Below are 72,089 nucleotides of genomic sequence, written 5' to 3' on the forward strand. Positions count from 1 at the left end.
TCTAAAGTCCTTAATTTTTGCTGTTTGACACGAAACACGTTATTATGTTTGAGATTATTTCTAGGTGTGCCATCATATTGACATGGACTTCAGCTTTCTTGTTTTTTGTCATTTATCGAATGTGACAATTCGGTGTTTAATTATGTATGTATAAACTTATTTATAAATTTATAAAATACATCATTCTAAGTACTTTCATATTATACTCGTGCATTTATGTAAAAATATAAAAGTTATCTATATGATATTGTAGATTTTTTCATTGTACATATTATTATTCGAGTTTTTTTAACAACATTTTTTGCACCTAGATACCACGTAACCTTGCGTTTGTATGTTATTCGAGTGTTTTTTAACAATATGTTTTACACCTAGATGCCACGTAACCTTGTGTCTCTAACGATTTGAACCCATATAAGTTAAATGAGAGAGAAACAATCTATTTCCAGTTTTTGTTTTCCTTAAGAATGGTTGTTATGGGGGCGTCACCCATTAACCCCCGCCTCCACATCAATTATAGGGCCTGCCAATCCACTAACATCATCGCCACCGAAGGGCGTTAGCTCCAAAATCGTTATCCCCTTAACGAGCAGCGCATGAAAGGGTGGGTGGGGTTTACTTCTCTCGTTATCCCCTTAACGAGCAGCGAATGAAAGGGTGGGTGGGGTTCGCTTCTCACCACCGATCATATTCAAACATATATTTGTATTTTTTCGTTTGTTTAAATATTAGTTAAATCATAACGTGATAGTTAAATAATTGGTTAGTTAAAGCTTAATGGCATTTTAACGCCCCCTTCCATATTAAACCACAACGCATCTAATCTATCTTATAATTTGATAGGTATGGAGCAATGGAAAATTGAAGAAAGTGAGGGGAAAACCGACTTTAAGCATGGAAGAAGGGAGCGACGCCTTGTCCTTATCGATGTCGCTCTTGGTAACATTGCCGCTAGAGTGCACCGTCTCTCCCCTCATTCCGAGGGCATTGATTAGCAACAACGATGGCACTGATTACCACGAAGACGAAAACAAGGATATTCATGAAGAATGTAGTGAAGAGAGATTGTTTAGTTCATTTTCTTTTGAAGATTATGCTTGGAGAGTTTACCATGAAAGAGTCCCTCTTAAAGACCCATTGGATAGATATCGGAACAAATTGTGAGGAGCTCATATGTATTGTGAATTATTTTTTTCTTTTGATTATTTTAGAATTTTATTTGATGTCTTGTGTGTTCTTCTTGTGAAACATTATATATTTTGAGGTGATGGTATTTGTTTATTATTATTATTATTATTATTATTATTATTATTATTATTATTATTATTATTATTATTATTATATTAATAATATACTTTATATAGAAAACATCAAGGAAAGCTGGCGTTTTGTTTTAAAAAAATGGATTAATATAATATTTAATTTTTCATCCTGTTATTTGACATTTTTAAACTTTGAAAAGAGTGGTGCAAAACCAGCTACTTTTTCATATAAAATAAAGATAAAGTAAATATTCTTGTCTATGTTGTCATAAGTTACTCAATTGATAATCTATATTTATACTCATAGATTACTTTTAAATAATTGTTTCCATCTATTTTGGCTTATGTATCCATTTGATTCTCACAAAAATACATCTTATGTCTTACTATAACTATATGAGAGAAAATCATACATGACAATATATCTAAGTGCTATTCAACTGAAAGCTCGAAGTTCGCTTGAAAAGATACTTGAAAAAAGCTCGTCCGAAAACGGCCTGGTTAGCTCGAGCACGCTCAAAATCTGCTCGGTTTGTCTAGTTTGATTCATTCGTTTAGGCTGGTTTAAGTTGAACCTCAAGTTTTAGTACTAAATAATTAACCTATAAATGGTCCACTATCTAAGCCCATAATATGACAGCCTAATACTTTAGTCCAAATTCTTTAATAATCCTTGTTTCATTTTAATTTTAACCAGTCCAATTGTTGAAAGACTTAAAGCATGTAACGATATGAAGAAACAGTGATCTAATTAGGGAGTTAATTAGATTGGTTTATGTTCCTTTCATGAGGGTTAATCTTCTTAAGGATATTTGAGCTCCGACTTGGTGATTTATCCTGCAAAACAGAACACCGTTACTCGTTAAGAGGGGAATGTGGGGGTTTCCCTCTTAACCAGGCTCCGGCGTGAGAATAAGCGACTGCTTTGAGAGTAATTAAGTGTAAAGAGTGAGAGACGAGGGAATAGAATGTTTAACCTGTGGAATGAGGTCTCTATTTATAGCCGGAGAGGTGTAACGGGTTATGGGCTGATGGGCCTTGGGCCAGAAGCGGACAACAAAACGGATATGCTCTTTTGTCTCACTGGCGTCGACCGCTTAGTGGCTTCTAGACGTTCGTCGGTGCTGGCGCACCTTGATTGGAGCCACGTGTCATTGTTGTCGGCCTTGTTGTCCTTCTGTCATCAGCAGACAAGTGGAGATCGTGGGACAGTTGTCTCCGTCCTCTGATTGGTGCCACGTAGGCGTCCTTGTGTACTTCTCGTCAGGCGATCGTGGCGCACGATTGACCAGAGCCTGCTAGACGCTCATTGGCTCCTTTTACTGCCACTTGTACCTTATGTACCACTGTAGGTAGCCGTGCGCTTCCCTACTGAGTGGCTCTTGTTGGACAACAAACTAACCCGCGCGGGGTTAGCATACTCATTTGTTCCATTGTTTTATGCTAAGTGCTGGTATCTGGCCTCTTGTGAGCCTTGCCTCGCGCGGGACGAACTACAACGCGTGTAAGTCGCGCGTGGATACTGTTAATAAGTTTTCTGAAATAAGGAGTATGGTTTCGCGCGCAACCTGGTCGGAGGTTTGCGCGACTTTTTGGGACCATACCCCTTCAAGTCCCCCCAGTCCAGTGCTGCACCATGCGCAACGCAAGTGGTTGGAGCTCTGGACTTAATAAAATTAAAAGAAATAAGTGTAATAGGGGAAATGTTCTTTTGATCTTGATTGGTGTGGCGCATGTGGAAAATGTTGTTTACAATTGCGCAAGTACCAATGCAGGCTTTTAGGGATTGCCGTTTGTCTGATCAGGCGCGCGGGTTTATTGGAGGTGATATGTAGCTGGCGCGGTTCATGTAACTTCTGCATGAAGTTACTTACAACTTTTATGGCGGGAAACTTCGAAATTTGAACTTCTGACGGGTTGGTGAGATAAGTCGCTGAGAGCGACGTTTGAGTTGACCCCTGGCACGGGTGTCATCATGCCGCCTGCGGCGGTTGCACTTCATGTCAGGAGAGTGAGGCCCACGCGCGCGTGGTAACCGTCACCCCTGGTTTTCCGCTTGACGTGGCAACCTCCTGTTGGTTAGCCTAGCGGCGAACGCGGCACGGTTACCCATCGCATTAAATGCGATGGGTATATATATCCGAAGAGAAGGTGAGAGATTCTCACTTCTCTTCGTTTCTTCTCTACTTTCCTCTCAGAACTCTTTGAATCTTCAAAGTGTTCTTCATATCTTCAAATCTTCAAACTTTTCTTCGAGTTTTTTCCAGATCTTTCTGAAAAGATGAGTGAAGAACATCAGGAGGTTGCTGTTACTGAGGAAGGACCAGTTCTTGTCCTCAGATGGGATTTAGGGCTTTTTGAACAAATCGTTCGTAGTTTCCGATTCCCACCGGAGTGGGATGCTCGGTAACCGGCTCAGGGCCAGACCGCGGCTGATGCACCACCCGGTTACATCACTTTATATGAAGACTTCTTCCTTCAGGGCAATTTCCGACTGCCGGCGACCAACTTTATGGGCAGTATCCTTCATCACTACAACTTTCATATATCGCAGATGAGCCCACCCGGGATGGTGAGGGTAAGGCACTTCGAGTTCTTGTGCCATTCTCATGGCATTGAGCCATCTGTAGATAAGTTTCGTGCTTTCTACCAGTTGCAGAGGACAATGGGGTTCTTTTCTTTTGCGAGCCGTGGTGCGGCGAAGAAGATTTTACTGAACCCACCGAAGAGTTTCCATGACTGGAAACCTAAGTTCTTCTTTATCAGGGAAGAGGTTTTGCCGGTTGCCATGCCTTTTAGGGACTGGACCGAGGCCATACCGAAGGAAGATTGACCAGTGGTCACCTAGCAGTAGGGAGGTTCCGGTTTTGAAGATCGGCGATCAAGGTTAGTTTCCTCTTTGTTGTTTATTCAGTTGATCTGTTTTAATTGCTACTAACTTACTTAAGTGCATGTTTAGAAGCGCGACTCTATCAAGCTGCCTTCTCGACATTTGGTGGCTCCATGGGCGTTCGCCCATTGCGCGATGACGAGGAAAGTTGGTATGACCAGATTAAAGGCAATTTCATGTTTCCAGCTGCTGATGCTTTCGCTTCGCCGCCCACCGCTACTGAAGGTGCGCAATACCCTAAACCTCGTCCTTTGCGCTCTGTGACTCTTGCTGGGAAAGAGACTCTCTATCTTTCCAGCGAGGAGTCAGTAGGTTCTTCCAGCGGAGAGCTAAGTTCCTGGTCTAAAATCTTTGCAGGTGTGTTGCGCGACCTGGGGATTGACCCTGAGGAGAAGAAAAAGAAACCTGTGAAGAAGAAGAAGAAGAAGAAGGTGGAGCCTGAAGTGACCAGCAAGGGCACTGGCCCTAGTCGCGCGACAACTGCTGCTGTCAAAGGTACTCTTCGCCTTCGTCAACGTGACTTAGATGATTATGTGCTCATCAGTGACTCATTTGAAGGCTTGTCACGTGTAGCTAAGGGAAAGACTGGTGCTGGTGGGTCGAAAAGCTCTGGGAGCGCGGGTTCTCGTAACCCTGAAGCTGGCGCGACTCCATCTTTTCCTGAAGATGACGAAGCTGAAGAAGAAGATGCTGGTGCCCGGCTTATTGGGCGGAAGAGGGGTAGGAGCGAAGCCACGACTGGTGTGGCTTCCGCCCCTACATCTGTTGTGATTCCCGTGGTTGGGAAAACGAGCAAGCTGCGCTCGTTATACAAATTTTCTCCTGGTATGTTCTTCGCTTCTCTTCTTAATACTTTTCTCTTTGCTTAAATGCACTTGCTTTATTTTTCCAGAAATCAAGAAGAAGACCCCTGAGAAGGGTGTCACGTTCAGTGAGGCTGCGGCGAAGAGGCCCAAGGTTACCATCAAGTCCACTGACACTGCTGCTCAGGATGCCGCGAAGGCTGCTGAGGCGCAGCGAAAGGTGGAGGAGGATCGGAAGAGAGAGGAAGAGAAGAAGAGGGTTGCCGAGAAGAAGAGGAAGGATGAAGAAGAGAGGAAGAGGAAGGAGGAGGAGAAAAAGAAAGAGGAGGAGAGGAAAAGGAAGGCGGAGGAGGAGAGGGTGGCCGAAGCGGCGAAGAAGAGGGCCCTGGAGGAGTTGGAAAAAAAGAAGGCCATGGAGCAGCCTGTTAATGTTCAAGGCCCTGAGGTTACAAACCCTACCCACTCCGCTCCTGTCATTACTTCTAAGGGTGCGGGTCGACATGCTTCAAGCAGCGCGAGCTCTGGTGGTGCAGGGGGTTTTAACCCAAACGTGGTCGGGGCGAAGGATACCGTCGGCGATATCTACTATAAAACTTACAATGAAGAAGAACGCGGCGATGCTCCTCACCAAGCCCCTTGGAGCTTAAAGCAAAAAGATACATTTCATGAATTTGCCCCTTGCCGCGAGTGGTTTTTGAATTCGTTTACCCCTGCAGAAGTTAACCGGCTAAGGGCGAAACCCCACAAAATGTTATACCGCACCTTTATACTTGGAGAGGCCAACGCTCGTGCTGCCAATCACCAGATAGTCCGTGAATGGCGAACTATGGTTAGAGAGCGCGCCGACTCGGAGGCTTATCGCGAGCGCTCGTTAAAACGAATAGCTGAGTTTGAAAAGTATAAGGCTGCTCTTGGTGAGGAGAGAGCTAAATTTGAAGCTGATAAGAGGGCCGAAGCATGGGGCCGCGAGGGCCTGCAAAAGAAACTTCATAATGTTGAAGAGCAACTGGCCAAAGAGAAGGCCGATTTTAAACGTATTTGTGCCCAAGACAACGAGCGCGCCTATGCGGCTCGACAGAAGATAGTTGATCTTGAGGCGAAAGTTGCTGACTTGACCTCGAAGGTAGAGGAGGCGCAGGGAGAGAAGGCTGCCAAACAGCAGGTGGAGGTTAGTCTATTTGTTTTCCTTTATTCTTGCTGTGTTGTTAATAAATCGGCCTAAGTTGTTTTGTCGGCCTTCAGGTTGAATTGTCTGAAGTCAAACTACAGCTGTCCAGCAAGGACAGAGATCTCCACGCCAAGGACGCTGAGATTGCGGAGCTCAAACGTCGCTTAAACGAGCAAATTGACAGATGCGAGTCGTTGGAGATCGACCTGGAAGCTGAGAGGGTTAAGGCTGCTACAGCTGATGAGGCGCGTGCTGTTAGCACTGCTGCGCTGAATGTGGCCCAAACCAACTACTCCGAGGCTCAAGGCATCGTCGATACGCTTGTCTCAGAAGCTGAATGGATGCGCACTCGTGGAGTAGTGCTGGTGAGTACTTTTTATGCTTCTATCTTGTTAAGGGTTATCTTTAACGCTTTTCGTTTGTTGAAGGTTGCCAACTCCATCTTGAATGCTGGTGAGCTAGATCGCGCCGTTGCTGGTCTCACGGATGCGGCGCGTGCGGTGGGTCACCGAGGTGGTTACTTAGAATGTGCCAGTCACGTTGAGCAGATACTAGGGCAAGAATTTGATGTAAGCCATTGCTCGGTGACTGATCGTGCTGATGCTGCGCTTGCACAGGCTGAAAACTCGTATGACAACCTTTCCTTGCCTATCATGGATCTGGTTGTGGAATCCTTGAAGAAAGACAACTGGTGCCAGCGCCTTAAAGCGGTCCTCGATCCACCAGTTACTGTCGAGTTATCCGATGAAGAGCCAGTTGGTGATGATGGTGGCGATGGCGATGATGGTGGCAATGATGGTGATGGCAATGATGATGATGGCGATGATGATGATGGCGATGATGACGGCGATGATGATGGTGACCGTCATGTTGAATAGGGTAGGCTGTTGATAGGCTTTTATGCCCTTTGTAATTTTCTTTTGGTAGTTGAATGTACAATGCTGCGCTGTTGCGCAAGTTTTAAATGATATGAAAGATTTTCGTTTTTTCCGTTGCAATTATTGCATTGCTATAAAACTTAGGTTAAATTAGCTCGAATAAAAGGAAGTGTCCTGTATATAAAAGGTTATCGCCCGGTCTCGCGCTTTGTTTGCGGAGGACCTTGGAGGCGATTTGAACAAACCCTGAGATGCTGGAGTGTTTTCGCGCTAATCAGAAGTTTAGCATGCATTTGTAACGAAAAAATGTAATAGAAAGACATGTCGTATGCGTTCATTAAGTCAAAAGTGGGCGCGTAGGCCTTCGTACATAATTGCTAGTGGCTTATAGCCGACGTAGGGAACTAAAATGGGGCGCAAGGCCGGAATAGATTACATATAACATTTGCGCAGTTGCTGCGCATTCCATGTCCTTGGTAAGATGTGGCCATCTAGGGTGCGTAACTTGTAGGCCCCTTTGCCCAAGCCCTCATGTATCAGATATGGGCCTTCCCATTTGGGTGCCAACTTCCCTGGTCGTTCCGCATTCGACGCTTCATTGTCGCGAAAGACGTATTCCCCTGGAGTGAAGGTACAAATGCGGACCTTTGTGTTGTAGTACCTTTCCAGCTGGGTTTTGTACTTGGCCTCTTTGATTCGCGCGAGTTCGCGCCTTTCTTCTAACAGGTCCAAGTCCAAGCGTCTTTCTGCTTCATTGTCAACTGTGTTGACCGCTGCCATGCGTGGTGAGGGTAGGCCAATCTCCGCCGGGATAACCGCCTCTGAACCATATACCAAGCTAAAGGGGGTTTCGCCGGTGCTCGTCTTTGGCATGGTTCGATGAGCCCATAAAATGCTTGGGAGCTCATCAACCCATCCTCGTCGCCTTGTTCCCAATCTGGCTTTTATTCCCTCGACGATGCATTTGTTCACGCTTTCCACTTGTCCGTTGCCTTGGGGGTGCGCAACGGATGTGAAAGTGTGTTCAATGTTCATTTCCTTCATCCACTTCTTGAGATCATCTGATGCGAAGTTGGTGCCATTGTCAGTTACGATCTTGAGCGGAAGGCCAAATCTGCATATGATGTGCTCCCAGATGAACTTGCGCACAATCATAGCTGTGGTGGATGCAAGGGCTTTGGCCTCTACCCACTTGGTGAAGTAGTCGACAGCCACTATGATAAACTTTACGGCGCCGGGAGCATCCGGGAAGGGTCCCACCATGTCAATTCCCCATTGCTGAAAGGGCCATGCGGTGGATACAGGGATAAGATCATTTTTAGGGCGCAGTGTTTTTGGAGAATGCCTCTGGCAAGAGTCACATTTGCGGATCTCCTTCATTGCGTCGACATGCATACCGGGCCAGTAGTAACCGGCGCTCATGATCTTCGCGACAACCATCCGTGGTCCGGAGTGAATGCCGCAGATCCCCTCGTGGATCTCCCTTATCAGGTAATTCGCATCCTGAGGGTCCACACAGCGTAGCAGTGGCCCTAGGAAGGATTTTCGGTACAAAATACCGCCGTTCATTTCGTATTGTAGGGCTTTGTTTTGGATCTTCCTTGCTTCCGCTTTGTTTTCAGGGAGCACCCCCTCTTGCAAGTATTGGATGATTGGGGTCATCCACGATGGTTGCCCTGCTTCGATCACGTTCACTTGTCGCAGTAATACCGATGGATTCTTGAGTACCTCTATCCTTACATCCTTGGCGAGATGTTGAAAGGAAGTCGAGGCAAGCTTGCTCAAGGCATCGGCAGGCTTGTTTTCTGAGCGATTGATATGTATAACCTTGTGATTTTCGAATTGTTGGAGCAATTCTTTCGCTTGTTCCAGATATAGAGCCATGACTTCTCCCTTCGCGTCGTATATACCATTTACTTGACTGGCTATCAGGAGTGAGTCAACATGTGCGCGCAAGTTTTTTGCTCCCATCTTGATGGCGAGGCGTAAGCCTGCCAGAAATGCTTCGTACTCAGCCTCGTTGTTGGTGTTTTTGAAGTCCAACTTAATGGCGTAAGTAAACTCGTGATTCTCTGGGCTCACCAGGCGCAATCCTGCTCCCGCGCCATCTTCATTTGATGCCCCGTCGGTGTAAAGCATCCAAGTTTCATCTGTTGTATCTTTCTCGGGAGTCTCTATCAGCTCGCACTACTTGATTTTATCGGCCGACACTTCTGTGATGAAGTCGGCGAGGACCTGTCCCTTAATGGCCGGGCGCGGCCTGTATAAGATGTTATGGCCGCCCAGTTCAATGGCCCATTTTGCCAACCTGCCTGATGTCTCAGGCTTCTGTAGTATGGTGCCAATGTGGAAATTTGTAAGCACAGTTATCACATGGCCTGTGAAGTATCGGCGCAGCCTTCGGGAGGCGTGTAGCAGCGCAAGAACCAGCTTTTCCATTGTGGAATATCTTGTTTCTGGGTCAGTGAGTACCCTGCTGACATAGTAGATCGGGGTTTGTACCCCGTTTCTGTCGACCAATAATACTGACCCTACTGCCTTATCCGAGGAGGACAAGTACAGTACGAGGGGCTCCTTCTCAAATGGTGCAGTCAGGGTAGGGAGTTCGATCAGACACGCTTTCATTTGTTGAAAAGCTGTTTCGGCTTCCGGGGTCCATTTGAACTCTTGCTTCTTCACACAATTGCGCAACGTGCTAATGAAGGGATACGACTTTGCGGCGTGATTGGAGAGAAAACGATTAAGCGCGGCCAGCCGGCCGGCTAGTCGTTGCATTTCCTTGATGTTTCTCGGTGAGGGCATTCGTTCTATAGCTTGTACTTTCTCTGGATTCACCTTGAAACCGCCGTTTGTGACAATTGTCACACCCCAACCGATGGCGGAAACATCGGGATGAGACGAACAAATTGCTCAAAACAACATAACACTAAATGTGACAATAATTTATTTAATTCATTTCATAAACTCTAAAGTGAAATACATAGTTCCAAACAATACAACATATTGTTCAACAATAATTCAAATGTTATGTGGGTTTCTAGAGTTCATCCTAGCTTGATTCTTGAATCTTGTACTTTCAACCTGCAATATGTATTAAAATAATGTCAACAAAAATATGTTGGCGAGTATACAAGTTTTCATACATAGCATAGTACGTGTTTAAAATGTTGCTCATATCCATATGTGAGATACAATATCATATTGACAGTATATACTCGAAACGATGTTACTCTATGTGTCCAAACCAAAGTTTAACGCAATTAAAGTGTACCCAAACGAGTTTGAGTAGGTTGACATAGTTTAACCTAACAATACCTGCTCATAGAACAGGAGGGGCGTTTCTCAACCTATAGCGCTACCATTGTTAGGGGAGGCTTGTACGAAGTTAATGAACACATAGTCATTAGGTGTTTACAGTAGCATAACATGTCTAACATGATTAAAATGTATCACATAGAGTAAGGATAGAGTGTGCATAAAATGTTTGATGTGATTGTGATGTTTGATATGTAATACATATTGCACCCAAAAGTGTAAAACGAAAATGGGTCATGTATACTCACAGTGATTGCGTTGCGATTCTTGTAATGAGAATATGAGGATTGTTCCAAGTGTTGTTGCACAAGAGATTTACCCTATTAATTTTGAGTGTTTGTTAAATATTGGGCATTTAGGGTTTATTTAAATAACAAGGCAAAATAATATTTCTAAGATATCTAATAACAATATGCCTTATTCTATATATTTTGTATTTATGACAATTTATTTATAAATAAATAGTTCACAATTAATACTGATTATAATAAGATTACTGATTTTATCAAAATGATATAAATGTTATTACTAAATTGTTGGATAGTAATTATGATATGTGAATATATATATATATATATATATATATATATATATATATATATATATATATATATTTATATGTATATATAACATGATAATTCTAATTATTATAAAATAATAATTCTAATTTAATGAAAATAAAGATATAAATTCTGAATAACATTTCAAATTGTAAATTTTAAATACGAATTCTGATTTAATTAGAAATTAAATAATAATTCAGATTTAAATAAAAATTCTGATTTAAATAAATAATAACAATTTCTGATTAAAAATATAGAATATAAATTCTGAATATATACTCTGAAATTTATAAATAAACCTGATTTAATAAATAATATTTCAGATTTAAAATATAAAAAAAATAACTCTGATTTAATTAAATACTGAAAATTCTGATTTAAATATTGATATTAATTTCTGATTATTATAATAATAAATAATATATGTATAAAATGCAGAATTTATAAAAATATTGAAAACACTGAATTTATAACAATATTTCTGGAAATCTATATAATAATTATAATAACAAATATGTTAAATAAATCTGATTTAGATAATAATAATATTATTTATAATAATAATGATAATATAATAATATTAATAATAATAATAATAACATCAATACACATTACAGAATCGCCAAAAAAACGAAATCGGAAACGGAAATAAACGGTTACCGGACGAAGTTCCGACGAAATTCCGACGTAGCAAGTTTCGAAGTTCCCGGCGACGCTTCGTCTTCCGACGCGAGGACTTGCAGGTTTCCGGTGAGAACTCCGGGATGGGTGAGAGGAGAGAAAGGTGGTGGTGGTTTTCGGAAGTGAGGAATGATGTCGGGTTTTATAGGGTGGTCGGGTGGTCGGAAAAATGGAAAGAATCGATTAAGGGTAACCGAACATGGAATGGCAATCAATCAACGTGTAATTTTGGAAAGTCGGAATTTAACAACTGGCCGGAAAATGTGAAAATGGAAAGAGGGAAGGTTTGACCGGAACGCGTTTTTGGGCGGTTGATTTAAATTTGGTTCGAACGGAATTAGCGGTTAAAATTAATTTGTTTCCTAACTCAGTCGGATGTGGTATTCCCGACCGAGTGGTTAGTGTGTTGCTTTGTGAACTTGAGGTCAGCGGTTCGATTCTCGTCCCATGCGCATAAAACCCATTTTTTTTAATTAATTAACCTACTACTGAACTAACTGGGGTTTCTAACCCAGTTAGTGATCCCTTAATAAAACTAACCTAGTTAGCCATAACTAGGTTATCTACAATGTTTCAAAGGATGTGTTAACCTAGTTAGTTAATATTAACTAAAATTCAATAAAAGTCATCATTTTTTTTTATTTATGATACTAATTTATTTACTTAATTAGTTTATTTAATTATTTAAAATATTAATAAAATAATATAAAAATCATTTTAACCCCAATTTTGATATTTCAACCGAATTAACGTACGAATTCCCGATTTTTGTTCGGTTTAGGGTAATCTCTTGGCAACGATGAATTTAAGAGCTGAGATTTAGATGGAATTTCACTGTTTTTACGTGCTTAACATAGTTTTAACGTGTTTCAACGTGTAATAGCATAACATAGCATATAAACACAAATATGAACCAAATCATGCATTTTTCATTAGGATTCAAGTCTCGGAATGAAATTTGGGAATAAACGAGAGTACAATTGTCTAAAATAGGAAAGTATAAGTCAACAAGCTATAAATAGAAAGTTCAAAAACGCGAGGCGTTACAGTCTCCCCTACTTTAGGAGATTTCGTCCTCGAAATCAAGATGAAACTTTTGAAAAGATTATATCTAAAGGTTTATAAGATGAGACTTTGATCATAGGATTTTTATTTAGGAAAATTGGTTTCATCACATAGCACATTGTCTTTCACATTATTGTTCACATAGAATAAAATGAATGAAATGTCATAGATTTTCACATAGTATAACATGTATAATGAAAGCATAATAAATTTAATTTGTTCACGAGGGAGTATCATTAATTGTTTTAGGTTACGACAATAGTGCGACATGTGTCTCCTAGCTAGAAATGAATGTAACGCTCAAACGTAAAACACATAATAATTGAGATAACATAAAAAGAGATTTAACGTAAAATATGGATTGTCATGGAACGTAACATACGACACTTCCAAAGTGAATCGAGGACCTTTTCGAATTAAGGAAACGTGCTTAATGGATTTATACGAATGCCAAACCTAGACAGGCAACGGGTCCTTAATGGATTTATACGAATGCCAAACCTAGACAGGACGTCCCGACTACCGGTACCTAACCCTTCCAGTTACTACACGTCCTTAATCGATTGGGAAATCGAAACTTTGGCGAGAGCGAAAATCGAGGAGTGGGACTAGTTAAACAAGATGCGAGTTTCACCTCTAACTTGATAACATCGTACCCTAATGTGGTTGGTACTTATCAAAAGATAAGGGTCCACTAGAATATGAAAGGGAAAGCTCCCATCAAGGTTTGGATATCACTCCTAACTTGAGGGTAGATTTCGTGCAAAATCAAAGTATAGCTGAGTGAAAATCATCACCAAGTGTGGGAATCACCCCTGTCTTGATGAATCATTTCGATTGTGTTGTAAGAGTGTCTTCAAAGCCTCCAAGTGTGTATTGTGTTAGCCTTAGGAAAGGCATGTATATTAAAAGACCAAAAGAAAGTAGAGGGAAGCAAAGAAGATAGAAGGGAAGTTGTTTTAAGCAACACATAGTGGAAAAAAAAAACTCCTAAACTATAGACTAGGCAAGGCATTCCTAATTCCCTATAGTTATGGCTCTGATACCAATCTGGTATCAGAGTACTCCTACTATAGACTAGGGACAAGTAAGGCAATCCTACCTAATTCCCTATAGTTATGGCTCTGATACCAATCTGTCACACCCCAACCGATGGCGGAAACATCGGGATGAGACGAACAAATTGCTCAAAACAACATAACACTAAATGTGACAATAATTTATTTAATTCATTTCATAAACTCTAAAGTGAAATACATAGTTCCAAACAATACAACATATTGTTCAACAATAATTCAAATGTTATGTGGGTTTCTAGAGTTCATCCTAGCTTGATTCTTGAATCTTGTACTTTCAACCTGCAATATGTATTAAAATAATGTCAACAAAAATATGTTGGCGAGTATACAAGTTTTCATACATAGCATAGTACGTGTTTAAAATGTTGCTCATATCCATATGTGAGATACAATATCATATTGACAGTATATACTCGAAACGATGTTACTCTATGTGTCCAAACCAAAGTTTAACGCAATTAAAGTGTACCCAAACGAGTTTGAGTAGGTTGACATAGTCTAACCTAACAATACCTGCTCATAGAACAGGAGGGGCGTTTCTCAACCTATAGCGCTACCATTGTTAGGGGAGGCTTGTACGAAGTTAATGAACACATAGTCATTAGGTGTTTACAGTAGCATAACATGTCTAACATGATTAAAATGTATCACATAGAGTAAGGATAGAGTGTGCATAAAATGTTTGATGTGATTGTGATGTTTGATATGTAATACATATTGCACCCAAAAGTGTAAAACGAAAATGGGTCATGTATACTCACAGTGATTGCGTTGCGATTCTTGTAATGAGAATATGAGGATTGTTCCAAGTGTTGTTGCACAAGAGATTTACCCTATTAATTTTGAGTGTTTGTTAAATATTGGGCATTTAGGGTTTATTTAAATAACAAGGCAAAATAATATTTCTAAGATATCTAATAACAATATGCCTTATTCTATATATTTTGTATTTATGACAATTTATTTATAAATAAATAGTTCACAATTAATACTGATTATAATAAGATTACTGATTTTATCAAAATGATATAAATGTTATTACTAAATTGTTGGATAGTAATTATGATATGTGAATATATATATATATATATATATATATATATATATATATATATATATATTTATATGTATATATAACATGATAATTCTAATTATTATAAAATAATAATTCTAATTTAATGAAAATAAAGATATAAATTCTGAATAACATTTCAAATTGTAAATTTTAAATACGAATTCTGATTTAATTAGAAATTAAATAATAATTCAGATTTAAATAAAAATTCTGATTTAAATAAATAATAACAATTTCTGATTAAAAATATAGAATATAAATTCTGAATATATACTCTGAAATTTATAAATAAACCTGATTTAATAAATAATATTTCAGATTTAAAATATAAAAAAAATAACTCTGATTTAATTAAATACTGAAAATTCTGATTTAAATATTGATATTAATTTCTGATTATTATAATAATAAATAATATATGTATAAAATGCAGAATTTATAAAAATATTGAAAACACTGAATTTATAACAATATTTCTGGAAATCTATATAATAATTATAATAACAAATATGTTAAATAAATCTGATTTAGATAATAATAATATTATTTATAATAATAATGATAATATAATAATATTAATAATAATAATAATAACATCAATACACATTACAGAATCGCCAAAAAAACGAAATCGGAAACGGAAATAAACGGTTACCGGACGAAGTTCCGACGAAATTCCGACGTAGCAAGTTTCGAAGTTCCCGGCGACGCTTCGTCTTCCGACGCGAGGACTTGCAGGTTTCCGGTGAGAACTCCGGGATGGGTGAGAGGAGAGAAAGGTGGTGGTGGTTTTCGGAAGTGAGGAATGATGTCGGGTTTTATAGGGTGGTCGGGTGGTCGGAAAAATGGAAAGAATCGATTAAGGGTAACCGAACATGGAATGGCAATCAATCAACGTGTAATTTTGGAAAGTCGGAATTTAACAACTGGCCGGAAAATGTGAAAATGGAAAGAGGGAAGGTTTGACCGGAACGCGTTTTTGGGCGGTTGATTTAAATTTGGTTCGAACGGAATTAGCGGTTAAAATTAATTTGTTTCCTAACTCAGTCGGATGTGGTATTCCCGACCGAGTGGTTAGTGTGTTGCTTTGTGAACTTGAGGTCAGCGGTTCGATTCTCGTCCCATGCGCATAAAACCCATTTTTTTTTAATTAATTAACCTACTACTGAACTAACTGGGGTTTCTAACCCAGTTAGTGATCCCTTAATAAAACTAACCTAGTTAGCCATAACTAGGTTATCTACAATGTTTCAAAGGATGTGTTAACCTAGTTAGTTAATATTAACTAAAATTCAATAAAAGTCATCATTTTTTTTTATTTATGATACTAATTTATTTACTTAATTAGTTTATTTAATTATTTAAAATATTAATAAAATAATATAAAAATCATTTTAACCCCAATTTTGATATTTCAACCGAATTAACGTACGAATTCCCGATTTTTGTTCGGTTTAGGGTAATCTCTTGGCAACGATGAATTTAAGAGCTGAGATTTAGATGGAATTTCACTGTTTTTACGTGCTTAACATAGTTTTAACGTGTTTCAACGTGTAATAGCATAACATAGCATATAAACACAAATATGAACCAAATCATGCATTTTTCATTAGGATTCAAGTCTCGGAATGAAATTTGGGAATAAACGAGAGTACAATTGTCTAAAATAGGAAAGTATAAGTCAACAAGCTATAAATAGAAAGTTCAAAAACGCGAGGCGTTACAGTCTCCCCTACTTTAGGAGATTTCGTCCTCGAAATCAAGATGAAACTTTTGAAAAGATTATATCTAAAGGTTTATAAGATGAGACTTTGATCATAGGATTTTTATTTAGGAAAATTGGTTTCATCACATAGCACATTGTCTTTCACATTATTGTTCACATAGAATAAAATGAATGAAATGTCATAGATTTTCACATAGTATAACATGTATAATGAAAGCATAATAAATTTAATTTGTTCACGAGGGAGTATCATTAATTGTTTTAGGTTACGACAATAGTGCGACATGTGTCTCCTAGCTAGAAATGAATGTAACGCTCAAACGTAAAACACATAATAATTGAGATAACATAAAAAGAGATTTAACGTAAAATATGGATTGTCACGGAACGTAACATACGACACTTCCAAAGTGAATCGAGGACCTTTTCGAATTAAGGAAACGTGCTTAATGGATTTATACGAATGCCAAACCTAGACAGGCAACGGGTCCTTAATGGATTTATACGAATGCCAAACCTAGACAGGACGTCCCGACTACCGGTACCTAACCCTTCCAGTTACTACACGTCCTTAATCGATTGGGAAATCGAAACTTTGGCGAGAGCGAAAATCGAGGAGTGGGACTAGTTAAACAAGATGCGAGTTTCACCTCTAACTTGATAACATCGTACCCTAATGTGGTTGGTACTTATCAAAAGATAAGGGTCCACTAGAATATGAAAGGGAAAGCTCCCATCAAGGTTTGGATATCACTCCTAACTTGAGGGTAGATTTCGTGCAAAATCAAAGTATAGCTGAGTGAAAATCATCACCAAGTGTGGGAATCACCCCTGTCTTGATGAATCATTTCGATTGTGTTGTAAGAGTGTCTTCAAAGCCTCCAAGTGTGTATTGTGTTAGCCTTAGGAAAGGCATGTATATTAAAAGACCAAAAGAAAGTAGAGGGAAGCAAAGAAGATAGAAGGGAAGTTGTTTTAAGCAACACATAGTGGAAAAAAAAAACTCCTAAACTATAGACTAGGCAAGGCATTCCTAATTCCCTATAGTTATGGCTCTGATACCAATCTGGTATCAGAGTACTCCTACTATAGACTAGGGACAAGTAAGGCAATCCTACCTAATTCCCTATAGTTATGGCTCTGATACCAATCTGTCACACCCCAACCGATGGCGGAAACATCGGGATGAGACGAACAAATTGCTCAAAACAACATAACACTAAATGTGACAATAATTTATTTAATTCATTTCATAAACTCTAAAGTGAAATACATAGTTCCAAACAATACAACATATTGTTCAACAATAATTCAAATGTTATGTGGGTTTCTAGAGTTCATCCTAGCTTGATTCTTGAATCTTGTACTTTCAACCTGCAATATGTATTAAAATAATGTCAACAAAAATATGTTGGCGAGTATACAAGTTTTCATACATAGCATAGTACGTGTTTAAAATGTTGCTCATATCCATATGTGAGATACAATATCATATTGACAGTATATACTCGAAACGATGTTACTCTATGTGTCCAAACCAAAGTTTAACGCAATTAAAGTGTACCCAAACGAGTTTGAGTAGGTTGACATAGTTTAACCTAACAATACCTGCTCATAGAACAGGAGGGGCGTTTCTCAACCTATAGCGCTACCATTGTTAGGGGAGGCTTGTACGAAGTTAATGAACACATAGTCATTAGGTGTTTACAGTAGCATAACATGTCTAACATGATTAAAATGTATCACATAGAGTAAGGATAGAGTGTGCATAAAATGTTTGATGTGATTGTGATGTTTGATATGTAATACATATTGCACCCAAAAGTGTAAAACGAAAATGGGTCATGTATACTCACAGTGATTGCGTTGCGATTCTTGTAATGAGAATATGAGGATTGTTCCAAGTGTTGTTGCACAAGAGATTTACCCTATTAATTTTGAGTGTTTGTTAAATATTGGGCATTTAGGGTTTATTTAAATAACAAGGCAAAATAATATTTCTAAGATATCTAATAACAATATGCCTTATTCTATATATTTTGTATTTATGACAATTTATTTATAAATAAATAGTTCACAATTAATACTGATTATAATAAGATTACTGATTTTATCAAAATGATATAAATGTTATTACTAAATTGTTGGATAGTAATTATGATATGTGAATATATATATATATATATATATATATATATATATATTTATATGTATATATAACATGATAATTCTAATTATTATAAAATAATAATTCTAATTTAATGAAAATAAAGATATAAATTCTGAATAACATTTCAAATTGTAAATTTTAAATACGAATTCTGATTTAATTAGAAATTAAATAATAATTCAGATTTAAATAAAAATTCTGATTTAAATAAATAATAACAATTTCTGATTAAAAATATAGAATATAAATTCTGAATATATACTCTGAAATTTATAAATAAACCTGATTTAATAAATAATATTTCAGATTTAAAATATAAAAAAAATAACTCTGATTTAATTAAATACTGAAAATTCTGATTTAAATATTGATATTAATTTCTGATTATTATAATAATAAATAATATATGTATAAAATGCAGAATTTATAAAAATATTGAAAACACTGAATTTATAACAATATTTCTGGAAATCTATATAATAATTATAATAACAAATATGTTAAATAAATCTGATTTAGATAATAATAATATTATTTATAATAATAATGATAATATAATAATATTAATAATAATAATAATAACATCAATACACATTACAGAATCGCCAAAAAAACGAAATCGGAAACGGAAATAAACGGTTACCGGACGAAGTTCCGACGAAATTCCGACGTAGCAAGTTTCGAAGTTCCCGGCGACGCTTCGTCTTCCGACGCGAGGACTTGCAGGTTTCCGGTGAGAACTCCGGGATGGGTGAGAGGAGAGAAAGGTGGTGGTGGTTTTCGGAAGTGAGGAATGATGTCGGGTTTTATAGGGTGGTCGGGTGGTCGGAAAAATGGAAAGAATCGATTAAGGGTAACCGAACATGGAATGGCAATCAATCAACGTGTAATTTTGGAAAGTCGGAATTTAACAACTGGCCGGAAAATGTGAAAATGGAAAGAGGGAAGGTTTGACCGGAACGCGTTTTTGGGCGGTTGATTTAAATTTGGTTCGAACGGAATTAGCGGTTAAAATTAATTTGTTTCCTAACTCAGTCGGATGTGGTATTCCCGACCGAGTGGTTAGTGTGTTGCTTTGTGAACTTGAGGTCAGCGGTTCGATTCTCGTCCCATGCGCATAAAACCCATTTTTTTTTAATTAATTAACCTACTACTGAACTAACTGGGGTTTCTAACCCAGTTAGTGATCCCTTAATAAAACTAACCTAGTTAGCCATAACTAGGTTATCTACAATGTTTCAAAGGATGTGTTAACCTAGTTAGTTAATATTAACTAAAATTCAATAAAAGTCATCATTTTTTTTTATTTATGATACTAATTTATTTACTTAATTAGTTTATTTAATTATTTAAAATATTAATAAAATAATATAAAAATCATTTTAACCCCAATTTTGATATTTCAACCGAATTAACGTACGAATTCCCGATTTTTGTTCGGTTTAGGGTAATCTCTTGGCAACGATGAATTTAAGAGCTGAGATTTAGATGGAATTTCACTGTTTTTACGTGCTTAACATAGTTTTAACGTGTTTCAACGTGTAATAGCATAACATAGCATATAAACACAAATATGAACCAAATCATGCATTTTTCATTAGGATTCAAGTCTCGGAATGAAATTTGGGAATAAACGAGAGTACAATTGTCTAAAATAGGAAAGTATAAGTCAACAAGCTATAAATAGAAAGTTCAAAAACGCGAGGCGTTACAGTCTCCCCTACTTTAGGAGATTTCGTCCTCGAAATCAAGATGAAACTTTTGAAAAGATTATATCTAAAGGTTTATAAGATGAGACTTTGATCATAGGATTTTTATTTAGGAAAATTGGTTTCATCACATAGCACATTGTCTTTCACATTATTGTTCACATAGAATAAAATGAATGAAATGTCATAGATTTTCACATAGTATAACATGTATAATGAAAGCATAATAAATTTAATTTGTTCACGAGGGAGTATCATTAATTGTTTTAGGTTACGACAATAGTGCGACATGTGTCTCCTAGCTAGAAATGAATGTAACGCTCAAACGTAAAACACATAATAATTGAGATAACATAAAAAGAGATTTAACGTAAAATATGGATTGTCACGGAACGTAACATACGACACTTCCAAAGTGAATCGAGGACCTTTTCGAATTAAGGAAACGTGCTTAATGGATTTATACGAATGCCAAACCTAGACAGGCAACGGGTCCTTAATGGATTTATACGAATGCCAAACCTAGACAGGACGTCCCGACTACCGGTACCTAACCCTTCCAGTTACTACACGTCCTTAATCGATTGGGAAATCGAAACTTTGGCGAGAGCGAAAATCGAGGAGTGGGACTAGTTAAACAAGATGCGAGTTTCACCTCTAACTTGATAACATCGTACCCTAATGTGGTTGGTACTTATCAAAAGATAAGGGTCCACTAGAATATGAAAGGGAAAGCTCCCATCAAGGTTTGGATATCACTCCTAACTTGAGGGTAGATTTCGTGCAAAATCAAAGTATAGCTGAGTGAAAATCATCACCAAGTGTGGGAATCACCCCTGTCTTGATGAATCATTTCGATTGTGTTGTAAGAGTGTCTTCAAAGCCTCCAAGTGTGTATTGTGTTAGCCTTAGGAAAGGCATGTATATTAAAAGACCAAAAGAAAGTAGAGGGAAGCAAAGAAGATAGAAGGGAAGTTGTTTTAAGCAACACATAGTGGAAAAAAAAAACTCCTAAACTATAGACTAGGCAAGGCATTCCTAATTCCCTATAGTTATGGCTCTGATACCAATCTGGTATCAGAGTACTCCTACTATAGACTAGGGACAAGTAAGGCAATCCTACCTAATTCCCTATAGTTATGGCTCTGATACCAATCTGTCACACCCCAACCGATGGCGGAAACATCGGGATGAGACGAACAAATTGCTCAAAACAACATAACACTAAATGTGACAATAATTTATTTAATTCATTTCATAAACTCTAAAGTGAAATACATAGTTCCAAACAATACAACATATTGTTCAACAATAATTCAAATGTTATGTGGGTTTCTAGAGTTCATCCTAGCTTGATTCTTGAATCTTGTACTTTCAACCTGCAATATGTATTAAAATAATGTCAACAAAAATATGTTGGCGAGTATACAAGTTTTCATACATAGCATAGTACGTGTTTAAAATGTTGCTCATATCCATATGTGAGATACAATATCATATTGACAGTATATACTCGAAACGATGTTACTCTATGTGTCCAAACCAAAGTTTAACGCAATTAAAGTGTACCCAAACGAGTTTGAGTAGGTTGACATAGTTTAACCTAACAATACCTGCTCATAGAACAGGAGGGGCGTTTCTCAACCTATAGCGCTACCATTGTTAGGGGAGGCTTGTACGAAGTTAATGAACACATAGTCATTAGGTGTTTACAGTAGCATAACATGTCTAACATGATTAAAATGTATCACATAGAGTAAGGATAGAGTGTGCATAAAATGTTTGATGTGATTGTGATGTTTGATATGTAATACATATTGCACCCAAAAGTGTAAAACGAAAATGGGTCATGTATACTCACAGTGATTGCGTTGCGATTCTTGTAATGAGAATATGAGGATTGTTCCAAGTGTTGTTGCACAAGAGATTTACCCTATTAATTTTGAGTGTTTGTTAAATATTGGGCATTTAGGGTTTATTTAAATAACAAGGCAAAATAATATTTCTAAGATATCTAATAACAATATGCCTTATTCTATATATTTTGTATTTATGACAATTTATTTATAAATAAATAGTTCACAATTAATACTGATTATAATAAGATTACTGATTTTATCAAAATGATATAAATGTTATTACTAAATTGTTGGATAGTAATTATGATATGTGAATATATATATATATATATATATATATTTATATGTATATATAACATGATAATTCTAATTATTATAAAATAATAATTCTAATTTAATGAAAATAAAGATATAAATTCTGAATAACATTTCAAATTGTAAATTTTAAATACGAATTCTGATTTAATTAGAAATTAAATAATAATTCAGATTTAAATAAAAATTCTGATTTAAATAAATAATAACAATTTCTGATTAAAAATATAGAATATAAATTCTGAATATATACTCTGAAATTTATAAATAAACCTGATTTAATAAATAATATTTCAGATTTAAAATATAAAAAAAATAACTCTGATTTAATTAAATACTGAAAATTCTGATTTAAATATTGATATTAATTTCTGATTATTATAATAATAAATAATATATGTATAAAATGCAGAATTTATAAAAATATTGAAAACACTGAATTTATAACAATATTTCTGGAAATCTATATAATAATTATAATAACAAATATGTTAAATAAATCTGATTTAGATAATAATAATATTATTTATAATAATAATGATAATATAATAATATTAATAATAATAATAATAACATCAATACACATTACAGAATCGCCAAAAAAACGAAATCGGAAACGGAAATAAACGGTTACCGGACGAAGTTCCGACGAAATTCCGACGTAGCAAGTTTCGAAGTTCCCGGCGACGCTTCGTCTTCCGACGCGAGGACTTGCAGGTTTCCGGTGAGAACTCCGGGATGGGTGAGAGGAGAGAAAGGTGGTGGTGGTTTTCGGAAGTGAGGAATGATGTCGGGTTTTATAGGGTGGTCGGGTGGTCGGAAAAATGGAAAGAATCGATTAAGGGTAACCGAACATGGAATGGCAATAAATCAACGTGTAATTTTGGAAAGTCGGAATTTAACAACTGGCCGGAAAATGTGAAAATGGAAAGAGGGAAGGTTTGACCGGAACGCGTTTTTGGGCGGTTGATTTAAATTTGGTTCGAACGGAATTAGCGGTTAAAATTAATTTGTTTCCTAACTCAGTCGGATGTGGTATTCCCGACCGAGTGGTTAGTGTGTTGCTTTGTGAACTTGAGGTCAGCGGTTCGATTCTCGTCCCATGCGCTTAAAACCCATTTTTTTTAATTAATTAACCTACTACTGAACTAACTGGGGTTTCTAACCCAGTTAGTGATCCCTTAATAAAACTAACCTAGTTAGCCATAACTAGGTTATCTACAATGTTTCAAAGGATGTGTTAACCTAGTTAGTTAATATTAACTAAAATTCAATAAAAGTCATCATTTTTTTTTATTTATGATACTAATTTATTTACTTAATTAGTTTATTTAATTATTTAAAATATTAATAAAATAATATAAAAATCATTTTAACCCCAATTTTGATATTTCAACCGAATTAACGTACGAATTCCCGATTTTTGTTCGGTTTAGGGTAATCTCTTGGCAACGATGAATTTAAGAGCTGAGATTTAGATGGAATTTCACTGTTTTTACGTGCTTAACATAGTTTTAACGTGTTTCAACGTGTAATAGCATAACATAGCATATAAACACAAATATGAACCAAATCATGCATTTTTCATTAGGATTCAAGTCTCGGAATGAAATTTGGGAATAAACGAGAGTACAATTGTCTAAAATAGGAAAGTATAAGTCAACAAGCTATAAATAGAAAGTTCAAAAACGCGAGGCGTTACAACAATGAAGCCTAGAAACTTCCCTTCTTCCATGCCAAAGGAACACTTGGCTGTATTTAGCTTCATATTTACGCTGCGCAATGAGTTGAACGTTTTCTCGATGTCTTTCAACATTTGGTCCTCCTCAGGACTTTTAACCACTAGATCATCGATATAAACCTCAATATGCTTTCCGATGTCACCTGCGAAGGTCTTGTCCATCAAGCGTTGATATGTCGCGCCTGCATTCTTCAGGCCAAAAGGCATCTTTGTGTAGCAGAAGATTCCAAGATCCGTTCTGAACGCTGTCTTGTCTTCATCTTCTAGCTTCATCTGCACTTGATGGTATCCTTTGTAGCAATCCAAAAAGCACTTCCATCGGTATGGCGCGAGAGAATCTATTTTTTTATCGATCTCAGGCAAGGAATAGCAATCCTTTGGGCACGCCTTGTTGAGATCAGTGTAGTCTACGCACATGCGCCATCCGCCATTTGATTTTTCGACCATCACGGGGTTCGCCACCCAACTCTGATATCTTACCTCTCGCAGGATCCCGGCTTTGAGCAGCTCACATACCTGCTCGTTCATTGCTTTTGTCTTGTCTGCCCCTAGGCTGCGCCTTCTTTGGACCTTTGGCTCGACAGATGGGTACGTGTTTAAGCAATGCTCGGTGATGTTGCGCGGGACACCGGTCATGTCTGCCGGTGTCCAGGCAAATATATCCATGTTTCGAAACAGCAGTTGCTTTAGACGTGTTCTGATGTCTGACGAAATGGCGTGGCCAATTGTCACAGTCTGCTCGGGGTATTTTCGGTTTAAAACCCATTTCTCTGGCTCGGTCGTGGAGACCTTTGCCGCCTTTGTTGGGCGCAGCTCTTCAGTTGACATTACTTCTTTCTTGGCATATATGATTGCTACTCCTGTCTTGGTTGGGAAACCTATCGCAGAATGAGGCGTTGAAGTCACCATGTTTAGCTCGCCTTGTGTTTCCCTCCCAATAAGCACATCATGCCTCGATTTCACTGGCATTACCATGAAGTTCACATTTGTTGTTCTTGAGTGTTTCCCGTCAGAGAGCGTGACGGGGAAACTGATCTGTCCGAGAGGAAAAACCATCTCGTTGCAAAATCCAGACAAAGGATAATCGACAGGTTCGAGTCGCGCTTTATCCTCTTTATCCAACTGATTGAAACACTGTTCGTAAATGATGTCGGCAGTACTTCCCGGGTCTATGAATATGTAGTCAGTTTCATAATGCCCGATTATGCCGGTGATGACCACAGGACGTGTGGCGCGAGGTCCGCCGCGCACTACCGGAAATATAACTTGCTGCTCTTGCCAAGAAGGTTCATAAGGGCGTTTGCCTTTCTCTTTCGCGCTATACCTGGGTCCGTTGACCATGTGAGTCTCTAGTCGTCGGACCTTTTTGTGGTTCCCTTCATCGTGGCGCTGGAGTTGACGGGTTTCCTTGCGTACATTCTTCACTAAATGGCTTAGCTTACCGCTTTTGAGCGCTCTCTCGATTTCTTGGCGCAAGCTATAACAGTCGTCGGTTAGGTGCCCTGAATCTTTGTGAAAATCGCAGTACAAGTTGGGGTCTTGCCCTTTCTTGTTTGTCATTGGTCTGGGCGCCTTGAAATCGACATTCTCCGTCATCAATACCTCCTTTGGAGTTTTTGTGAGCGGAGTCCAGTGTTTGTCACGATTGTCGTCTCTGACCGCCTTCTTGTAACCGATTCGGTCAATCGTTTCTCGCGCATCTTCTCTGTAGCGCGGCCTGTCGTCACGGCCTCTTGGTCTCTCAGACTTCCAGTCATGACTCTTATATTTGTTACGCTTGTTGTTGTTATCGCGCGTACTTCCTCTTGAAAATCGATCTTCTGGGTAGTTGCCCTTTCCACCAGCAAGGGACTCCTCAGTTTGCGCGACGATTTTTGCGGCTTCCATTAGTTTATCCCACTCCTTTGGCATTCCATCTTTGCCTGTGATGGTTCTAATGAGACTATCGCAGCGTATAGCCTTTTTGAAGTGACAGCGCATGAGTTGCTCACTGACGCCGCCTATTTCCAGACACTCTTTGTTAAAACGCGTGATGAAGTCCTCCAGACCTTCACCATCTCTTCGCCAAATATCTTCTACTTCGGCTGTGTCACGTTGGTAGCGACGTTGTTGGCTAAAGTAGCTTAAGAATTGCGTCTTGAAATCTGTCCATGATTTAATCTTCCCAGGCGGAAGGCTGTCAAACCAGGCGCGAGCCGCTCCGGTAAGAGTTTGAATGAACAGGTGGCACCACATGGGCATGTTCCAACCTCCCATGCAGCCCACACTCGTGAATGTTCTGACGTGATCGTCTGGGTCAGTCAACCCATTGAATTTCCCAACAGTTGGGGGTAGCTTCTCTCGTGAAAGCGGCGCGAGTGCAATTTTCGGGATAAACTTGGAGTGTTCCGCAGCTTCCGCTGGTCTGTATGCCAGCGGAAATCTCTTTCAGCTTCTTCTGTGTAGCCAATGTGTTGTCTTGGCTTGTAGTACTCATGGTTTTTTGGTAAACGATTAAAGACTGACGATTCTTCGTCACCTTCCCATGTGGGATCATATGGGTCCGTTTCTTCCCATTCATTGTTCATGTTGCGCGGCGTGAGCCGGCTGTGAACAGGGCCTCGTTGAAGGTTCGACGGATAGTCATAGTAACTATCCGTTTCCCCTCTTGTATCGCGCGTGTCTTGTACGCTTAAACGTCTTGTAGGGGGAGGCCTGTTGGTTCTGCCTTGTATATTGGCTGGTGGGGGCATTTGGCGCACCCCCTGACTCTGAGGGGTGACCAAGGACGGTTCTGCCGTCAAAACTGCTTGCTGCGCGATGAGCGATTGGTATGCTGCATTGATAGTGGCGATGTTCTTGGCATACCACGAGGCTGGGGTTTCGCCTTCTGGTAAGCCAAGTAATGCAGATACATTTTGAGGTGGCGCTGTGTTCGAAGGTCCTTCTCCGTTTCCTGGGGTGACCACTTGGGTGATGCGGGTGAAGCTCCCGCGCGGACCCCCAGTATTGTTGATTTCAACTTCGCCGATTTCTTCGATTTGTTGGGCTTGGAAGTTTTGGATTCCTTCGCCCAACGCCGTGTTGGAGTTGGTTCCGAAACCGAACTCTGGGATGATTCCTTGACCAGTCATAGTCGAAGGAAGAAAGAGGTGTCAAAGGCTCAAATAAAAGAAGATGAGGGTGGTTATAGAAAAAATCGGTGGGCGCCAATGAAGAAACAGTGATCTAATTAGGGAGTTAATTAGATTGGTTTATGTTCCTTTCATGAGGGTTAATCTTCTTAAGGATATTTGAGCTCCGACTTGGTGATTTATCCTGCAAAACAGAACACCGTTACTCGTTAAGAGGGGAATGTGGGGGTTTCCCTCTTAACCAGGCTCCGGCGTGAGAATAAGCGACTGCTTTGAGAGTAATTAAGTGTAAAGAGTGAGAGACGAGGGAATAGAATGTTTAACCTGTGGAATGAGGTCTCTATTTATAGCCGGAGAGGTGTAACGGGTTATGGGCTGATGGGCCTTGGGCCAGAAGCGGACAACAAAACGGATATGCTCTTTTGTCTCACTGGCGTCGACCGCTTAGTGGCTTCTAGACGTTCGTCGGTGCTGGCGCACCTTGATTGGAGCCACGTGTCATTGTTGTCGGCCTTGTTGTCCTTCTGTCATCAGCAGACAAGTGGAGATCGTGGGACAGTTGTCTCCGTCCTCTGATTGGTGCCACGTAGGCGTCCTTGTGTACTTCTCGTCAGGCGATCGTGGCGCACGATTGACCAGAGCCTGCTAGACGCTCATTGGCTCCTTTTACTGCCACTTGTACCTTATGTACCACTGTAGGTAGCCGTGCACTTCCCTACTGAGTGGCTCTTGTTGGACAACAAACTAACCCGCGCGGGGTTAGCATACTCATTTGTTCCATTGTTTTATGCTAAGTGCTGGTATCTGGGCCTCTTGTGAGCCTTGCCTCGCGCGGGACGAACTACAACGCGTGTAAGTCGCGCGTGGATACTGTTAATAAGTTTTCTGAAATAAGGAGTATGGTTTCGCGCGCAACCTGGTCGGAGGTTTGCGCGACTTTTTGGGACCATACCCCTTCACGATATGAACATCCCTAGTTCATGTTCAAAACCAATCCGAGTTCGGTTCAGCCCGCTGGTAAGCAACCTAAATCTAACTTATGATTGAAAATTTAAATCACAAGACAGTTATATTCTTATTCGATACAATCAAACAAATTGAAGTTAAATGGGAAAAATACGTTGTTTCAAGTATGTGAACGATGTATATTAGTGTTGATTCTATGTCTCAGCTATTTTTAGTTATATAAATATACGTGTGAGATCCAATATGAATAAGGGTAACATGTGAGCTCTGAAGCGTACACATAACTAGACTAATTATGTCATTTTAGTCCCTGTCGTTTGGGCCATTTTGCCAGTTTAGTCCAAAGATTTTATTTTTTGCCTGTGGGTCCACAAAGGTTTCAATATTGTCATTTTAGTCCACTGGGTTAACTTCATCTATTTTTTCTGTTAACGAGAAGGGCAATTCGGTCATTTTATATAGCCGAATTGCCATTCCAGTTAACAGAATTACATATAAAATGACTGAATTGCCCTTCTCGTTAACAGAAAAAATAGATGAAGTTGACCCAGTGGATTAAAATGGCAACGGTGAAACATTTTTGGACCCACAGACAAAAAATGAAACCTTTGCACTAAACTGACAAAATGACCTAAATCACGAGGACTAAAATGGCATTTAACTCAAATATATATTATTATGATACAATTTTGAAGTACCGCAATTACTCCAACACAAATATAACTACTCCGCTTATTTGTACGTTTTGCATGTTAAAAGTTGATAGTATCTGACCCTAATAGTATATACATATATGTATGTAGTGGAGGGTTCAAATGAGAAGAAATTTTTAGTAAGAAGAAAAAAGAAGAAATTTCAACCAATAAGAATGTTTTATTTAACTTCATTTAATATAAGTATTTAATGTTACTATAAGGGTACATTGGTAAATCTACATAGGTCATTAATTTGTAGTCTTCCTCTTTAATAGCAAACTACATTAAATTTTTTGTAACTTATCTTCAAAATATATATTTTTTCAAAAAAATAAAATAAAATAATTTAAAGTGTAGGATAGATTATGAGCCGTGTAGAATAAATTACGAGTTGTGTAGGATAAATTTCAATGTGTAGGATGAATTTCGAAATATGTAGGATAACTTTTGATGTGTGTAGGCAAAAAAAGTTAGTGTGGAGGATAATAATCTTTATGACTAATTAATTAGTCAAAAATGATAATAAATGAGATAAGTGAAAAAACTATTTAATGTTTTACAAAATTACCCTTTGTTCTTTTTCTTCTCAATTAAATTTTTTTCTCAAATGAACATTCTCCTATGTATGTATGTATTTGTTGATACTAATACAACACAATGTTTGAAATATGACAACTAGTTAACTACACAGGGCCGTACCTAGAGGCTTTCAAATTTAGGCAACGACTTAGGGCCTCCATAAAAGCAGAGGTCACCAAATTTTTAAAAATCTTTATATATCATATGTGTATTACTCTATTAGGCCCAAATAAATAAAACAAAAATTATATTTATTGCAAGACCTAACAGAAGAACCAATTTCAAAATTAAAGAGGCCCAATTCCAACTCTAAGCAATATGTAATCGGTATTTAATTTAGGTTGTCATCGTCATACTCACTAACTGTAACGTCGCACATGCCCGTTCCGCTCAATGTTGTCGCCCATTGGGAAAAATTAGAGGCGAATTAGGGAAATTAGTGGTGTCGTAAGGATAATCCAAGTTGGTTAACAACTATTTTTATAGTGATCTCCATATATACTACGATTTACTTAATCAATCTTTCTCCCAAATCCCTAATTGATACTTTGAATATTTGAATTTGGATATTGTGCTTGCGATTGAGACTTAGAAGGAAGAAAGCAAAACCGATGTGTGCTTTATACCAATTCAAAGGCCCCCGTCTTTATAGTTTGCTTAGGGCCTCAAAAAACGTAGGAACAACTCTGCAACTACAATTCACAAAGGTGACTCGCGTTTGGGGATATGGGAACTAACGACATTACATATCACATTCTTTTGGTCATAACTCATAGGCTACTTTTGTTGTAATGACGTCTCCATGTTTAACTACCTTCTAAGTAGACACTGACAATGTGACAACCCGAACTTTCAAGGTTAGTAACGTTTAAATCTGGTGATCTCGACACTTCGTTATTCCTTTTCTTAATGTTAACTGTGCATAATAATTAGATTTAAATTAGCCACTAGATAACAACTTTAATATTTAGTATATGATTTGATAGCTCACTTGCATGGGCTTGAGCCCAAGTCGGCCGATCAACAGGAACCGCCCCCCCCCCCATATGTCGTTATTTTAGCAAACTTGTGTAGTTGTTTATCTTAAAACTCAAAACCAAAAACAAACTTTGCAACTTATCGGCCCAACCTGAAACAACTCCACCTTCCTCTTCCTTCTCATATACGGAAACAAGTGTTGTGATTAAATGCAACCTTAAATAACCCTCACCATTATTATTACGAACATACGGTATAAGGGTCTCAACCTCTGGCGAACCATAGCACCTTCACTTGTTCCTGTGAAACTGACGGCAGCCCCTCTTCATCTCGAAGACTTCCGCAACTTCATCTCGATCTTTTCGGTTAGTGTAATCTCATTATGTTTCGAATCAAACTCCTCTGTCATGCATAGTCGTGTCGATACAGAATCGTTGTTATTGCTTGTGCTCGTATACGATGGAATATGTGCTAGTTATTGCATGAGAATAGGATTCTTAGTAGTTAATTATGTGATGTTATGAATCGTTATAAAAACCGTGGTGTGCTAACGCGAAACGACTTCGGACATGGATTAGTGGGATCTGAGTCCAAGTTGCTTGATGGAACAATGATTTGATAAATGGAATAATGAACAGTTGATTGGTAATCGATGGTAGAATCTTGATGATATATAAAACAACTGTTAAGTCTAAGAATATGATTACTGTTAGTGATTAATGATATAGGATTTTATGTGACACAATTTCATAACATGCTAAGTCGTCAAACCGGTTGGTTGTTTTATGCGTAAGGTTCGGGCAGATTCGTGATTATATGTGGGTATCGCATATGTTCCGAGTCTAACTGAGCTGAATGATCTGAGCGTAGATGTATTCTGAATGAAGGGAGCCCGAGTTATGTGTATAAATGTTTACTGTTAACTGTTCCGAGTGTGTTAACAGTTAAGAAGTTAGTGGCCCGATTTCATTAAAATGCACTTCATGTTCCGAACTTCGTACTGTTCGGACTATACGTTCCATGCACTTTCAATTTAATATATGTGTACTGCATGATAATTTAAATGGAACTCATGAATCCATGTCTACTAAAGCCTGGTTAAATTAGTGGGCCGGTTGGTAGGTTTGGTTAAACAGAATAAGTGGGATTACAAGTGATCAGGTTGCATGTTAATGGATATTATTGGGCTGAATTCATTCTGAGCAATAGTGAACTACTTTGTTTAAAATATATGTCGGTTTGGGCTGTGGATTCATATGTGGTTTGTTTAGGATAAATTGGTACCAAGTGAACTACTAGAGTTAAGTGGGCTGGTACTTAAATAGGGCCACACATGCACAAACTTAGAATATAGGGCCAAGAGGCTGTTGGGTTGTACACCCTCGTTGGGCCTAAGTCCACTAGATCACGTACTTGTAAACAGGCCGCACATTTGTTAGGCTTTGTGTTTAATGGACCGCACACACTTTGGGTGGATTGTACGGTTAACGGATTGGAAAGTAAAGTAAGCGGATGGCATGACGTTAGTATATTAAACATGAAACATGATTGGTCGATGTTGTAAGGGAATATTGCTTGTGTGTACATAAATGGAACGTGTTAATTTAATCGGTGAAATGGCACGTGCATTGTTAGTTGATTTACATATATGATGATTAGGGATCATCAACGTGATAGGTGTAAACATGATTTTATTTGTGGATATATGTGCAAAAATGTGTGAATAAGTGTTCAAGTCAAACTAATCGTTCTATGATAATCACATTAGGGTCTGTGAATTGAATTGGATCATATAACTAGTCTTACCGAGCAAATCAAAGGTGAGTTCATCTTTCTTGAGCATGCGTCCCGGTGGTTGGGACAGTCAGTGGGTATTCCTGGGAGGGACAAGTCTTTTGGGTTAAAACAGGAATGTTGGATAATATACTCTTCCTATCACCTTTAAAGTCCCTCCGTGTTGTTTGGTTACCGAGGAGGTAACATGGTATTAGTTAGTAGCGCTACTTAGGTTTGGCAACCTCACCCCGTATCTGGGAGAACGGGTGTTGAACTAATGACCTAGTCATGACCAATGCTTTGATAGGAGCATTGGAGAAAGGGCAAAATAAACAGAAGCCGTCTTGTATTGGGGTATTATCAACATTGTTTTCAACATCACTTTTGGAATTAACTTCAATGGATTAACTAAACACTTGGTAACCAACGTTTTTGTAAAACTATGGACTCACCAGCGTTGTCTGATACACTTGTTGCATGCTCGCAGGTCGCTAGGTATTTTGGATTTGGGAACTTGCTGTCTGAAGTAGCTGGAGTGGTCATGGGTCGACTGGGAGGATTTATGCGATTGATTTCATGAAACTATACTTTGGTTTTGAAACAGTTTAACTTGGTTTACTATTTGCTTCCGCTGAACTTATTGATTTTCGTTTAAAACTTGTTGAAGATGTTTTTATTAATAATGGGGATTTTATTTATAACTTGTATGGGTTCAATGTAATTGGTGGCTCGTTATTGGTATGTCACACGCCTAACAGGGACACTCCCTATGTGGTAATTTGGGGGTGTGACAGTTTGGTATCAGAGCCACTGGTTATAGTGAACTTGGTTTTAAAACGTTTTCATAAAACCAGACTATAACCGAACAGGACCGAAATCGACCATGACACTCAGCTCCAGACTGCAAGGTTCGTTTCTCATTTACGATTGCATAGTATATCTAGTGTACACTTATGTATGACATTGCACGTGAATGCACACTTGGCACAACAGCATGAGCCCTTATATTACCAACCCCTGTTATTTGAACTGTTAGTGTGACCCTACCCTTCGACTATTGTGATTCTTGATCATATAAAACTTTACGCATGCTATTTGAATGTGGGGAACCTTTTAGCGCAAGTTAAGAGGCACTGAGATAAGCATGCAAATCGCCTTATTAATATGGGTGCACACATAATAATAACGCGAGGTGCATGCAAGTCACAGTGAGGCTTAACGAGCGTGGGAGGGGTTCTGCCCTATTGTGTGTAAACTTGATAGTTAGTATATTTCAACGTGATGTTTGACTTTTACCTCGTTTCGACCCTTAAGATAGTTCCCATCTCTTATTAGAACCATGAGTGGACGTGGAGGAGGCCGAGGTGGTGGACGTGGTCACATTGCTATGACCCAGGCCGAATTAACCGACTTGATCAACACTCGTGTAGCTGAAGCCCTAGCGGCTTACCAGGCTGGTACGATACGTGCCAATTATTTTCTATCCTTGTGTCATATACTCGAATCTTACCTGTGCGTCTTACTTCCTTCGTTCTAGGTCAACCTGCTTTATTTGACTCTTGTTTCGATTGGAGTTATGTGCCTTAGGGTTCAGTCGTCAGTTAGGACTGACTCCCACCTTTCTCGTAAATAAGCATGTAGTAGAATTAGCTGATAGTAAATCGATTGGAGCTTCTCATGTTCTTCTTGGTTGTAAACTTGATCTCATGGGTCAAGTGTTCGACATTGACCTACTCCTCGATATTCTTGTAAGTTTTGACGTGGTCATTGGCATGGATTTAGTTATCTATGCATCAAGCAGAAATTCTCAGGAAAGAGAAAATCGCGCGTGTCCCTCTCCCCAGTGGGGAAATCCTTATCAGTTTAAGATCATCGTAGTGGTGCCATTGTTGGTATTGTCTCAGTCGTGAAAGCCCAGAAGTGTCTACGGAAGGGCTACTCTGCTATACTAGCTCTTGTCACCGATTCGCCACTTTAAGAAAGGAAGATCGAGTGTCTTCCACTTATCCATGAATTTTCTGACATGCCTTCTGAAGAGTGAGCTGGTTTACTTCCACATCGTTAGGTGGAATTTCAGATTGACTTTATGCAATTTCAGATTCCTTATGGGAAACAGAAATCCCTTAGGTTCGCTGGATACTATCACAGCTTCATCATAGGATTTTGAAAGGTTTCGCAACTTCAACCTCCTTAGCATAGCGGGGAGCTGTGAATTCCTGAGAAATAAAATCGGGGAACATCTTTTCAGCTTTTGAAACCCAACCCTACAACACGCGAAGCATTGCTTCTATCCGAAGGTGCCAATGATCCAGTGATATACCATGATGGTGTTACGGGGAGGAACTGCATGACCTACAACCTCCGGTGGAAACCGTGGTCATTGGATTTAAGTGGGAGGCATTGCTTGGGTGGTACCGAAGGCACCAATTAGACCGATCACAAGGGTTTTCAGTGCGCCCTTGTTTCAATAGAGCTAATCATGTGAAGGCATCGCTAGAATGGAACTTCCGAACGAACACGGGATTAGGAGAACTATACCCACACATCCCTGTAGACGAACCTTATCACTTTCACTTGTCACCGCCGCTAGAAGTGAAGCAGTCACAGTTACACGCGTATGTCGTTTTGCAACACTAACCTTTACACACCAAACTCTGTTTTGGACAAATGATACACTCGCACGACCGCAATATAACGAACCTCCCTGTTGTGCCATGCCGCCATGCTCCACTACTGGAAATTACTTCTAGACCACAAATTTGCTGGCCAAATCCTTCGGATGTTTAATGGACCCCTGTTCCGCTCAAATCTTTGTACGAACCTCATTAATTCCCTGGCAACTGACATAACAAAACGCTAACCATCATACCATGATTTCCACTGATCACAAGATTAGCCCCCAGGCGTTGTAAAGTATCTATAGATCAAGTTCGTCGGAACTTACTTCAAACCATTGTTTTAGATCAATTTTCGGGACGAAAATTCTTTCAAGTTGGGGATGGTGTGACACCCCGCGAAAACGCTTAACAAAACTAGCCTCCTCAGTGACTGTTTGCTAAATTTCGGGACGAAATTTCTTTCAAGTTGGGGATGATGTGACAACCCGAACTTTCAAGGTTAGTAACGTTTAAATCTGGTGATCTCGACACTTCGTTATTCCTTTTCTTAATGTTAACTGTGCATAATAATTAGATTTAAATTAGCCACTAGATAACAACTTTAATATTTAGTATATGATTTGATAGCTCACTTGCATGGGCTTGAGCCCAAGTCGGCCGATCAACAGGAACCGCCCCCCCCCATATGTCGTTATTTTAGCAAACTTGTGTAGTTGTTTATCTTAAAACTCAAAACCAAAAACAAACTTTGCAACTTATCGGCCCAACCTGAAACAACTCCACCTTCCTCTTCCTTCTCATATACGGAAACAAGTGTTGTGATTAAATGCAACCTTAAATAACCCTCACCATTATTATTACGAACATACGGTATAAGGGTCTCAACCTCTGGCGAACCATAGCACCTTCACTTGTTCCTGTGAAACTGACGGCAGCCCCTCTTCATCTCGAAGACTTCCGCAACTTCATCTCGATCTTTTCGGTTAGTGTAATCTCATTATGTTTCGAATCAAACTCCTCTGTCATGCATAGTCGTGTCGATACAGAATCGTTGTTATTGCTTGTGCTCGTATACGATGGAATATGTGCTAGTTATTGCATGAGAATAGGATTCTTAGTAGTTAATTATGTGATGTTATGAATCGTTATAAAAACCGTGGTGTGCTAACGCGAAACGACTTCGGACATGGATTAGTGGGATCTGAGTCCAAGTTGCTTGATGGAACAATGATTTGATAAATGGAATAATGAACAGTTGATTGGTAATCGATGGTAGAATCTTGATGATATATAAAACAACTGTTAAGTCTAAGAATATGATTACTGTTAGTGATTAATGATATAGGATTTTATGTGACACAATTTCATAACATGCTAAGTCGTCAAACCGGTTGGTTGTTTTATGCGTAAGGTTCGGGCAGATTCGTGATTATATGTGGGTATCGCATATGTTCCGAGTCTAACTGAGCTGAATGATCTGAGCGTAGATGTATTCTGAATGAAGGGAGCCCGAGTTATGTGTATAAATGTTTACTGTTAACTGTTCCGAGTGTGTTAACAGTTAAGAAGTTAGTGGCCCGATTTCATTAAAATGCACTTCATGTTCCGAACTTCGTACTGTTCGGACTATACGTTCCATGCACTTTCAATTTAATATATGTGTACTGCATGATAATTTAAATGGAACTCATGAATCCATGTCTACTAAAGCCTGGTTAAATTAGTGGGCCGGTTGGTAGGTTTGGTTAAACAGAATAAGTGGGATTACAAGTGATCAGGTTGCATGTTAATGGATATTATTGGGCTGAATTCATTCTGAGCAATAGTGAACTACTTTGTTTAAAATATATGTCGGTTTGGGCTGTGGATTCATATGTGGTTTGTTTAGGATAAATTGGTACCAAGTGAACTACTAGAGTTAAGTGGGCTGGTACTTAAATAGGGCCACACATGCACAAACTTAGAATATAGGGCCAAGAGGCTGTTGGGTTGTACACCCTCGTTGGGCCTAAGTCCACTAGATCACGTACTTGTAAACAGGCCGCACATTTGTTAGGCTTTGTGTTTAATGGACCGCACACACTTTGGGTGGATTGTACGGTTAACGGATTGGAAAGTAAAGTAAGCGGATGGCATGACGTTAGTATATTAAACATGAAACATGATTGGTCGATGTTGTAAGGGAATATTGCTTGTGTGTACATAAATGGAACGTGTTAATTTAATCGGTGAAATGGCACGTGCATTGTTAGTTGATTTACATATATGATGATTAGGGATCATCAACGTGATAGGTGTAAACATGATTTTATTTGTGGATATATGTGCAAAAATGTGTGAATAAGTGTTCAAGTCAAACTAATCGTTCTATGATAATCACATTAGGGTCTGTGAATTGAATTGGATCATATAACTAGTCTTACCGAGCAAATCAAAGGTGAGTTCATCTTTCTTGAGCATGCGTCCCGGTGGTTGGGACAGTCAGTGGGTATTCCTGGGAGGGACAAGTCTTTTGGGTTAAAACAGGAATGTTGGATAATATACTCTTCCTATCACCTTTAAAGTCCCTCCGTGTTGTTTGGTTACCGAGGAGGTAACATGGTATTAGTTAGTAGCGCTACTTAGGTTTGGCAACCTCACCCCGTATCTGGGAGAACGGGTGTTGAACTAATGACCTAGTCATGACCAATGCTTTGATAGGAGCATTGGAGAAAGGGCAAAATAAACAGAAGCCGTCTTGTATTGGGGTATTATCAACATTGTTTTCAACATCACTTTTGGAATTAACTTCAATGGATTAACTAAACACTTGGTAACCAACGTTTTTGTAAAACTATGGACTCACCAGCGTTGTCTGATACACTTGTTGCATGCTCGCAGGTCGCTAGGTATTTTGGATTTGGGAACTTGCTGTCTGAAGTAGCTGGAGTGGTCATGGGTCGACTGGGAGGATTTATGCGATTGATTTCATGAAACTATACTTTGGTTTTGAAACAGTTTAACTTGGTTTACTATTTGCTTCCGCTGAACTTATTGATTTTCGTTTAAAACTTGTTGAAGATGTTTTTATTAATAATGGGGATTTTATTTATAACTTGTATGGGTTCAATGTAATTGGTGGCTCGTTATTGGTATGTCACACGCCTAACAGGGACACTCCCTATGTGGTAATTTGGGGGTGTGACAGACAACATTTTACATTGAATAAATGCTAAACATGCTCATTTCATGTTAATGGCTATGAAGTGGCACCAGTTGTGCTCTGTCCACTTTTTGTGTTTGTCTTCTGCTTTATAAACACAAGACTCTATTCCATTCTATTAAAACAAAATACCTTTTGAAAGCCATGAACTAGAATACATATATGTTAAGTGATGATTCAAAATCCAAATACTACTAAGAGAAGAAGAAATCAAGATTAAGAGGATGAACAAAAAAAGTTTGTGTGATTCTTAGTATAAACTCTTATCAACTACGTTATATGTGTAACTTGTGAAGTATTGATTACCATCCTACTATTAACAAAACATAGAAGTGGTTATTACCTACACCGGTGAGAAACTTATTGGTGATCAATTCTAATTTGTAGAGAGAATATTTGATTATCTATATAAGGGAGAAACATATGTGGTCTATACCTCTAGAGAGAACATTTGATGATCTCTATCACCTTAAAAGGATGATTTATGTATGCTGATTTTTACTGGATTGGAGAGACGATAATGAAAAAAACAAACCATTGGTGGAAGGCCAAAGAGTGAATGTACAACAGATTTGTTAACAAGTACTTAAAACCCACTATACATCAAATATTCTCTTTAAATATTTGCTTGATCTCATGTCCAAGAGCAAAATGAAAGTTGTGTTAAACCTAAATAAATCCCTATAAGTTCTTACAATACAACATCCAGTTTTTTTTTTTTTTTTTTTTTTTTTTTTTTTTTTTTTTTTTTTTTTTTTTTTTTACCATAGTCATGCTATTACATAATAATGTTACGTCTACTTGTCTATAGCGCCGTTCAATACAAAACAAAAAAACTTTATAAACACTTATACAGTTATATAACCACTTACCACATTTTATTTTTAGTTCTAACTAAGTCTACAAAACAACACTACATACAAGTGTATTATACGATCCAACAAATACTCACACTTAATCACTATTAAAAGTAGTTTAACACATGAAACAACATTCCAAAAATATTTTGTTTTCCTAACGCCGTCGTCGTCGTCATCATCATCATTATACTCAATAAATCCCACCAATAGCAAAGCTAAGGTAGGGTCTGAGAGGGTAAAATGTAGACAGCCTTACCTCTACCCCATTGGAACAGAGAGGCTGCTGCGCTCAATGGTAGTTTTGCATGAAACCTTGGACATAAGGCACATAACACGCAACAATTAAGATAAAGACCAATTAGTGCATGTACTGTTATTAACGTCACTAATTAAACATGCTAATGTAAAAAACCAAAAGGAAACAAAGTCGAATGTGCATATGATAATAGTTGGGCCCAATGTCGAAATACAAGGATTGAAAACTCTCACAAAGATTTTCCCAAATACGAAATCCATCCTTCCTACATCTGGGGTTGCAATCTGTCTCTTCCTTTTCATCCAACCCATCATCTTCACTCTTCATCGTACACAAAACCCCCAAAAAACATCTTCACTTATTACTTCATAACCTTAATCGATCGGTTTTTCCCCCCAGATGAGGAAAAGGGCTCGTGTTGCACGACATAAGGTCTTTTCTTGATCATTATTATTATCATTAACCAATTGATTGTGTTTTTAATTCAATTTTGTTGGTTAATTCTTGTGATTTGACCCTAATTATTTGTCATGTGATTGTTACTTGTTAATGGTGTGTAATTATTATTATTATTATTCAAGTGATTTGAACTTTTGAATATTTTTAAACATTTAATTTTTTATGTGAATTGAATATGTTCATTGATAGTGTTGGAAACTTGAAATGAAGCTAATGTTTTTATAATTATTATTATTATTGTGTGTGTTAAGGGGGGGCATCATGGATTAAATCCGAATGATTTCATCAGCCGAATGCCGGATGATATACTTATATCTATACTATCGCGACTGCCGCTTAAAGAAGCGGTGACCACTAGTAACCTGTCATCAAGATGGAGATACTTATGGTGTCAAACATATTGTTTGGATTTCGATGCCAATGAGAAGTTGGATAAAATAGCGGTTGATTCCAAGTTGCGTGTTGTAGAGAGACCAAAGTATATCAATTGGGTCAACCGTGTGACCCGCCAACATAAGGGCCCAACGATTGATGATTTAAGGATTTGTTTTGATCTTGATAAGACTTCGAAAGGGGCCATTGATAAATGGGTCGAGTTTGCAGTGTCCAAAAGAGTTCAGAAGTTAGAACTGGATTTTTTAGAAAACGGTGAAATGCTTCGTCAGACTCCGCGAAACTACGTTTTCCCGATCAAGGTTTTCGATAGAAGTTTAGGGTTGACCGTTAAACGACACGCTTTGACTTTGCCCAAAATGGTTTGTAAAGAGACCGAAATAAAGTCTCTTAAATCCTTATTTTTGAAATGTGTTAATGTGAGTGAAGATACGATTGCGAAACTCTTAACCAATTGTCCGGCTCTACAACAGCTATCGATTCACGGGTCAGGGGATTTGGTAAATGTGAAAATTAGTGGAAAATCTCTTGTGTTGAAATACTTCGAGATAGTTTTTTGTTTTGGAGTTAAGTCCATCGAGATAGCGGATTCGAATCTTGAGTCGTTTAGCTATCTAGGTCCCGGGATTACTATAAAACTCAATAATCTTCCAAGGCTTGAAGAAATTTCGATCGGTGAAGGGTATTCAGGGTTTGAAAATAACGTGTTTGGGCAGATATCGTGTTGTATATCTCACCTTCAGATTCTTACACTCGACATTTACCGTCCAGAGGTTAGTTAAGTTGTTTCTATCGTGCATCTGGATGATGAGTATCTTTTAAGTTTGCATATAAATATTTTTGTGTTTTGCAGGAAAATATCAAGTTTCTTTCTTTCCCTGAACTGCCAAAACTCAAGCAATTAATATTGAAAGTCGGCGCATGGGATGATGATAGTCTCCTTGCGTTCACTTCGTTGGCAAAGGCGTGCCCAAAGTTGCAGAGATTTGTGATACAGGTTCTTGCTTTACTTCCTGTTAATGGAGATAATCCAACCAAAAAATACTTTTTATATGTGTGTGTATATATATATATATATAGGGTGGGGTTTTAGAGTGAACAATAGTGTATTTGTGAACTGAGTGAACAAATCCTAGCCATTGATTTACATCATCAAATCGTAATATACACTAGTGTATTTTCATCATCAAATCCTGGCCACTGATTTACACTTGTGTATTGATAATCAAGGGCTAGGATTAGTTCACACAGTTCACTATCAAGGGGGTTGTTCACAAATGAACCTAACCCTATATATATGTATATATATATATATGCTTATATCATACCGCAATGATGATTCTTGAAATAACCTTAGATTGTTCGGGAAGAAATTGTTTACTCTTACCATTTAATGAAACTTGCAGGGTTTTAAGATGAAATTATTTATTTACTCGTAATCTTTGTTACAAAAAAAATGATGATAGTGAATTGGGTACTCAAGATTATGCTAAATAATCGTTCTTAAGATTTTGTTTGACATTTAACTTTTAGTGAAAACACTCGCCTCAAGCTATGTGTCTATTTAAAGTTGTTTTTACATGGGACACGGTTATTATTTGTTACCGCATATCAAAACCCTGGTCTATCACAGTAATATCTTCCATATTTTGTCATGTTGGTTACTATGGTTGGTTTGCAACTTAATAGTTATAATATAAGGTTTTACTTGTAAATGCGATGATCATGCATAATGGGTTCCACATAGGGGTGTGAATTTCTGACCTGACGCGAACCTAAAACAAGTTCGCGGGGTTTGGTTTAGTCTAAACTGGTTCGGGCCTAACAAGCAAACACATTTAGCTAAATATGTGGATTTCGTGGCGGGTTTGTCGGGTGACCTGTATATATTTTTAACTCTTAAAAAAAGTAAAAAAAAAAAAAAAAATTCGGGTTAAGCAGGCCGTGCTTGTTAACTCTGAAAACTTACGTAACGATCTTTTGTTAGTGTTTCAAATATTCGCTTTCATGTCGGGTTCAACCCGTCAACTCTTCAACACGACCCATTTAAAACCTATAGTCCCACATAAAGGAGGAGACCGAAGAAAAATATTACGCATCTTTGTATTGTATTTTGCAGCTAATCTGGATGTCACCAGCCAAGAGAAGAAGAAAGATAAGGCAGGTGGCTAAGCATCCCCATAAACACCTTCAATTGGTCGAAATAGTGGGCTATTATGGTCGTACTAGTGACGTTGAACTTGCTGTTTACTTCATTGAAAACGCGAGTTCGCTCCAAAAGATCATAATCGATCCTCGTTATCAGGTTTTGGAAAGAACCCCAATTGGAAACGACCAGTTGAAGAAGGAGAAAGCCGCTAGATCTTGTGCGAAAAAGCAGCTTGAACCAAGAACACCACAAGGTGTTGATTTGGTTATACTCTGATTAACAACAGTTATAGTTGTGTTGAATTGGAGTCCTCAAGTGGGGTTTTTGAGCTTCAACTGTTAGTTGTCATTTTTCTTATTGACTGAGTTTAAAATGTCTGATTTTGTGGTTTAATGGTATGGTATCACTGTGAGATGAATTTGATGTATTCTACAACTTGTATTGCATGAGTTACATGTCATCATTAAATGGTTACATTAGTGTAAGTCCATTTTCAAGGGACCAACTTTTCATTCATAATTTTTACTGGGTTCGTCCTGCCTTAGACTCATAAGACTGGTGGCCTCAACTTCCGATTAGCGTGATGTTGAGATGGGTGTCACATGGAAGCTTAGAAAGATCTCAACACAATGCTAGATTGTTAAGATTTAAATATTTTGTTTAAGTATAGTGTATGTTATTTATAACGTATCTATGCTGTTACAAAGTAGTTATTTTGCGTATTTTACAAACTCTTAAAAGGAACAAGTTTTGATCGACCATCTAATATTATTTTGAACAAGAATGAATGGAAAACAAATAGATAATTGTTAATTTAATATGAGACTGAGAAAATATGATTATTAACGATAAAAAAGTTACATAAGAATGGCATGACAATAATTAAGGATAACTACACACTATAATATGAGCATCTTGCTACTATAGTCGGAGATGGAGTCCAGTAGTAGTAGCCATCAATAATTCATCGGTGAAATTTTAATCTATCATATACAATACTTTTATCGAATTTTTCTGACCACTAATATCTTCGTCGATGAATAAGTGACGACGGTATGATGGATTTTACTATAGCAAGTCTTATGATTTATGGTTTTTACATGATTAAACTCTTTTTTTAGTTGGGTTCATGGCGGTTCAATGCTACTCCTATTTTTTAAAAATATTAAAACTAGTTTAAGATCCCGTGTGTTACACGGGCTGCATAAAGAAAATAATTCTTATAAATATATTAATTTAATAAATTATACAGAGATGTAAATGCTACTATACTCACAATTGGTTCCCGTGTTATGATTAATAACATATTTTGACAACCCATACTCTTTAACACAAAGTGGCTTCTCACTAACAAATAAATAAGAAAAAAAAATCATAGGTCCTTTTATATAATATATTATACTTTATATAATATATAATATAATTCATTTTATAATAGTACAAAATGATGCATCAAATATGGAAAAAAGTTAAATTACAATGTATACAAGTTTTTTTGTTCTTTACTTCTTCTGTTGTATATGGGACTTGAAGTCTTGAACCAAAGACCTTCAAATCTAAGTGTATCTAAAGGTCTTTGCCTTTGCCAATAGGTCACCAACCTCATTGGTAATTACAATAACAAACATATAAGCAATCTATAAATCTCTAAGTATTTCTTTGTACATTACATTTGTCGTCTATTTGTAACATTTTTCATCTTTGTCTAATATTAGTAACTTGACTTTATGTCTTCTTTTTATTTTTAATAGTGTCACATATAGCTGCTCATGAGTAAAATCCAATTCTTTTAAGTACAAACCAATCTTTGATAATGATTGTGTGTTTGAATTTTATTAATGTCATTTGCTAAACATCAAATTATTGTTTATTTATAAGGCTATAGAGTGTGGTCATGACCCTCATGACCACCATGACCCTTCACGTCAGTCTCATATCACCCACCTCTAATCCGTCATCCAAAACCACTACTCTAAGGGTGTGGTCATGACCCAAACCACTAGCCCCTTATATATTTTAATTTATCTTTGTCTAAAGAAAAGAAAATGATTTGTTGAAAAATGGAAAGGAGGACCATGGTTGTCATGGTTTAATCCATGTAAACCATGGTGGATCAAGCAAGGGGGTGGTGTAGCCTTCCATTCACGTTTCTAGGTGGCAAATCATGTACCAACCATGGTCCTTACACCCTTTAGCCTAAGATATGCAACATTTTAAATATAGAAATGATTTTCAGATATCATTTAAGATTTCATTAGTAATTATTATATTAATTTATTTCAACAACAAACAAAGGCAATTTAAACTATTATCATTCTTAAACATAATTAAAAAATTGTAATTATTTTATAATTTGAATGAGTAAAATATATATTGTAATTTTTAGAAGGCAGTTATAACTTATATTAGTTACAATTATAGATTATATTTTAAAATGTTATTATATTTGTTAAGTGTTTTAAGAATAACGACTTAAAAAGGAAACTAAAAATTAATACAGTTATAACGAAACTACATTTACAATTTAGTTACAGAAACAACTTTACATAAAATAGAACACAATCTCGAAATTAAAGTAAAAAATCTCATAAATAAATAAAAAAGATTTGATTAATCTTACAAAGGAATGTAACTAAAAAAGAAATGGTACATCAAAATAATCAAAAGCTTTTTTTTATTTAATTTAATATTTTAAAAAATACACATGTAATCATGAATAAACTATTGATAATTCTATGTTGAATTGAGATTATTATTAAATGTCAATAAATAAAAAAGATATGACAAAAGAGTATATTTTAACCTTTAAAGTAGCATCAAAGTTTTCATATGAAATATTAAGTAATTAAATATTGAAAAATTTAATGAATCAACAATACCTAGTTAAAAATCGGTGTAAAATAACTAATCATATGTAAGATTCTGCAAGTAATTTTTCAATGAAGAAATACTGTTACAAAAGTACTCTTAAATGAAGAAAATAATGTTCCAAAAGATAACAAAGGAAAGTGCATATCTTTAAAAAAGAAGACACATCTCTAATATATCTTGCAAGTAATTTTTAACATATTAATGATGTAGAAAGAAAAGACGTTCATATTTTGAAACAATATTGTGAGAAAAAGTTGTGTGAGGGGAAAACGAAAATATTATACTCATACCATAAATAGCGATAAAAGTATTTGGTTTTGCCACTCAAATCAAAAAGGATGAAGTGTATAATTGTCATGTGACGCTTAATAGCCTAATAAAAGGACATATGATCAACATTGATTTTGATTTATTATACTTTATAAATAACGCCTTTTATTTTCAGTCAACTATCTTAATAAGCTTTTAGTTGCATGAGAAAATGTATTCGTTTTAACTCAAATATATCAGATAAACTTCTGTAATTAACTCAAATATATCTGTGACAGATAAACATTTGTAATAATTATGCTAGTCTAAACTTTTAAAATGCCATTGTAACAGTTACACGTGTATTGAATAGAAAAGATGTTAAAGTTAAAGAAATCATAAAATAAGGAATCACTATATCTATCATTGGTAGATTACTCACTATTTGATTATATAGTTTTAAAAGATGTTTAAAGTTAAACAATTTTGTTATAAACGCTACAAGTTTATAACCAAGGTTCAATTTTCTTTTAACTAGTATTAAACACCCTCGTATTGCGACGGGATCATCAACACTAAAATTGTGGCGTGTTAATGCGAACAACTTAGACCGAAACGTAAAACATAGAAAAAAATAACTAAGTTGACCTAAGACTCGTGCGTTGCAACGAACCTATCAAACTGGAAAAAATAGACAACGTAAAAATGTTGAACCGCACACACGTTGCACCGTGTTAACTCGCATAGTTTAAAACGGAACGCAAAACGAAAAATTTGCCTAAGATGGAAAATATAAGGGACTAAAGTTGAAAGTAAAAAAAATATGAAGTTAAATTGCGAAAGACGAAAACTTTTGGGTTAAACTTAAAAGTAAAAAAATCAAATAAGTTTGAGTTAAAAGTGAAAAATCATTTTTTTTTTTTGAAAACCCTCTAAGCATTGGGTACATCCACTCTATTATTGAAAATTTATAGTATGGAAATGGACATCATACCTCTCTAATATTAATTTTAGAGCTATTCATATTCACTATAGGAATTAATTGAATCCTTAATCATAAACAGATAACTTCATTTATACATCTCAATACCGTTAGGCCACATTTATTTTTTTTCACCAAAGTTGAATCATCACTGTGATTCAAATCCTGACATGAGATGTAGTTTAGTATTTATTGGTGTAGTTTAGAAGTAGGAGTAATGTAACCTTTGCTATTAAAAAAAAAACTATTACAATGGCTTTTTAAAAGTTTAGAATAGCATGTATAATAAGAAAAGTAAAAGTATTATTTAATCTTCACTTTACAGGTAAAGGATCCTGTACAAAGTCATACTTTTGTAAGAAGTGTGAGAAATAATTTAGTGATGACAAGTGTCCTCTATCTTAATTAATTCAAAAAGGGTATATTAGTAATTTACCTTTCTTATTAATTAATTGAGTTTCAAGATAACTGAAAAAAAAACTGTCGTCCTATTTTTTTGCAAGATCCAATTCCATTTTCACCTATGTATCATTTCTTCATCATCTTAATCGCAACATCTTTTAATCGTATATTGTTCATATCTTCTTTCATCATCTTTAAATTGCAATACAATGTTTTTTGGATTCCAGATAAAACACCATGACTTGAATCATAGTCAATGTCTCCAGAATGTATCCAGATGTTTTTAAAACACCACGCCATGAACAATGTCTACAGAGAAAACACCATGACTTGAATCATACTCATGATGTTTTAAATTTTGGGAATGTTTTGTATTGATTCTCCAGATGTTAACACACCATGGATGTAATCACAATACAATGTTTTTTGGATTCCAGATAAAACACCATGACTTGAATCATAGTCATGGTGTTTTAAAATCTGGGAATGTTTTGTATTGATAAAACACCATGACTTGAATCATAGATGTTTAAAACACCACGCAATGAACAATGTCTCCAAATAAAACACCATGACTTGAATCATAGTCATGGTGTTTTAAAATCTGGGAATGTTTTGTATTGATAAAACACCATGCCTTGAATCATAGATGTTTAAAACACCACGCCATGAACAATGTTTCCAGATAAAACACCATGACTTGAATCATAGATGTTTAAAACACCACGCCATGAACAATGTCTCCAGATAAAACACCATGACTTGAATCATAGTCAATTTATCCAGTTGTTTTAAAACACCATGCCATGAATCTGATTACAGTTCTCGTTATGATAATGTATTACGAATATGCAACCAAAGACCTCCTACAATTAAGGTGAATCATTAATTCCGATATTTAAGGAAAAAGGAGTAAATGTAGGAGTTTTTTGGTCGTGTATGATATGGTTACCATATTTCAAACTTTGAAAAAGACACTATTGCCCTTCAATTTTACATAAGGTCCCTCTAATTAAAACACAATTTACATTTTTATACCCTATTGATCTCAAACATTAGATCAAATATCCAATGGTTTAAATCACTTCTTACCCTTCTTACATTTTAGACACTTTTTACCATATCCCTACCCTCACTTTACATTACTAATTAATAGTAACAAATAAATAAATTGTTCGTGCATGCAATTAAGTTGAAATTTGATTTATACTAGTGGAATTTCTCGCGCTACGTGGCGGGGAATTCAAATGTTGTTGATTCGTTTCGTTTTGTAACGGGATGAGAACGGTACCCGTTTGGTATCTAACCGGATATCAAAAGTAACGGTACTGGAAAACAGGGAAAAGTGTTACAGGTAGCGAATACACCGGTTCGGTACCAGTATCGAAACGGTATCGGTACTTACCGGCGTTTTACCCATAAATATTGGTACCATACCGGTTGGTTATAAAAGTTAATTCCCCGCACTACGCGGCTAGTAATTCGAACGTTGTCGATTCATTTTGTTATGTAACAGGATGAGCACGGTATGTTCGGTACCGAAAGTACCGGTACCGAAAAGGAGGAAAAGTGGTACCAGTACAGAATACACCGGTTCGGTACCGGTACTGATATGGTATAGGTATTTACCGGTGTTTTATCTGTAAATACCGGTACCGTACCAATATCGAAAATCGGGGAAAAAGGGAACCGGTACCGAATATACCCGGTACCAAATGTTCATCTCTAATTTGTGCTACACTGTAGAAAGAAAAAGGTATGTTAAAAATGTTTTAGCTTTAAAAAATTTGGCAGCAGGTAATAAAAAATTTTCTTTCCCATGAAGGGTTTCGAACCCGAGACACTAACTATATTTGAATGTTCATACAATCAACTGAATTGCGAAAGTTTTTCTTAATAGTTTCGCGTAATAATAACTATAATATATACATAAAGCGTAGAAGGAAAAAAAGGTAATTTAAAGGGGTAAAATCGTATTTTTTTATCCGAGGGCAAAATTGTAATTTTATTTGTGGGCAAAAGCATCATTATATTTTGAACTCGGGGTAAAAATGTTATTTTGAACTGTTGATAAAATCGTAATTTTAAAGCGGTGATAAAATCGTAAATTCGTTGTGTCAATAGGGGAGTTCCAAGCAGCTGCTTGGTACTACTCCTCCATCTTGTGTATGTAGTTACACCGGGGGCAAAATCGTAATTTGACTGGGAAAACAATGAAAACCGATGAGAAAAAATGTATATTTAAATTGAGGGTAAAATTGTAATTTACCTGGGATGAAGAAAACAAAACTAATGGTGAAACTTTAAATTTAAACAGGGCAAAATCGTAAAATTGAATCGAGGGCAAAATTGTATTTTTTCACCGAGGGCTAAAGCATAATTTTATTCGAAGTTTAAACTGATGGCAAAATCGTAAATTGTTTTGGTCCAAAGAGGCAAAAAAGTCAAAAAGCAAAAAGAAAAAAAAACATTGTTCATGCGAGTTACACCGTGGGCAAAATCGTAATTTGACTGGGAAAACAATGAAAACCGATGAGAAAAAAATGTATATTTAAATTGAGGGCAAAATCGTAATTTACCTAGGATGAAGAAAACAAAACTAATGATGAAACTGTAAATTTAAACCGGGCAAAATCGTAATATTGAACTGAGGGCAAAATTGTATTTTTCACCGGGGGCAAAAGCATAATTTCATTCGATTTTTAAACTGATGACAAAATCGTAAATTGGTTTGGTCCAAAGAGGTAAAAAAGTCAAAAAGAAAAAAAAAGGAAAAAACATTGTTCATGCGAGTTACAAAATGTTATATGTCTAGTGAGATTACCCGCGCTACGCTGCGGGGTTTCGTTCGATATCTATTCTGGTTCAATATAATAACCAACCGAAAGAAATAAACTCAAAAGAATATTGATATATCTTTTACATCAATCGAAAACCATAAATATAAATTTAAATTGGACAGCGAGATGGGCTGATTTTAAATTAATTATAAATGAAAACTTAAACGTTATCTGAAATATAACTTCAATAAAAAAGGAACATAAAACTAAAACACTAAACATAAAGAAAAGTATAAGAATAGAAATAATAAAGTCTAGAAAAAAAGCAAGAAAGAAAAAAAAAGTATATAAAAATAAGCATAGAAACGTGTTATATTTGACTTGACATATTTTGGAAAAAACTTATATCGAAAGGTAAATCAACTTGAATTTATACCGACACATGCAATAAAATAAGCATGTAAGAAAATAGTTACGGTGCGTTGCGGCAATGTCAAAACGCAAAGTGACTCGAATTTATACCGTTTAATGAAAACAGATTATATTTTACTCTACTCGTTTTCGAACAAAATTTACGTCAAAACGTAGAGAAATTGAAAACATAAATAAAAATAAGCGCGAAAGTGTATTATATTTGACCCGACTCATTTTCCAAAAAATTACGTTAAAATATTGACTAACTAAAAAAGTACATAATTATTGAACATATTATATTTGACTCAACTCATTTTCGGGAATTTTTTTTTGTCTAAACGTAAAATAACGTAAATCAATTTTAATTTATACCAACACGTAAATTAAAATAAATACGTAAGTATTAACGTTGAAAGTTAAGAGGTAAAAGAACATAAAACTATAAATAAAAAGCAAAAGATAAAAGAAATTACAAAAGTATAAAAGAATACAAAACTAAACAACCAATGCCATGTAGGTAGGTGGCAACCAATGTTGATGCAATAAAAATCAAAGAATGAATTTCAAGGATTGTCCTTTATCTTTATGCTCATTTTCAGGCATTGTCCTTTATGTTTAAAATTGACGAGTTTTGTCCTTTATGTTTTCAAATCATACACGTTTTGTCCTTTAGGCCTAACCCAATTAGTTTTTTCAGTTAAATTTGGTCATGTGCTTTGCATATGAGGACATTTTTCTCAATTCAAAGGTTGCAGAAGCTTTGAGCTGTAAATCTGCCGTTGAACATACCTTTGAATTGACAAAAATGCCCTCATGTGCAAAGCACATGACCAAAGTTGACTGAAAAACTAACTGGGTTAGACCTAAAGGACAAAACGTGTATGGTATGAAAACATACAGGACAAAACTCGTCAATTTTGAACATAAAGAACAAAGTCTGAAAAGGACTATAAAGATAAAAGACAATTCTTGAAATTGACTCAAAAACAAAAAAGAAAAAGACAAAAGACCTAAAAAGTTAAAAAGGAAAAATAAAATAAAGCTAGGAAAATAAAAAAGGAAAAGACAAAAAAAAATTGAAATCACTGTTTATGCGAGCAAAAGACCTAAAAAGTTAAAAAAGAAAAATAAAATAAAGCTATAAAAATAAAAAAGGAAAAGACAAAAGAGAAAAAAGACAAAAAAAAAATTGAAATCACTGTTCATGCGAGTTGTGAAATGTTATATGTATAATATAATAATATAATATAATATAATATATGAATTGAGTTACAAGAAAAAATAAATATGAAATATCACATGTTGTGTATATAATTATCTTAAAGTAAAGCACCATTTATCAAACTTTTTTAGTCTTAGTTTTTTTAATAACTCTTGTCACTTAAATGCTATCAAATCTTGCACTTGCAAGAATTTAAACTCACACAATTTTTATAAAGGACAAACACTATACTACTAGAACTAGGTCATTTGTTTGTTTTTAGTTTTAGTTGTATTTGTATAGAGTAATCTTGAATACATAATTAATTATTAATTATGTAGGGATCCGTAAATGGTCCCTGAGTTTAGGCCACTTTTGTCAATTTAGTTTTGAAAGTATCTGTTAAAAATGAAACTTTTTGTATCTGAGTCCCTGAGATTTTATTTTTGTTGTCATTTTCATCCAATTGGTAAACTCGCTTAGAATTTTTTGTTAACTTTTCCTTTTTTTTTTTGTCGTTTTCCTCATTTAAATGAATGGTATAATCATCATCTTATGCCATAATATATTTTAATTAAATGAGAAAAACGATAAAAAAGAAAAAAGTTAACCCAGTTTACAAATTAGATGAAAATAACAATAAAAATAAAATCTTAGAGACCCAGATACAACATGTTTCATGTTTGTTTTACTGAACTAGGAAAAGTGACTTAAACTCGAAGACCATTTAGCATTTTATTCATTAAAATAAAATAGTGAAACATAGTATCGACACGATTTAGTTCGTGATGTGCTTTATGATGTCCTTAAGCGGGCGGGGATCTCGGCAAAAAAAGGAAGCTCCGGTGAACTTCTTGACCGATTCATTAGAAGGGAGATCTACCATACGGCCGCTGACATTCTTGTTTTTGGATGGGAAGGAGGGAAACACTCATGTGTTGATTTGACAGGTGTGTCCCCCCTCGTAGGGCTAAGGGACCACAAGTTTGTGGCGGGCCAAGCAATAACCAAGGCAGAGGCGACCAAAATAGCTAAGCATGAAAAAGCTTGCATCAAGAATCAGCACGTGTTCGTCCCGTTCGCTTTCTATACTTTTGGCGCTCTCGCCCCTGACGCGGTGCGGTTCCTCAAACAGGTTCAGCAGGTGGTAAGAAGTAACACCGCGCATGTTAAGGGGCAGAATTTTGTGTTTAGCAGGGTAGGGTTTGCTATTCAGAAGGGGGTAGCAGCGCAACTTGTTGCTCCTCTACCTGTCATTAGTCTGTAATCGTCTCTGTTTTTGAATTTATTAAGGCCCCCCTTATTCCCACACCCCCTAGATCTTATTTTCACATCCCTAGTGTATACGGGCCGTATACCAAATATACGGCCCGTATAGAATGCTTTTGAATAGGAAAATGTGTAGAGAATGTTTTTTTTGATTTTATTATATACGGCCCGTATATAGTTATATGAGCCGTATACAAGTGTATACGATTTATAAAAAGTATACGGCTCAATGGATTTATTTTTGAGGTTTTTGATGTTTACCAAATGTATACGGGCCGTATAACTGTATACGGGCCGTATAGATTGATGTTTTTCAATTATCACGTTTTTTCCCGTAAAAACACCATCATTCTAGGGTTTCTAAACTCTTCATCACCTTTAAACAACGTAGATCGGAACACGCCGCTTAAATCGGAGCACAAGTAGAGTAACGTTACCGATCAGTCCGTTGATCAAGTAACTAGCAGAAGAACCCGACACAAACAAGTTCTCCAAAGTTTGTTATTCAGATCTCTATTCGGTCACCTTTCCAAACTACAACACACGATAACTTTAAACTTTATAGTGTGTGATTTGACCAGGAAATGATTGGAGGTGATTGCTACCTTTAATAAGCTGTCATAGTTGTCAAATTCGATTTCAACAAATCTTTTCCTTTTCCTTCAATTTCTAGAACATTCTCCGTAACATGATGACGTGTCGGGTTCTTCTACTAGTGGTATTTTAATGAAGTATTGAAGATTGAATGTGCAAACCCAACCGTTTTTTACTACGGAAACGGTGGCTATGCGAAATACAAACCGCAACTGTTTTTTACTACGGAAACGGTGGCTATGCAAAATACAAACCGCAATCTTTTGTGACTATGGGAAACACAAGTTTTCTTTTTGAGCTTGATGGATGTCCGTTATCTCAGTTGAGGTGGGCATTGTTTAAATCTCAATATAAGTAGATGTTACGTGTAACTTCATTAAACCAAGAACAAAGCCGATTTCGAAACACATGTGTTCGTATCAGCATTGTTTATCACCCTGTGTGAGCATTGGAAACCCGACAAACAGTCTTGGCAACTGTGAGAGCTTATCTATCTGTGTGTGTCACATCCATCCTGTTATAGCAATCGATATGATTAATTTTACAGATTTTTTTTCTAATTAGCGTTGTTAACTACCAAAAGAATGCATACACAAATAGTTCTAGTGGACGAAGCAAAGAGACCGTTGTGTATATGAATCACGTTTTTTTCTAATTAGCGTTGTTAACTACCTAGAAATTGATATGGTGAGTTGGTAATCAAAATCAAGATGTCAGACAACGTGCCTTTCGAGATCCAAGAGGAAATAATCAAACGGCTTCCAGTAAAATCACTGATTCGATTCCGATCAGTCTCCAAATCATGGAAAGCTGTTGTTGTTATTGTGCCTATCTCGGTTGTTCAGTACTTTCGTGATAATAAAATAAGCAGACATTGATTTTGCCAAGATTGAAGGAAAGAATCTGGCCATAAGCGTTGTGGATTCTCAGCGTTATTCGAATGTAAGTGGATCAGGTTCTGCTAGTTATTCGGAATGTTTCGAATCATCACAGAAGACGTGTCGGGTTCAACTCTCCTATATCAACATACTCTTCTCCAGACGCTTAGTTGTTACGAATGACAACTTGAGGGGTCTAGTTAACTTTCAGATTCAGATTCAGGAAGCAGATGATTGGAGCGCAGGAATCAATGCAAAACCCTCACCCTCAAAATCAACCAGAAACCAAAGGAAAAAGGGCAGATAATGGCTGATGCTTCTTCCTTGAGGAAACTAAACGTAGACAGAAATGATAGGCCTGTTAACCGGAAGAGAAAAAACCCTAGTGCATATTCAATCTTCATTGCTTCATTAAAATTACAACACACGATAAAATGCTTGGAACTCACCTGATAACAAATAATCAGTTCAAACTTTCAACAATCGACATCTGGTCCTTGTTTTTCCACATCATTCTGTCACTTTGTGTGTTGATGAAGCTGACAAACACATTGGTATTTTCTCAAAATGTGCAAACTTGAAGAATCTCACTTCATTGTGTATGCGCTTGTGCTGTAGAAACCGGTGATGAATTTGTGTATCTAAATCAGGTTCTCTGCCTTAGATCGGTCATTCCTTGTGATACATGAACATTGTATTCTTGTCTTTCAGAAGAGTTGGTATTGAACCAAGAATACTTCAAACATTCTAAACCCTACTTGGAAACAAACCAACAAAATCCTTATACTCTTCTAGCAGAACCCGACACGTCTTCTATCATGTGACGGACACAGGTGCAAGAGAATGGCGAGTTATTTTCAGTTATTTCTGTTGATCCACAAATTCCATTGTTTAAATCAGAATCAGGTTCTCAAAACAAGGATCGTTCTAATAGATTAAAGAGAATAAACCAATTTTTACCATTTTTTACCCATAGTATACGGGCCGTATAACAATATACGACCCGTATACATCGTTCGTATACATTGTATACGATCGGTAAAAATTTTTTTTACCGTATAAACCGTATACGGCCCGTATACATATGGTAAAAACCTCTGTAATCTTTATATAGTGTGTGATTTGACCGGTTGTATTAAGTTATCTCTGTTGAATTTGATTTCAACAAATCTTTTCCTTTTCCTTCAATTTCTAGAACATTCTCCGTAACAAGAAGAGAAATCAATTGTATTTTTTTAGTTGATTCTCTTGTTAAGTTTCTGAACCAACCGAAATCCACAAATTCCAACAGTTACTTCATTTTTACCGTCCGGTTTCCAAACTCTTTCACTCAAAGTTAATATTCACTGTGGTGGATGCAAGCATAAAGTTAGAAAAATACTCAAGAAGATTGAAGAGTACACAATTGAAGGTTCAGTGCACGATAAGGTTGAAAGAGGTGAATGGTCCTTGTTTTTCCATGTATCAACAATCACCGGACGTGTCATGTTCTTCTGCTAGTAGTATGAGTCTGAGTCCATTGTGGTTCGTGAACGTATTGTTGAAATCGTCCATCACTTAAGACCTTCAAAGATTTGTTGAAATCGAAGAAAAGAGTAACTAGCAGAAGACGTGTCGGGTTCTTCCAACAAATTGTGTATGTGCTTGTGCTGTAGAAACCGGTGATGAACTTGTGCTGTAGAAACCGGTGATGAACTTGTGTTGTAGAAACCAGTGATGAACTTGTGCTGTAGAAACCGGTGATGAACTTGTGTTGTAGAAACCGGTGATGAACTTGTGCTGTAGAAACCGGTGACGAACTTGTGCTGTAGAAACCGGTGACGAACTTGTGCTGTAGAAACCGGTGATGAACTTGTGCTAGTGATTCGGAATATTTCCAGTAGCTGAAACCAAACGTAGACGGAGATGATAGGCCTGGTAACCGGAAGAGAAAAAACGGCAGTGATTCGGAATGTTTCAAATCATCACAGAAGACGTGTCGGGTTCTTCTGCTAGTGATTCGGAATGTTTCGAATCATCACAGAAGACGTGTCGGGTTCTTCTGCTAGTAATATGAGTCTGAGTCCATTGTGGTTCGTGAATGTTTCGAATCATCACAGAAGACGTGTCAGGTTCTTCTGCTAGTAGTATGAGTCTGAGTCCATTGTGGTTCGTCAATGTTTCGAATCATCACAGAAGACGTGTCGGGTTCTGCTAGTAGTATGAGTCTGAGTCCATGCGACAGACACAATTCTTGCAACTTAAATCCACAATCAACGTATACAGATGCAAAAGAATGGCGAGTTATTTTCAGTTATTTCTGTTGATCCACAAATTCCATTGTTTAAATTAGAATCAGGTTCTCAAGACAAGGATCGTTCTAATAGATTAAAGAGAATAAACCAATTTTTACCATTTTTACCCATAGTATACGGGCCGTATAATAATATACGACCCGTATACAATCATCGTATACATAGTATACGATCGGTAAAAATATTTTTTACCAGTCGTATACGGCCGTATAAAAAGTATACGACCCGTATACGCATGGTAAAAAATGGTAATAGGTTGTGGTTCAGCCAAAATGACATCTAGCATTACTAACGATTCAAGTAAGTATCTAAAATTTTGAAAATTCAGGTTTACCTTGTTAGTTTCTCAAAACACTAATAAACATCTGCTTCCTGAATCTGAATCAGAATGTTAACTCTTTCACTCATAAACATCTGCTTCCTGAATCTGAATCAGAATGTTAACTCTTTCACTCATCAACATCGAGGGTTGTATCGGAATCAGGCGTTGGAAGGATTGTAGTAGTAGGACATTGGCACCACTGTGAAAGTTACATCAGGAAGCTCAACTTTAACGGACCGGTTATTCGACCGAGTAATCAATTGTATTTTTTTAGTTGATTCTCTTGTTAAGTTTTTCTGATCCAACCGAAATCCATAAATTCAAGTCAAGGATCGTTCTAACAGATTAATGAGAATAAACCCTCGTTTCTTCATCTTCATCTTCATCTTCAAGAACAATGATGAACAGATGATGTTGGGAATTAAACGCATGTACGTGACAAAACAAGGATCGTTCTAATAGATTAAAGAAAATAAAGCAAGGATGTTGTGAATTCGCATAAACATATATTCGTTTCATAACCTCCTGCTATAAATCAACCACAACTGACAAAGAGCCTGTATTAGAAACCATCCTATGTCTTTTACCAACCGAAGAGGCAGCAAGGACATATAATACTTCATTTGTCGAGAAACCATATTGTCAAGAAACTAACATCTTTTAATACTTCATTTGTAACCGTAAGGATAATGCAAATTTGTACGTAAAGATCTCTACAGAAACTGTGTATGTGCTTGTGCTATAGAAACCGGTGATGAATTTGTGTATCTAAATCAGGTTCTCTGCCTTAGATCGGTCATTCCTTGTGATACATGAACGTTGTATTCTTGTCTTTCAGAAGAGTTGGTATTGAACCAAGAATACTTCAAACATTCTAAACCCGACTTGGAAACAATCCAACAGAATCCTTATACTCTTCTAGCAGAACCTGACACGTCTTCTATGATGATTCGAAACATTCACGAACCATAATGGACTCAGACTCATACTACTCACCCTCCCTTGAGGAAAAGTTTTCCCGACGACTCATGACAAAGCAGTTGGTTTGGGTTCATATCAGCGTTGTTTATCACCCTGTGTAAGCATTGGAAGCCCGACCACTAGCAGAATCATTGCATTACATCTCCGTTGAAAACAAGTGATTAAAACGCTTCTCCTTACAACTCTCATCAAATGCCTCACCCTTCCTTTTTATTATAGTCATACGACACGTTTTTTTTGTTTTTCAGTCTTTGTTACTTGTTAAAGTTTTATTTTTTTCTACTTTAGAAAGATTTGACCACCTAACGACTGTAAAACGTCTCGTGTGATTGACACCTTAAATCCATTAAATACTTTTGGTGAAATCTAATTTTCTTTTCATACGGGCCGTATACAGTTATACGGCCCGTATACAGTATTCGTGTCCATTGAATACGACCAGGCAAATTCTTTACACATGGTGTATACGGGCCGTATACAGTTATACGGCCCGTATGGAATGAAAAAAACTGACAAAGTCTGAAGGCACAAACTTTGTTAGTTTTATTTTATTATATAGGAGCCGTATAACTGTATACGGCCCGTATACACCATATGTAAATAAGTTTTTTCCATGTATTAATATTAGGACCCTTTATTAATGATTATAATTTGAATTGAAGAAAGAAAAAACAATATTAAATTAATTACATGATTAATGATTATAATTTGAATTGAAGAAAGAAAAAACAATATTAAATTAATTACATGTTAAAAAAAAGTATCCAACAAACGGTTGAAACGTGGCAAGTGTACTGGTACGCTACTCCTATTTGTATGATCTTTCTGGTACAATCTTCTTCCCATCCGATGAAAACCCTCAAATCAAATTAGCCTCTCCTTCCCATCGTGTTGTCTTTTCCTATTCATCTTAACTTTTCTTGCTAATTTTTTAGGTTCAATCACCCTCTCTCTGTGTTTTGCTATTTTCTAGTTTTTTGAAGGTAAATCAGATTTGTTTGATCTTAATTCCTAAAGTTTTGGAAACTTATGATCGTAAAGATTTGTCAGATCTGTTACATGATCTGTGTGGAAATTCAGTTTTAATCGAAACATGAACACAAATCCTGTTTTAAATCCGTACGTAATCTCATCCGTACATGATCGTGTTTTTTTTTTTTTTTTTTTTTTTTTTTTTTTTTTGTGTTAATACTTTGTAATTTGTGAATAAAATCTTTTAATCTTTTTTTAATGTTAGTTGCATTGCGAGATGAGTGTTTGATGACTAAAAAAAAATTACGAATTTTTTTTTTAAATTGAATTTTTTTTTCAAAAATCGACAATATCATTCCACAAACGTTAAGGAAAAAGAGTTTGTTAAGGAAAGCTTCCATGTCTTGTTGATGAGGATAGATTGGGTTCCTCACCAATTCGTTAACGGAAGCGAAAGAGAAACGATGAACGGCTCCTGATTTACTTCTGGCTTTCCATGCACTGCAGTTTGGGCTGATTATCGACATCGAAATTTATGATTGATTGGTTAATATTTTTTTAAAATATGTAATTTGTTCGGATGTGATCTCCGAGGACTTCTCCACTGTGAACTCCATCTTCTGCCAGCGTCACATATTTGGGTTGAATATGGCATTCGATTGTAGATCTTGCGTGGCGGGTAGAGGAATTTTTTTACTTGGGGGACGGAAATTATTTAAGAGTCGTTTGTCTATTTTTATATATTATTTTTTTTTTCGGTCAGGATGGGTTGGGTCGGATAGTGGGGTCATAAATTCTAATCGTTTTTGGGATGTTATTAACTAGTACATTTTCCTCGCGCGTTGAGACGGTACTTCGGTACATGCGCAAAACATAAAATGGCGTTTACAATAATATCGACTTAATAAAATTCAGTTAAAATAAAAGGTTGCAAGTTACAATGTTAGTTGCGGTTGGTAAAAAAATACCGAAAAATAGAAAAACCGACTCGTATTGAAACCAAAATACATAAAGCTAAATGATAACTAATACCGTTATTGATGTTTCTATCGCAGTATCGGTATGGTATAGTTGAGTAAAAAGTTATATGTATTGCAGTTTATTTATTTATAGTAAGCAAGAATCTATTTTTTAAGGTTAGTAAAAATCTATTAACATATTATTATCCTAAATAATTAAAGGAAAAATTACAAGTTTTGTCATTTTTTTTGATATCTTTTTTCAGACGGTATCCTCCTTTTTAACGAATGTTGACAAGTTTTGCACATTATAGGGAAAATTGTTGCACGTTTTGTCCTTTAGTGCTAATCCAGTTAGATTTTCTTGTTAAATCTGGTTACCCAAGGGTGTTTAGTCTTTTTATCCATTTATTTAATATTATTTAAAAAAATAAAACAAAACAAATCTGCCATCAACCCACCACTGCCTGCTCAGACACTTCCACCACCACCACCACCTGCCGACCACCACCACCCAAACCATCCAAAACAATATTGATATGAAGTATCATCAAATCCCTAAAACCAACAAAACAACTTAACAAATAATCTATCTTATTATAACAATATAAAGATGATAAATATGTTATATATACCTCCAAGTGAACTCTTGGAGACGCTTCAATTAGTGTCCTCCGTGATCAACCTCATTTGAGTTCCATTAAGAATCTTTGAATCCTTATTGACATCAATTACAACAATCTCCGTAGCCACTTTGTAGCTTTACTAATGACAAAATCAAAAGAAAAAAAAAGCACCAACGTTTACAAATTCAGGTGGTTTTGAGTAAGCATTGGTCGGAACCCTAACCTCATCGCACAACCCCCACCCGCACCCCTACCACCATCATCATCCAAACACCCACTCTGTATCAGGGCCCTTCGTCATTGAACCCTAATCGCCGCCTTCCGATTCCACTGGAGATTCGAGTTCACGGTAGATCTGGTGGTTGTGGTGGTGTCGTGTGGTTGTTGTTGGTGGCAGTTTGGTGTGGTTGTGTTAATCAATCTTTGATCAATTCATCTTGATCTTGCATCTTGCAACTTGTTTATTACTCAATCTTGTTTGGTTATTAGATCACTCTTGTTTGGGAAAGCATATCGTAGAGAGAGTGAAGGGGGAGTAGATCGTAGAGAGAGAGAGAGAGAGAGAAAAGAGAGAGATGGTGGGGAGACTTTATAGAGAGAGAGAGTAGATCTAATTCTTTTATCTATATTTTTTTACAAAATAGTCCCGCAATATAAATTATTTATAAAATAGTCATTGGGATGGTGAAATGACAAAAATGCCCTCATATGCAATGTACATAACCATATTTAACCAAAAAAACTAACAGTGTTAGGGTCAAAGGACAAAACGTGTAACAAAATTCTCTATAAAGGGCAAAACCTGTCAAAATTCGTTGAAAATGTCACCGCCTGAAATAGTGTTAAGATAAAAGACAAAACATGTAACTTATCCTTAATTAAAAGAGAATGGATCATTTTTATTTTTCATGCATAAATTAATTAACGATGAATGTGTAAATACAATATAATATTTAATGAAAAATTAATTCATTTTCATCGGGTTGCAATTTTTTTAATAATTTACGAGATTTAGGCTTTCCTTATTTCCAAAAAAAATAATTGCTTTTTTTTTCCTTCATTACAACCTTCTTCTCTGCTATTTTCCCTGTTACACACTCATAAACCAAAAAGCCTTCTCACGATCTTGTCACAATTCCCGTTAATTCTTTTTCATTGCAGACAACATAAACTCGTTTCTTGGTTTACAACAAAGTTCAAGGAAAGGAAAAATTTTAAGGGGTGCAGTCGAAATTTTCGGTCAAAATTAAAACTAAATTTCTTTTCTTCAAGGGGTGCGCCCGTCACCCACCGAGTGAGGTAGGTCCGCCCATGGATCTATGTTTCTATTCTATGTTTGTTACCAAGAAACCATCTCAAGGTAGTTTACATAAAGAATTGCTTAAACCCTCCCTAAACTATATAATTAACATTAGATAAGATCTATGTTTCTATTCTATGTTTGTAATAACTTTAAAAAACATGATTGTCGCGTAAGCAGGGGCAGACCTAAGTGAAAATTAGTGTATTTTTTAGGCAAAAAACCCGCCCGCACTCCCTGAAAATATGCTTGAACTATTCATCCGCAACCCCAACAAATAATTCTTGGGTCCGCCACCGCATGTAAGCAGGAAGACTGTTGATGATTGTCTCAAAAAAAATTGTGCTTTCAGGAAGCTCCCCCATATCGGACCATACCTCCACCCTATCCCCCCACTCACACTAAGGGTGTGCACGGTTCGGTTCGGTTCGGTTATTAGCATTATCCGTAACTGTAACCAAAGTCATCGGTTAATCGGTTTGGTTAATTCGGTTAATTTGTCGGTTTTCGGTTCGGTTCGGTTAATTTTCGGTTAATAACCAATTCAAACAAGGGCTATTTTTTTTGCTTAGAAATACATGTAATGGAGGTATAAATACATGAAATGGATGTATAAATAAATGAAATGGAGGTATAAATGCATGAATAGATGTTTAAATAAATGAAATGAAGGTATAAATAAATGAAATGAAGGCATAAATAAATGAAATAGAGGTATTATTACATAAAATGAAAGTATAAAAATGAAATACATGATATAGAGGTATAAAAGCTAGAAATATATAAAAAAAATAAATGGTTCGGTTCGGTTAATTTCGATTAACCGATGGTAAAAAAAATATTCGTTAATGGACTTTCGGTTAATTTCGGTTCGGTTTTATCAGTTTTCGGTTCGGTTTCGATTAACGGTTCGGTTATTGCACACCCCTAACTCACACCATATGAGGGTGTGAAACATAACACAGTCTTAGTAAACACAGCTTCCACCATCGGTGCTTACACCATTTACCATCCCCGCTAAGGGCATACCCACCCTAAGGCGTGGGTGGGCGGGCGCACCACTTGAAAAAATAATTTTTAGTGTTATTTTTCACCGGAAATTTCGACCGCACCCCTTGAAAATTTTCAACCGCCCACTTAGAAAAAAATATCATGAATTAAAAAAAAATAAACACTGATTATTATTTAATATACAAGTATATAACACAATTTATATAATTATTCTTTAGCCACTTATTCACTTAATTACTTAACCCAATCAAAGTCCAATCTAAAATACATTTTAATTAATCCAAGCTCAAACCCAACTCAAAGAAATTTGAACTAAATAAAATAACTCAAACCTATCCACCCATTTCAATTCCAAATCCCGCAAAAAAAAACTGTTAAAACAATATTAATGCACACAGCGAATTTGACAACTGTGATAGCTTATTAAAAGTTCCCCAGGCTCACGGCAACCGCACTGGTAACAAACTGATATTGCTGGTGGCTGTTCTGGAAATTGAAGGAAAGGACTGTGATTCTGTCTTTGCAGATACACGAGTTGTGTCTCTTTTCCTTTTTACAATTCCTTTCGTTGAGAAGCGGTTGTCCAACTCAGCACACTTTTGATCTGAATTTGTTGATGCTTCTTTTAGCAGAGAATTTGATGATGTTTCAGCACACTTTTAAGAAAAGGAATATTCACAATCTGATAACAATAGATGTTGCAAATTTGGGAGACGCCAAGATTAAAGCTTAAAGCTAAACCAATCTAGTTGAACTATATTCCGTCCAACATATGACACATGATAAAAGCGCTTCTCTAGACAATCTGGGATTATGTTCCATTTTATTACAGTCATCATGATCAACTCTTGCAGAGTGATCTTCATGACTTGAAGTTGTACCCAAACCTTCGGTCTCTTCCAAGATCAAATTTCTTCGTTTCCCATGATTATGAAACCTCGTTTCGTGAGGTGGTCTTCTGAAGACGATAACTCGTTATATGTATTTTTTATATATCAGCTTGTGATTTCTTCTGGAAGGTTCAACGATACGCTATAATACGATATTAAATTAAAAATGTGATACGATCAAATTTCTTCGTTTCTCATGATTATGAAACCTCGTTTCGTGAGGTGGTCTTCTTTCATGGTTCCCAAAATAATTTGAAGGCTCACAAATTTCAATATCATTTTGGTGATTTTCTGAGTGGTTGTAACATTCGTCTGATTCTGAAGACAATAACTTGTTATATCTATTTGAGTAAACTGCCATTTTGGTCCCTGAGGTTTGGTCACTTTTGCCACTTTAGTCCAAATTTGAAACTTTTTGCATCTGGGTCCCTGTGGTTTTACTTTTATTGCCATTTTGGTCCAAAAGTGAAATCAAGTCATATTTCTCAAATTAAATTATGCTATTTTGTCCTTTTCCTGAGGGGCAAAATAGTCATTTCTTTTTATTTTATATAAAGCTTTTATTAAATCAATAAATTTTTATGGGTCCCACCACACATTCTTCTACCTCCTTTCTCTGTATTTCTCCTGTTCAGTATATATCATTTTCTTCAATCAACACTAATTCTGAAATAGTATCAAATCCAGCTGTGAACAACGATTCAGATTTGCAACCCAAATTCGAAATATAACAACAATTCAGATTGAAACTTCAAACAGTTGGTGATCCGTTCGAATAACCAATGAATCACGTGTAATGCTTCAGATGTGTTTCAAATGATTTCGAATTATGTTTGAATTTTTACAGTTTGATTTATGATTATCTTTGTAATATCTTTCAGTTTATGATAAACTTTCAATTATCAAACAACATGACTACGAATATCAATTGTATACGTCTTCTTCTATGATGTTTATTAAACTTTTAGATCTGAAGCACATCCATATCACGGTTAGTTCCGATCTGACGCAATTAATGTTCGTATGTATCAGCTGAAGCCCCGGTCATATTCGCACGCGTGTGTGAAATGTTTATCCTTGAGTTGACTCTAAGGTCTTGCAACCACACTGAAGAGAACAAAAGGACGCTTCAGAAAAACGATGGATGTGCTGGGTTGTCACACCCCAACCGATGGCGGAATCATCGGGGCGCGGCACTAGGCGAATCAGATTGCTCAAGAGAATCCATAACAACTAGATTGCGATAATATTTATTACATTTGTCATCCCATACTAACAAACAATACAATCACATAGGTTATCACAGATTTCTTGTCCTCTCGAACAATTCAAATCCGACAACCTAGATTTTAGGTGAGTTTCTAGACTTCCTAGCTTGATTTGATGTAGACTTCGACTAAACCTGCAACATACATTAAAATATTGTCAATACAAAAGTATTGGCGAGTATACAGGTTTGATATGTAATAGTATAATAGATTAAAGTGTTGCAAATTTCCACATGCATAAACGTAACACACAACATATATACTCACAAAACTGATACTACCAGCTAAGTCCTCGATGCTCGACTCTTCGATGGCATAACTAGACCCCCTCGGGCGAAATAGTACTATACTAGTTGTGGTGGGACGTCACGAGTATAAGTCCTAGCATACATGCAACTAGCATCATGTATATCTATGCAAACAGTTATTCGCAAGTGATAAATTGTCCAATTGAATCATTCGTTTGATAAGTTCGATTTATAAGGAATGTATGTTACACCCAAAATTCGATAAAAAGGGTCAAGTATACTCACAGTGCGTATTCGGTTGGATTGACGAGATGGTGCCTGAGAATGCCCTGATTTCAGACTAATTACATGAGTATTGGGTTACGCGTTAGACGGCATCGATTTACGTGAAATTGGACGAAAATTTGGATTGAACTGGCCCATTCGGATGGACCGCTCGATCGGCCGAGCTGCTCGATCGAGTGGGCCGTTCGATCGAGTGGGCCGTTCGATCGGCTGGGCCGTTCGATCGGCTGGTCCAGCCAATCGGCTGGGGCGCTCGATCAACTGGGCCGCTCGATCGGCCAGCCTGTCCAGCTGTTTTTGATGATTTTCGAGTGTTTTTCGGTGTTTTTGGTCGAGACGTTGTGGTGACGTGTTGAACGACTGAAATCCCATCAATTCCGACCTGTTCTATCGGCCGGGAATCACCCCGTTCATCAGAACTGGCCGTTCTTGGCGGTTTTTCCGTGTTTAACCCGAAATTGGTCATCTCTTCGGTAGGAATCAGATCCTTGACCAACACGACACTAGGAATGAGTAGAAGGTCGGTCTAAGCTTTGTTTCTACCGTTTTTATGTGTAGATCTGGTGTGAAAACCATGATTATCCTTATGGAGTTTCTTAGATCTGAGTTGTTCTTAGGGGAATGAGGCCAACACTTGAAGTTCACAAGAACTTCATGATGACATCACTCTAGAACATCTCAAATTCGTAACTTCTTGGTTGGAAAACATAGATTTAGACGAGATTTATGTAAAATCGTATGGAAACCATTCGGATCTGAGTTGTTCTTCATGGGATGACATCACTCTTGAAGAACTCCATGGTGACATCACCCTAGAACACACCAAATCCGTTGATTTCACGTTTAAAAGTTGAGATTTGAAGGGTAGAAAGGTGTATGAATGCATAAAGATCAAGGAAGTACAAAATTTGAGGTAGAAACTTACATGAATCGCGAGAAATCGAGAGATAAAGGGGTTGGAACTTCTAGTCGAGCAGCAACAGTAACAACAAGTGTGTTGGAGGTGAATGAGGGGTATTTATAGGCAAGGAGGAAGGAAAGGAGGGCAGGCTGGCCTGTCCTGTCCGATAGGCTGGCCTGTTCGATCGGCTGGCCTGTCCTGTCGGCTGGCCTGTCCCGTCCGATAGGCTAGCCTGTTCGATCGGCTGGCCTGTCCTGTCGGCTGGCCTGTCCTGTCGGCTGGCCTGTCCTGTCCGATAGGCTGGCCTGTCCTGTCGGCTGGCCTGTCCTGTCCGATAGGCTGGCCTGTCCTGTCGGCTGGCCTGTCCTGTCGGCTGGCCTGTCCTGTCCGATAGGCTGGCCTGTTCGATCGGCTGGCCTGTCCTGTCGGCTGGCCTTTCGATCCTCGTTTTTGGTGCGTTGCGATAGTTTGGGCCACATTTCCATATATTTATATTATTATTTATTTATTATAAATAAATCACAAAAAAAGGTCGTATATACGTATCTATATCTTCAATATTCAGTGCGATGATCGTGTTACGCGTGCCTTCGAGTGCGTTCTTCGATGTGATGTGCCACGGTGATTATCGGGGTACTACTTGCTCGTATTGCCATCATCGTCATGACGGTTGGAGGCATGGTACTCACCCAATAGTCCTTGTTAGCGTTGGTTGTTTACGTTTTGACACCTCACGACTATCGAGGAGGGTAGAATAGGTCCTCACTCAACGTCATCATGAGCGTTATTATTTGCGAAAATAGCTTTGTAATAGTGATAAGATATGCGAAATTATTCGATTACACTTTGATTTAGCGATATAACTGATATAGTCACATTATGATCCGAATCTCTGGTGCTAGGCGTAACGAGTGTATCGAGTAGTAACAATGCACGAAAGTGCGGGTTGTTACAGTCTACCCTGCTTTTGGAAATTTCGTCCCGAAATTAATCCAATAGTAGGGTCGTAAGAGTTGATGCGACTGAAGGTAGAGATTTGATAGCGTCTGGATAGCGAGCGATTGACTAAGATTTGACGAGCGAGAACGAAGAGGAGATACGATTCGAACAACCAAAAGCGATGACTCACACAAAAACGATTCCATAGCGTTTTAAACTTACCGATAATCGATTAATCTTCGAAGATATTTAGGAAAATCTCTTCATGGCGCGGCGTTGGCTGTATCGATGTCTACACCAGCGCTATGGGGAGGGTTTTGTTAGTTAATAATAGGTTTTGGGTCACACGTTTTAAAAGAATTCGGCGGCGAAATAAGTTTTAAGAAAGCTTTCCTGCAACGTGGGTTCGAGCTGAAACTCGATCGTCGAACCATCGTTTTCGGGAAGATTTTGTAAAAGTTTTAAGGAAATACGGGACTTATGAAACTCCCTTGGAGCTAACCTGATTCGATGTTTTCCCCATGTGGCAAGAGAATTTCACTTGTCCATTGGTTTTAATAATCTTTTTTTTTTTTTTATAAAAGTTGGTTTTCTTTAATAATACGGAAAAATAATTTACATCGGGCCCCACGTGGCACTTTCCCACGAAAGTTTGTTAATATGATTTAAAACACTTATATATAGGAAGTACCAGTGGCGTATCCACCATGTTTTACCCATATTACCTCTGTTTCGTGAGGCGGTGTCACGCGTACCGATAAGACACCGATAGAATTTCGATTCCTCGGTCCAAGCGATAGGAGGTTAGACCGAGTCTTGAATTGAAGCGAATTGGATACTGACAAAGCGTTGATAGCGAGTGCGAGTAGTTCAATCATACGAGACATTGACATGGCACACAGGGTTAGATGACGTTTGATGAGCGATATCGAACGACACGATTCATTGATTCGATTTATGCGATTTCGATTCGATTCCACACAAAACCCGCATGGCATGTTTCCACAAGAGTTGCTAATACGACAAACGCTACGTTTCCCATATTAGTTTCATCTCGTGAAGCGATGTCATGTACCCTAATACTACACAACCTGCGATGACTTCCAAGTGACACTCGAATATCGATAAGCAATAGACCCTGATCGATGATAAGCGACGATTGTTGCGTTGCGAGCGATATGTGATTGGATTGAGTTGAATACACCACAAATAGTAACTAATGCTAGCCCACATGGCCGTTTTCCACGAAAGTCTGCTAATATGGTTAAAACACCACCATGTTTCAGCCTTATTAGTTTTGTTTCGTGAAGCGAGGTTGTGCGCGCTAACATAACACATAGAATACGTACATCGATAAGTAATAGCGAAATGCGATAGGAGTACCGAGTTGATGAATTAGGTGCGAAATGCGTTAAAGTGAAAGGCGGCGAGTGATTCTCGATACTCGACTAGCGATCCACAATAAGCGATCCACACCAAATGATAGAGGTTCACACAGTAGCCAATAACCAGCGTTAGTGATTGCGAGATAAAAACATGATGCGACTGCGATTCGAGCCACATATCGAGTGATTTGATTGCGAGATGAATCTTAGCAAAACTACGATTGAGTTGCGTTCAAGACTTACGGCCAGTCTTGCGTTGCTCCAATTGCTCTTCGGGGTGAACATACCTAACTCCATCGATGTGGCAATTGTGTTGCGTGCGCAGACTTACGAGAAGCCTCGCAGTGATGCGATTTTCGTTTTTGTTACGCCTTGTAATCGATTGTGATGTGTCGAAAATAACCATTATAATATAATAGGTCTAATAACGTCCAACTCCACATGGCACTTTCTTCACGAAGCTTCGGTAGTATGGTAAAGCACACCTTGCGTTACCCCTACTACCTATGCCTCGTGCTTCGGTGTCACGTTTTGTTGACATGGCCAAGACCCTTGACCACGCTTTTAAACGTTATGGCACCATTAGAACTTTGCTACGATCTTCGTGCACTGACCAGAATAATCCCGTGTGCACCCGCGATTAGTTGTTCCTTGCACGTCTATCGTACCTCATTCTAAGAGTGTTGTAAGGGTAAAATACATTATATAGTACATAGTGCTAGCGTTTAGATGGTGCTCGAATATAAGAGAAATAGAATCCACATGCGACGATCGATGAAATAAGTTCCATACATACAAGAAAACGATAGGAATAAGTTGTATTATTACAACAACATTAGAAGCAAAATAACGTTGCTGTGGAGGGCACCTGCGGAGACTGTGGTTGTTGATGGCTCCCTTCAGAGTTGCGGTCCTGCGCGGCAGTGCGGTGTATGATGACCATACCAGTTGCAATTCGTGAAATAGCGACAGTTTGCTTCTGGCGGGTGATGATACGTGCATGTGAAACACAGGGGATGAGGCCCGTTGTAAGCACGTTTCGGTTGCACTGGGACTGCTCGGAGAGGTTCGGGTTGCGGCAGTCCAGTTGTTGAAGAGTCTGGGCTCACGGTCTTTCGTTTGCGGCTAGGTTGAGCTTCCTGAGATGATGCAGTGTCGTTGTCGGATTCGCCCGATGAGTTGACGGAGACATTATCGGAGCAATCCTTAGATGAACCCTCAGAGGAGCTATCAGATGAACCATCGACCGATTCTCCAGAGGAATCGTCAGATGAATTGATGATGATAGCTTGATGAGCTTGTTTGACTAGTTTCTTAGAGAAAAATCCGTCCAGGACTCGTTTGTTGTTGATCTCTGCGGCTAAACGGTAGGCTTCTTCGATGGTAGCAGGTCTTGCAGCTTCGACAAAATCACCCACACACTCAGGTAAGCCGCGGATGTATTTTGGAATGGCTTTTTCTGAAGTGTCGACTTGACTTGGGCAGATTTCACTAAGCTGCTTAAACCTTGCTGTATAGCCAGCATTGTCACCTTCGGTTTGCTTGATTTCCCAAAATTCGTTTTCTAGCTTCTGGACTTCGTGAGGAGGACAATATTCTTCCTTCATGAGTTCCTTCAGCTCGTACCAAGAGAGGGCGTAGGCTGCGGAGATCCCACGTTTGTTGCGTTCGGCGGTCCACCATTCGAGTGCTCGTGATTGGAATACTCCGGTGGCACAAGTAGTACGAAAACTATCGGGACACCCGCTTTGTCGAAGGGTGACTTCGATAGAATCGAACCACTGTAGTAGTTGGGTCACACCTCCTTCACCTGTGAATTCCATCGGATCACAGGCTTTGAAGTGTTTGTAGAGGAAAGTAGATTGCGGCTCTTTTGTCTCGGAGTCCTTCGCGGCTCGAGTGTTGCCGAGAGAGTGCACTTGCGCCACAATTCGAGGAATGAGCTTGACCACTTCTTTGGTCACGATCAAGGCAATCCTCTTATCGGCGCGTCGTTTGGCTCTTCTCCTAGCCATTCGTCTCGAGGTAGGGTTGTTGGAAGGCATCTAGACAGAGAGAGGGAGAGATTGGGAATGAGATTCGATTCATAATGATTTCGAGTTTATGATGCGATTGAGTGCGATCGAAACTTGTAATGTGCAATATATATATATATATATATATATAGACTTCACATAGGAGCCACATAGGAGACACGAAACTTCCTAGACTCTTACATCATAATTTGGTTGTACGTAGATATAGATAGCTGTAGTTTATACTTACACACACATATTATAGTTTAGAATGCGCGAGGACGCGTTAGGGGAGAGAATGCGAGAGAGATCGGGCAATTTAGACATTACTTTTGTTGCGAACATTCAGTCTTTGTTTTGGATTGCGATGGCTGTGCGAGTTGTGCGTTTTGTAAAACAGAGCGAAAATTTGATAATCGGTTTTAAACACATAAACGTAACTAAGTTCATTGGAATGTAAAATCCGGCGAGTCATAGGCTTAGTAAAGTACTCGGAGTGCCTCGGGTGTTCAGGCGCCGACTACCCATGGTAACCCAATCACACCCAACGAATTCGTGCACGCGTGTTGACTTTGGAGACCTATGCTTCCACTGGGATGCAGCTCATGGCACTCGTCCTCCTTGTCATCACGTGGCTCGAGTCATTGTGATGGTCGAGTCCCTGGTGAGAGCTTTTTGAAAACATTTTAGGGAGTGGAACGGTTCATTAAGGTACGGTTTCACCCCTGACTTAACAGTTTCGTTCCCAATTGTGGTTATGCTCATCGAATAAATCCGAGAGCTCCACTAGAATTCCGATATGGAGGCTTTCGTCGAGGTATAGATGTCACTCCTAACTCAACGAAATATTCTCGTGCTAGAAAAATGCGCTGAGTGAGCAATCCTATCGAGAGTTACTGGTTTTCACACCTGGTCTCGACTGGATCGCTCGGTTGTGAGATGCGAGTATTTTCGAAAACATGTGTATTATGTCCGCCTTAGGAAAGGCTAAGTAGTATTCCAGCCTTAGGAAAGGCTTCTTCGTGTGAAGTTGTAGTATGCGGGGTTCACACAAAGTTGTAGTTTTTTTTTTTGCAATTTCGATCAGAAGCATCAGGTAGGTGCAATACAAACCCTACTGAGTTCGTACGAGGCAGCCTGTGGGTGCTTAGACTATAGACTAGGCTAATTCCTAAGACATCGACCCGGACTAGGTCGAGTCTTGCCTAATTCCCTATAGTTATGGCTCTGATACCAATCTGTCACACCCCAACCGATGGCGGAATCATCGGGGCGCGGCGTTAGGCGAATCAGATTGCTCAAGAGAATCCAGAACAACTAGATTGCGATAATATTTATTACATTTGTCATCCCATACTAACAAACAATACAATCACATAAGTTATCACAGATTTCTTGTCCTCTCGAACAATTCAAATCCGACAACCTAGATTTTAGGTGAGTTTCTAGACTTCCTAGCTTGATTTGATGTAGACTTCGACTAAACCTGCAACATACATTAAAATATTGTCAATACAAAAGTATTGGCGAGTATACAAGTTTGATATGTAATAGTATAATAGATTAAAGTGTTGCAAATTTCCACATGCATAATGTGACAACTCGAACTTTAGGCTTACTTTGATGTAACGTTTGTGCACGATATGTGATTTTATAAACCTGAATGATTAATTGATTTCATGATAGATGTTATGTTATATGCATTATGTG

The 72,089-nt window shown here is 37.4% G+C and overlaps 3 protein-coding genes and 1 long non-coding RNA gene across 4 annotated transcripts in view; 3 read left to right on the forward strand and 1 right to left on the reverse strand.

Annotated features, from left to right (window-relative positions):
- Positions 1-1,290, forward strand: part of LOC110872671 — a 2,557-nt gene extending 1,267 nt beyond the window's left edge. The window contains exon 2 of the mRNA XM_022121522.2: positions 844-1,290. Within this exon, the coding sequence (XP_021977214.1) occupies positions 844-1,164 (321 nt within the window). The 3' untranslated portion in view covers positions 1,165-1,290. The remainder of the gene's footprint in view (positions 1-843) is intronic.
- A 2,707-nt stretch (positions 1,291-3,997) lies between these two features.
- On the forward strand, positions 3,998-6,177 carry LOC118480951 (caldesmon-like). Its single transcript, XM_035975971.1, has 4 exons — positions 3,998-4,148; positions 4,222-4,377; positions 4,711-4,977; positions 5,045-6,177. The coding sequence occupies exons 1-4, from the start codon at positions 3,998-4,000 to the stop codon at positions 6,175-6,177; spliced, it is 1,707 nt and encodes a 568-aa protein (XP_035831864.1).
- Positions 6,178-39,536: 33,359 nt separating this feature from the next.
- On the forward strand, positions 39,537-42,859 carry LOC110872672 (FBD-associated F-box protein At5g38590). The gene is made up of 4 exons (XM_022121524.2): positions 39,537-39,774; positions 40,053-40,967; positions 41,048-41,191; positions 42,314-42,859. The coding sequence occupies exons 1-4, from the start codon at positions 39,742-39,744 to the stop codon at positions 42,617-42,619; spliced, it is 1,398 nt and encodes a 465-aa protein (XP_021977216.2). The 5' UTR covers positions 39,537-39,741; the 3' UTR covers positions 42,620-42,859.
- Positions 42,860-59,674: 16,815 nt separating this feature from the next.
- On the reverse strand, positions 59,675-60,717 carry LOC118481079. Its single transcript, XR_004864321.1, has 2 exons — positions 60,147-60,717; positions 59,675-60,069 (listed from the first exon to the last, which is right to left on the reverse strand). It is a non-coding gene; the product is annotated as an uncharacterized LOC118481079 (long non-coding RNA).
- Positions 60,718-72,089: the final 11,372 nt, after the last annotated feature.

This window comes from Helianthus annuus, chromosome 8, assembly GCF_002127325.2.
Source record: "Helianthus annuus cultivar XRQ/B chromosome 8, HanXRQr2.0-SUNRISE, whole genome shotgun sequence".
NCBI lineage: Eukaryota > Viridiplantae > Streptophyta > Magnoliopsida > Asterales > Asteraceae > Helianthus > Helianthus annuus.

Bases quoted from the DNA above. Each gene is read 5' to 3' on its own strand.
- LOC110872672 (XM_022121524.2), top strand. From the start codon at position 39,742: ATGAGGAAAAGGGCTCGTGTTGCACGACATAAG. The intron at 40,968-41,047 runs GTTAGTTAAGTT...TGTGTTTTGCAG, and splicing joins TCGACATTTACCGTCCAGAG to GAAAATATCAAGTTTCTTTC. The intron at 41,192-42,313 runs GTTCTTGCTTTA...TGTATTTTGCAG, and splicing joins TGCAGAGATTTGTGATACAG to CTAATCTGGATGTCACCAGC.
- LOC118480951 (XM_035975971.1), top strand. From the start codon at position 3,998: ATGACTGGAAACCTAAGTTCTTCTTTATCAGGGAAGAGGTTTTGCCGG. The intron at 4,378-4,710 runs GTGCGCAATACC...ACTCATTTGAAG, and splicing joins GCCGCCCACCGCTACTGAAG to GCTTGTCACGTGTAGCTAAG. The intron at 4,978-5,044 runs GTATGTTCTTCG...TTATTTTTCCAG, and splicing joins GTTATACAAATTTTCTCCTG to AAATCAAGAAGAAGACCCCT.